Source organism: Oppia nitens, unplaced genomic scaffold (genome assembly GCF_028296485.1).
Source record: "Oppia nitens isolate AA-2021 unplaced genomic scaffold, nextdenovo-longstitch-racon4-pilon3 scaffold12_pilon_pilon_pilon, whole genome shotgun sequence".
NCBI classification, from domain to species: Eukaryota; Metazoa; Arthropoda; class Arachnida; order Sarcoptiformes; family Oppiidae; genus Oppia; species Oppia nitens.
The window spans coordinates 1,006,581-1,067,528 of NW_026533191.1; the positions used below are offsets into that span (position 1 = coordinate 1,006,581).

Sequence of the window (60,948 nt, forward strand, 5' to 3'; positions counted from 1 at the left end):
TTAATTATATTTAAGTTTATTTTGACTTCAATAAACATTATTAATAGTTATATATTTAGTAATTTTATGATTTTTTTTTATTTAACGTCAAAGTATTTTTATATATTATATTCATAGAAAAGTCAAGTTATATAAAAAAATATTATTGATTTTAATATTATCATAAAATTCAATATTTATATAATTTATTCTTAATTAGTATTATATTTAAGTTATATAAATGTAGAAAATATTTAATATAAGTCTAACAATAATAATTCAATTCAATAATATTTGTAATAAGTATTGTTGTTTATAATGTGTTAATTTTTTTTTATTATTTGTTTAATAAAATTATAAAAATAAATAACAAAATTAACAAGATCTATTATATTTGATTATTTTGAACACATAATATATTAATTAGATTTTAGATTTTTTTTTTAATTATTATTATTTTATAATAAATCCTAGAAAATAAAATCTTAAATATCTAATAGTAATATCTAATAAAAATTTGCAAAAAATAATTTATTATAAATTAGGTTAGTTATCATTAAATAAATATTGAAAATTACTATAATTTTTAGTAAATGTAATTAAAGTATATATATATTATGATAATTTATAATTATAGAAAATGTAAAAATTATAAAATAAAAAATAAAATTAATCATAATTGTTATAGTTTAAAATAACGTTAAAATTAATATTAAAAATATTTTATTTTATTAAAAAACACTACATCACATAATAACTAAAAATAAAATTATATTTATTTTAAATTATAAAAAAAACAATTTAATATGAATACAACATTTATTATATTAATTATTATTATTTATGTCATTATCATTAACTAATTTTTATAAAAAATAAAATTTCACATAAAAAATAAAAAATCAAATGAGACTTTAAAGTAAAGTAAAAAAAATAATTATAAAATTTAAAACAAAACAAAAAATTAAAACAAAAAGTTTAGTAAATAAGCAAAAATCATGAAAAACAATAGTCCTATCAATCGTTTCAATGAATGCAAACTTTTAAAACCCATAAACTTTTGCCGGTTAAGGGGTTGTCTGGTCTTAAGTGGGGCTCCTATACGCTTGTGAACAGTCATTATGGCATCGCGAGCACCGGGCCATGAGTGAGGGCCTAACGATTTGACAAAAAAAATAATTAATTTAAATAATACTGTTTTTCAAACCCCTCCCCCACCCGAAAAAAAAATCACATACCTTCCAGTCTGTACTGGTAGGACAGGGACGGTCCAAAAGCCAATGTCAGCCACAGTTCGGGATCAGTAAACAAATACTTCCATATCTGTGGCCGGACTCCCACTTCGGCGGCCAATTCGTCCATAAAGTTAATCCAATCGACTTGAATGGTATGTCTATCGCTTTCGTAAAATCGTTTCATAAACTCGCGTTTTTTATCGATATCGGCAAACATCTGCTCACTGGACGGCAGCCGCAGTTTGTTGGCCATCAATTGGGCAAACCATCGGCTCTGTAGTTCGCCGATCGGTAACAGTGCACCGATTGGCTGAGCCAGCGATATGAAGGCCAGTGTTTTCGGATGCGACAGTCGGGCCGGGAAAACATATTTATAGAGTTGGACGTGATTTTTGGCGGTAGGAATCAGTTCCTGCGATATGAACGGAAACGACACCCGATAGCCAGTGGCCAATAGTACGACATCGCACGGAGTTTCGCGGGTATCGCCTGAAAATAATAATTCACTTATAATATAACATGTGTTTAAATACAATGGTATTACTATTATTATTATTATAGTGTGATGGGGGGGGGGGTAAAATTGCAAAAAAAAAACTCGAAATAGCTTGGGGTATAGGGGGGGGGGTGAATATTTTTTATTATATTTTTAAATTACAATTTTTGTCAAATTTGAATAAATTCCTAATAAATTACCACTAAATTCCCACTAAATTCTCACTAAACTCATACTAAATTCCCATTAAATTCCCACTAAATTTTAGTCTGAGTTTAGTGGGAATTTAGTGGGAATTTAGTGGGAATTTAGTGGGAATTTAGTGGGAATTTAGTGGGAATTTAGTGGGAATTTAGTCTGAGTTTAGTGGGAATTTAGTGAGAATTTAGTGGGAATTTAGTGGGAATTTAGTGTGAATTTATAGGGAATTTACTGGGTATTTAATTAACCCCTCCTATAGCTTTTTCAAGATTTTTTCAATTTTACCCCCATCCCATATACTACCCCCCCCTGAAATCGAAAACCTTTCGTAACCCTTATGTTATACATATACAATATATATATATATATAAATTGTTTAAAAAAAAATCAAAAAAAAACCTTTAAATATAACACCAGTTTGTGTAAACCGGTCGATATCGCACTTGACGGTAACAGTGCCCGACAGTATACGATTAGGTAGTGAATCGTTGACCATAATATGTTGGGACAGTATTCGGTGATCGGGTTTCAATTGATAGTCTCTATGATTGAATCGGCTATTGATATACGATTCGGCTATCGAACAGATCAACGAATAGGGCATATAATTCATGAAAAAGTTGATATACCGGCGTATAAAACAACTGTCAAACGGTTTGCCATTAGGGCCGACCCTATGGACCATCCATGTGCCCCGTCTAGTGGATAGATATACCTGTCCACACATATAAATAAAATTTTCAATTTAAAAAAAATTACATATTTTTGTTTGTTTGTTTGTTTTAATGTTATTTTTAAAAAAAAATTAGTTATAGTTATTGTAAGTATTTTTTTTTGTGTAAGTATTTGTAAATAATTTTCACTATATTTTTTGATTGATTTATAAATTATTATTATGTAATTAAATTTAAATTAAACTAATTATTTATATATCATTGACATTTATTTTATTTTTTGGGGTATAATATTTATTTAATAGTTTTTCTATTAAACAAAAATATTTTAATAGAAAATTTTAGTAATTTTTTTTTAAAAAAAAGTTGTTTAACAACCTTAAAATCATATTACTATATATACAGTATATATATTGTATAGAAAGTTTTCAAACATTTTTTTAAATAATTTTTTAAACATGTTTTTACATAATAATTATATATATATATAAAAAAAAAGTATTACGTGACTGAATACATGTAATATATATCTATATCTATATATAATAGCATAAAGTATATAAAGTAAATATATATATATAAAAAAAAATCTATATATAACTTATTAGTGTATAACTATTGTATAATAAACTACTGTATACTGTATTATATTATACAGTATAAGACATTTTTATTTTAACATATGATTGCTATACAATGTCACTAATAAATGACAATATAATGTAAAAAATAAATATAATTTTTTATTTAAAAAAGTGTTATTAAAAGAAAAACATTATAATTATTAGTAGTATTTAAAAAAACTAATTATTTTTAACTATTATTTAGTTGTGTTTGTATAAGTAAGTCATTAAAAAAAATTAAAAAAATGTCATCAAATAATAGCAACAAATTTAATAGTTTGTCGACTAATAGTAATAATAAATATCAAAATAATTTCAACAATAATAACAACAATAGCCAACAACAACAAAAGTTTTCAAAAAATTACAGCAATAATAATAATAATAGTAAGTGTAGTGATTGTAGTGATTATAAGCAATGCAATAAAAGTGGTACTAATTGCCAGAAAAAGTCTAATTGGTAATTAAAAAGGGACGGGTATCTTTAAAAAAAAAATCAAAACTACTAGTGCTCTAACAAACTAACAGCTATACTACTACTACTACTACTACATACCTGATCGGCGACTGAGGACAGTTCGACGGCTGCATCGCCACCTGAATTGCCGATTCCCACTACGACTACCCGTTTATTATGATAAGCGTCGGGTTTTTTGTATGAATGTGTGTGCAATATCTGACCGCCAAACAGATGCTGATCCCTGAACGTCGGTACCAGTGGCTGAACGTGATGTCCAGTACATACCATAACACCGTCAAACACTTCACTGAATACCTGTCCACTGCTGCTGCTATTGTTGTTGTTGTTGTCCCGAACTGTTAGCTTCCATCTACCGGTGCTCTCGTAGTCGCCGTTTGGCTCCAATCGGATGACTTCGTGTCTAAATTTTACATACTTTTCGTAGCCAAACGTCTCGCCGTATAAATCAAAATATTTTACCTAAAAAATTATAAATAAATAAAAAATAAATAACAATTACAGCACTTATTGTTATTTTAGTTATTATTGTTTTTGTTATTTTTGAAAAAAAAATATTTTCATTTTTAAAAAATAACATGTATTTGTTAATTATAAATAAATAATGAAATAACTCAATGTTTTTTTTTGTAATAATTAGTTTTGATAAATAAATTTATATACAACTAAACTATAAATAAAAATATCTTATTAATTAAATGTTTGTTTTAAATTTTTTTATTAGTATTTTAGTTTTATTTATACTTAATTAGTAAAGTTATTATATTTTCTAGATATAATTAATATATAAATAAAAAATTGTTTAAATAGTTTATTTAACTAACTAACTAAAATTTATATTTAAAAAAATACTGTTAACATGTATTATTTATTATTAGATATAAATAAAAATAATAATAATAATAATTTATAAAAAAAAATAAAAATTAAAATAGTTTATTTAACTAACTCTAACTAAAATTTATATATTTAAAAAAGTGTTAACATTTTATAATTAGATATAAATAATAATAATAATTATATTTTTATCAACATTTTTGTTATATATATATATTACTAACCATTTTTGTATTGTGCATATAGTTAGGAAAGTCAGCCGGCGGTGGAAAGTCGGAAAAAGCGGACATCTCTTTACTCGAGTTAATAATAGTACTTTTGGCCACTGAGGCCACACCGTCGACAACGTCCTCCCGGTATCGCCACAGACCACCCGTATATGTTGTCCTCTCGTAGACGACAACATCGAAACCCTCTTCCAGACAGGCTTTACAAGCCGTAGCACCGGAAGCACCCGCACCTATAATGGCTATCTTTATTTTGTCGGACATAACTGTTTAATATACAGTTTATTTGAATATATATATATATATGATTTTTCACACTAATAATAGTTATAACTATAATATATATTTATCATAACTCAACAAAATAAATAAAACAGTTGTATACGTGGTTTCATATCACATATATTTTTATATATACAGTATATTATAATAGTTAAATAACATAAGAAACTGATTGTCAATCCATTCATTCATTCAGTTCACAGTAATATTAGGTTTAGGGGAACAGGAGTTTAGAGACAACTATTTGTTGTATTTTTAGAATACAGAAAGAGAGAGAGAGAGAGAGAGAGAGAGAGAGAGAGAGAGAGAGAGAGAGAGAGAGAGAGAGAGAGAGAGAGAGAGAGAGAGTCATAACATAACAGTGACCTAAATAGTGTTCAGGTTATTACCTCACTGGCGATGATGTAGTGGTGCTGTTATCCTATTTTACAAATTATTTTTGGTGGTAGACATCCCCATAGCATAAACTATAATACCATTTCAATCTATTAGTTTTTTTTAAATAAAAAAAACCGGTATTTCCTATTTTAATATTGTTGTTGTTGTTGTTGTTGTTGTTGTTATCATCAGTGTTTGATACATAAGCTAAAAATATTGGGCACTTTATATGAAAATATATTTACTGTATATTATTTGTAATTATTTGTTGATTTACTTTTTAGATAAAAACAAATGGGTTCCTTATTATTATTATTATTAAAGTTTATAATATCAAAAATTTATATAAATATAAATAGCGATAATTTTTATTTTAATGTTTATATTTTAAATACACTCTTAATGTTGTTATATGTCTAGTATTAGACTTTATACCTAAGATAAACTGTATTTACAATATATATATATATATATATATATATATTTATTTATTTATTTATTTATTTATTTATATATATTTAAAATTGTATAACTAATAACTAAATAAAAACAGGTGTAAAATATTTTCATTTAATATTTTTTTTATTAATATTTTCAAATAATATTAAATTTTGTTTAGTTTATAATTATTGAATATTTTCTAGAAAATAAATATTTAATAAATCTACTATAATATATATTGTATATGTACTAATAATATATACATAATTTATATAAATTTATATAATGGCTATAATTATATGTTTATTAAATATTTATTTATTTTTATATAAAATTATCAAATAATATGATAGTATATTAATGTAGGTTTTTTTTGATTGATTGAAAGTTTCTCATTTGATAACTATATCTTTTATCATTGATAATAATAATAATACTAATAATAAAATTTTCAAATACTTTATAAATAATAAAAAAAAATAATTATACAAACCTTCACTTTACTGTTCATAATATTACTGTATAAATTATTGTAAATAAATTATTATTAAATTACACAATTAAATAATGAGAAATATTTATTTATTTTTTTGAATATAACAAAATTGATAATATAATTATAGCTATAAATATACCATTTTATTACCTTTATATCAAAATATTAAATTTTTATTTATAAATAAATTTAGTTAATTATATTATAATAAAAAAATACATAATATATTTATATAATTTTTATATTAGCAATTTTTATTTTAAATATTTACGTTGATTATTAATTATAATATTGAATATAATTGACATTGTAATAATAACTATTTTTAAGTAATATGATGAGTTAAAATAAATTAATTTGACATTGAACAAAATTGCTTGTAAATAAAAATTAATAATTTATTGTCAATCATAAAATATAAATTTAATGTTTGTTTTTTTATAAAAAAATAATCATTATAAATATAATACTGTATAAGTAAATAATTTTTAAATTTATAAGTTTATACTGTATTAATAATATATAGATTTTTAAAAATTATTTTGTTTGCTTGAATAATTTATTTATTATTATTATTATTAATAATAATCAATAGAAAAAAAATTATTTAACATAATATATAATATATATATGATAACTGTTAATAATAGTTATAATTTTTTTTAATAATATTTTTAAAGCATTTTTTTTGTTATTTATCGAAGGACTGGTAGGTTTTAGTTCAATGATTTTTTTTAAAAATTGATTTTTAAGGCCAATCGCATCGTTTCATTGGGTCATTCCATACGGTTCCCGGAGGACAGGCCTGGATGTTAGGTGGGCTAACATTACAGTTCCAATAGAGATGATTGTTGCCCTGGTATTCAAAAAAACAATCATAAAGTGCTGGACAGTCGGTTTTCGGACATTTAAATTCATCACATAATGTTACCGACACTATCAACAACAACAACAAAATAAATAAATAAATTATTTTTTTTAAATTATATTAATATAATTTTATACAAAATATTATAATATAATTTTATACAAAATATTATAATATAATTTTATACAAAATATTATAATATAATTTGATAAAATAGGGGTAAAAAATATATTACCAAATAATAATAATAGGGTTACACTTGCTATCAATAATTTCATTATAGTTTTTTTTTTGGTAATAATATGTTTATATTAGAAATTTAATAAAAAAAAATATTTAATAATAGTATAACTTTTTTATTATAAAATTTATATAAAAAATACAGTGTTTTTTATTAGTTTTATATAAAAAATAATAGTTTAGAAATTAAATTGAATGATATTTTTTGTAGTTGTATTTATATAATAATCAGGTATTAATTATCTTAATTTTAAATACCATTAGAAATATTTAATGTTAAAATTGATAAAATAGATTTACAGTATATATATATATATATATATATTAATTATATATTGTTTGTTATATTTTATTTTATGTATATATATTTTTAGGAGGGGAATAAGGGGGTGGAAATAAATTAGTTAGTAATACAAATAGATTAATTAAGTAAACTTATCTATAAAAAAATAATATTATTAATATTAATTTCAATAAAAAAAATAACTATGTTTCTAGAATTAATAGGTTATATCCTATTGTTGTTATTTAGTAAAATATAATACAGTTTTTATTATTATTATTATTATTACTATTTTATTTTGTAATAATTAATTTGAAATAATTATTTTTTCAAAAAATATTACTGTACTGATAGTTAGGACAAGTATACAGTAGTATAATTCGCATACCAATAGTATCACTGATTATATATATATAGAGAGAGAGAAAACAAGTTTATTGATTGATACTTAAGTTAATTATAACGATAACTGTTTTTTTTAACCATTTGTGGATATTTTGTTTATAAAACCTATGTGTGTGTGTGTGTGTGTTAATACTGTACTTTTGTGTTATCCAGGACTAAGATCCAGGTGCTCTAGAGTACAGGTAGTTTCCCCTACACGTCAACAATGCCAATGTTTTGATAATTGAAGATATATTAATATTATTAGTATAATAATAATAATAATAATAAAACAATTTTATTAATTCAAGTCAATATAAATTTGTGATAAAAATTATCTATTTATTATTATTATTATTATTATTAGTTTAATTTAGTCTATATTTTCAGTTTAATATACAAATTTTTGTTATCAAAATTTTTAAATAACAATTTTTAAAAGTTATTTTTTAAAATAATATAATTTTTTTTTAAAAAAAAGTATTAATAATTTTGTTATTTATTATTAATACTTTTTTTTATGTTAAGTTAGATTAGATATTTTGAATTGTATTATTGAGATGCCCTGTTAACCATGTATAATTAGTTTGTAATTTAATAATAATTAAAAAATTTATTATAATAGTTATTAGTAATTTATATATATATATATTATTTCATAATATGATAGAAAAATTATTTAATTATTTGAAAATATTTTTGTAAATTTCAGCTAAAAAATAAATTCAAAATTTATCATACTTTAAATATATTTAGGTTTTTACTAGTATTTATTTTTTGCTAGAAAATCTAAATATTTTTTTTTAAAAATATTTTAGTATTAATTTATTTAAGTAAAAAAAACATTATTGTTAGAAAAATATTATTACTTTTATTAATATTATAACTATTATATTGTATCCTAAAATAGCTACTGTAGTATTATTAGAGTGTAAATATAAACAGTTATAAATAGTTATAAATATTATAATATTGTATCAATAATATTATATACATATAAATCTATTTTCTTTAATATTTATATATAATTTAGTCTAATATATCCTATGCTAATTTAAACTATTATAATTATGATTATAATACTGTATATATTTAAAAACATTAATAAATAGTACCTAAATATTAGATAAATGTACTTAAATAATATTCAAGTTTTTTTTATAACTATAGTTCATAATAGAAAATATATTAATTATTTGTAATTTCTATATACAATAGAAAAACTAATCAAAAGTTATTATATTATAGTTATTAAGTAATTTTCTAAACAATATAAGTTTATTTAACTTATATGTTAAATGTTAAAGTTTTACAATATAGACTAAGATACTGTAATTGCTTTTTTTACATTATTATTTATAAAAATATTATATTAATGATTGAATGGCATGTATAGTACAGTACTGTATAAATTTATTTTTTAGTTATTAATAATTAAACAAAAAATAATATATTATTTCTTTGATTTATATTTCACAAAAATTATTTAATTTCAACATAAGATATATACAGTGTATATAATTAGTTATTTTTACACTAAAACATCAATTTAAGTTTAGTGTATAAGATAAATTTAATTATAATAATTATTGTATAAATATTATTAATTATTGTATAAATATTATTAATTATTATAGAAATAATATTAATAAACTTAATCATAACAAATCAACCATGATTAATTATTATAATAAACATTTTACCGATTTATTGATCAAATGGTTAGACAATCATTACATAATTAATTCACAACGCATTGATGATAAATATTTGATTGAAAATATCAATAGTAATCAAATTTTTATTAGTATTGTATTAAGAATTATCACATTTTTAGATATGTTTCGTACGATTGGCTTATATATAGGCAATGCTTATAATAATAATAATAATAATAATAATAATAATAATAATAATAATAATAATACAAATGATAACAATGACAACTATAACTACAAATGGTTAACAATACAATTATGCGATTATACATATCTGTATGGAAATCAACAATTAATTTTGACATTTATTTTAATAATACAATTTGCAAATATTATTGGATCACTATTATGTTTATGGTATGAATTAATTGATAGACAATATTTTTATCCAGTTATAGATGAAGTAATTAATTTATGTAAATATAAATCTGAATTTAATAATATTAATCTGTTTGAAAAAATTTATGTTACTATCTAATTATAATGACATTTCTACATAAATTTATTTATTGGTTTGTTTTTTATTGTTGATTTGCTGTAATGAATTTGCCCATAATATTGGGCTATTATGATCAGCACCTTAACTATAGTTTACCAAATATTATCATATTTATTATTATATCGTTTATTGATTTATACAATATAATAAACTATTTATATTTAGTACTAATAAATACAATAGTCTATGGCATTATATTAGACGATATGTTTAGTAATATTAGCAAACAATTCAAGTTATTTAGCAAATCATTTGTATATCCGATGAATAATAGATTACTGTCTGTTATTGACGGACACAATGAGCTGACATTACTGGTCAGTCGGTCTAATCGTTTCGTTTCTAAAGCAGTTTTTGTTGTATATATTTTTGGCACAACTTCTACACTATTACTACTCTATCAGACACATCATCGCGAGTCCAGTCAATTATTTAAGTTTATAATGATTTTATTATTTTTATTGATATTGACGTTTAGTTTAATAGTTTGCTATCTGTCCGGAAAAGTGCCGGCAATGGCCCACAAGCCATACGGCCTAATGTTTTCACTGTTAGCTAATCGTAAGCGTCGGCTAACGTTAGGGCAGCGCTTGAAATGTGAGACATTTATCGGACGACTGAGTGGACCCGCAATTGGTTTCTATTGTCTATCGCTATTCCCGATCACTAATTGTGAAATTATTCAAATGATTATGATTTGTGGCGCAAATTATCTATTTATTGTTACATTATTTTAACAAAATTAATATATTTTGCAAATACTATGAATTTTATTTGAATCTGTATATAAATTTTTCAGTTTTCAATTTTTTGTTTGTAATTTTCATTCTAAAATAAATTCAAAATTATAAATATTAGCTAGATGGTTTTTTATTTAGTTTTAATTTTAATTTACAATAACATTATTATTATTATTATAAAAATTTATTATAATTATTTTATAATATAATTTATATTATATATTTATAGTAATTTAAGAAAATTATTATTTATTGAATAATTACTGCTGTATTTTGAGTTTTTATTAAAACTTTATATTTTTATATATTATGTTTTTTTCATTTTAATATTTAAATTATTCTTTTATTATTTGATAATTTTATTAATAAAATTGAATTTTTCAGAAAACTATACTTAATATACTATAAATATTTGTAAATGTTTTAATTTCAATATAATAAAAATAATTAAATAAATATTATTAAAATATTTAATTTTAAAATATTAGATAAATAAAAATGAAATATTATTTTATTATAGCTAAATTTTTTAATGTAATGTTAGTTAGATAGTTAAATTGTTTTTTATTAAATATTTTTTTTTAATTTAAACATTTAATTTAGAGATTGTAAAAATATAATTATAGATTTGCATATATCATATAATTTTATTAAAAATATTATTTATTTTGTTGTTGTATTACACTTAAGAAATTGTTATTTTTAACTTATATATATATATATATATAATATAGTAATATAATTTAATTAAATAATTTAAAAACATTTAATGAGCCAACAGTATAAACAGCCGGTTATATATATAACTGATATATTAAATCACATATTCATATATAATATTTATTTATTTAGTTTTTGTATTTAATTTGTATCCTACAGTATATAACTGTTTATATTTTATATACTGTATATATTGTTAACAATAATTATTTAGCAAAATATATATATATATATATATATATATTTAAATAAACTGTATATTAAACAGTTATGTCCGACAAAATAAAGATAGCCATTATAGGTGCGGGTGCTTCCGGTGCTACCGCTTGTAAAGCCTGTCTGGAAGAGGGTTTCGATGTTGTCGTCTACGAGAGGACAACATATACGGGTGGTCTGTGGCGATACCGGGAGGACGTTGTCGACGGTGTGGCCTCAGTGGCCAAAAGTACTATTATTAACTCGAGTAAAGAGATGTCCGCTTTTTCTGACTTTCCACCGCCGGCTGACTTTCCTAATTATATGCACAATACAAAAATGGTTAGTAATATATATATATATATATATATATATATATATGATAACAAAAATGTTAATAAAAATATAATTATTATTATTATTATTATTTATATCTAATTATAAAATGTTAACAGTTTTTTTTTTTAAATATATATAAATTTTAGTTACAGTTAGTTAAATAAACATTTTTTTTTTTTTAATTTATATATTAATTATATCTAGAAATTATAATAACTTTACTAATAATTAAAAATAACATTATTACAATATACTAAAAAAATTTAAACAACAAACATTTAATTAATTAGATATTTTTATTTATAGCTTAGTTGTATATCTATTTATTTATTAAAACTAATTATTACTAAAAACATTGAGTTATTTCATTATTTATTTATAATTAACAAATACATGTAATTTTATTTTTTTTCAAAAAATTTTGATAAAAATATAATTACTATTATAATAATAATAATAAATATCTAATTATAATTATAATGCATATTAACAGTTGTCAGTTAAATATTTATTTAAATTTTAATTACAGTTAAATAAACTATTTTATTTAAATTTATATTAATATATTATAATTATTATTATATATATATAAAAAAAATTATTATAAATTTTGATTAATTTTTGTAAAAATGTTAATAATTATTTAATATATCAAATATTTATTTATTTATAGATATATACTGTATATATATATATATATATTTAATACTCAATCTATATAATGACATTTGTTAAGCATTACATTGAAAATGTGAAAAAAATTATATTATTTTTTATTTACTCATAATTATATAATATTTAAAAAAATAAAATAAAAAATAAATATTTTAATAAATATTTAGTATTCTTCAAATGTAATGCTTAACCGTATTTTTCTAGTATGTAAAACAAATTTACAGTTATTTAATAATTATTAAATTAAATTAAAAATAATTTAATATTTTGATTATGAAAAAACATATAACAAACAAATTTTTAGGTCAAATATTTTGATTTATACGGCGAAACATTTGGTTACGAAAAATATGTAAAATTTAGACACGAAGTGATCCGATTGGAGCCAAACGGCGACTACGAGAGCACCGGTAGATGGAAGCTAACAGTTCGGGACAACAACATCACAAATGGACAGGTATTCAGTGAAGTGTTTGACGGTGTTATGGTATGTACTGGACATCACGTTCAGCCACTGGTTCCGACATTCAGGGATCAGCATCTGTTTGGCGGTCAGATATTGCACACACATTCATACAGAAAACCCGACGCTTATCATAATAAACGGGTAGTTGTAGTGGGAATCGGCAATTCGGGCGGCGATGCAGCCGTCGAACTGTCCTCAGTAGCCGAACAGGTAATCCCGTGAAAATAGAGGACTACTTTTATATGATATATCGGTTCTCTCTCTCTCTCTCTCTCTCTCTCTCTCTCTCTCTCTCTCTCTCTCTCTCTCTCTCTCTCTCTCTCTCTCTCTCTCTCTTAAAATATTAAACAATATTATTATAGTAGTTGTAATAATACTATAATATTATACAGAACTAAGTTTGAAATATTTAATATATTATAATCAAAATATTTAATATATTATAATCAAAATATTTAATATATTATAATCAAAATATTTAATATATTATAATCAAAATATTTAATATATTATAATTAAAATATTTAATAAAATCAAAATATAATTAATGTGAAAATAATTAGTAAGTAATAATTATTATTTTTTTGATACTGAAATATTAATTATAAAATTATATAATAATTTTTATTTCATCAAACAAACAAAAAAACACATAACTTAATAATTTAATTAAGATATTAATTAAAAAAATAGCAAAAATTAACTATACTAATATTAATTTTTATTTTTTTTTAAAAAAGGTATATCTATCGACCCGTAGAGGCTCATGGATAACCTATAGGGTCGGTCCCAATGGTAAACCATCAGACAGTTGGTTTTTACGCCGATATACCAACTTTTTGATGAATTATATGCCCTATTGGTTGGTTTGTTCAATATATGAATGGTATGCCAATAGCCGTTTTGATCATAAAGACTATCAATTGAAACCCTATCACCGAATACTGTCCCAACATATTATGGTCAACGATTCACTACCTGATCGTATACTGTCGGGCACTGTTACCGTCAAGTGTGATATCGACCGGTTTACCAAAACTGGTGTTATATTTAAAGGTTTTACTTTATATAAAAAAAATAATATTTTTGTATACATACATGTATAACATGTGTTTAAATATACATTATTATTATTTCCCATTAAATTCCCAGTAAATTCCCAGTAAATTCCCAGTAAATTCCCAGTAAATTCCCAGTAAATTCCCAGTAAATTCCCAGTAAATTCCCATTAAATCCCTATTAAAACCCCATTAAATTCCCATTAAATTCCCATTAAATTCCCATTAAATTCCCATTAAATTCCCATTAAATCCCCATTAAATACCCATTAAATACCCATTAAATTCCCATTAAATTCCCATTAAATCCCCATTAAATAACCATTAAATTCCCATTAAATTCCTATTAAATCCCTATTAAATTCCCATTAAATTCCCCAAAAAAAAATTTCCAATAAATTCACAGTAAATTCCCGTTAAATCCATATAAATTCAATTATACTATGTGTTTAAATACAATGTTATTACTATTATTATAATTATTTTTTAGGCGATTCAAGTGAAACCCCGTGCGATGTCGTACTATTGGCCACTGGATATCGGGTGTCTTTCCCGTTCATATCCCCGAAACTGATTCCTATCGACAAAAATCATGTCGAACTCTATAAATATGTTTTCCCGGCCCGACTGTCGCATCCGAAAACACTGGCCTTCATATCGCTGGCTCAGCCAATCGGTGCACTGTTACCGATCGGCGAACTACAGAGTCGATGGTTTGCCCAATTGATGGCCAACAAACAGCTGTTGCCGTCCAGGGATGCGATGTTTACCGATATCGATAAAAAACGCCAATTTATGAAACGATTTTACCGAAGCGATAGACATACCATTCAAGTCGATTGGATTAACTTTATGGACGAATTGGCCGCTGAAGTGGGAGTCCGGCCACAGATCGTGAAGTATTTGTTTACTGATCCCGTACTGTGGCTGACACTGGTTTTTGGACCGTCGGTGCCCTATCAGTACAGACTGGAAGGTATATTACTTTATTTATTTCGGGTTAGACTTAACAATATATATATATAATTAATTATGTGTTTTAATTTTGGTTTTTAATTAGGTCCTCACTCATGGCCCGGTGCTCGCAATGCCATAATGACTGTCCCACAACGTATAGGTGCGCCATTAAAAACCAGACAATCGGTTAACAGTAATCGGAAAACAACTATAACTTATAATACATTAATTCAACAATTAATAGAATTTGCATTTTTCATGATTTTTGTTTATCTAATAATTTTTTTATTATTTTAATATTTATTTTTTTTAAATATAAAAATTATTATTTCTATATACATATATCGTATATTTTATTTTTACAAATTTTGTTAATAATTATTGAAAATGTCACATAATATTATTATAATATATATTATAGTTATATATAGTAAACAAAATATATAAAAATAAATAAATTATATATATATATAAATTAATAATTTAATATTGCATTTATATAACCGGCTGTATATACAGTGATGCTCATTATTAATACTTAAAAATTATTAAATTAAATATAAATTCAATTACTATCTAAACTATAAATAATAATTTCTTAAGTGTAATACAAATAAAAAAAATATTTTTTAAATTTAATAATATATACAAATCTATAAGTATTATTACATTTTCTAAATTAAATGCTTGATTTATTGATTAAATTATTTTTATATATACCTGTATATAAAAATTATGAAATTCAATATATATATAGAATATTAAGATTAGTTTTTTTTTTAAATTTCAATTGTATTAATATACTTATTAAATATTATATTATAAAATAATTTAAATATTATAATGAAAAAACATGATAATTAAAAATCTAAAGTATTTTTACAAAAAACACAAAATACAGCAGTAATTATTCAATAAATAATAATTTTATTAAATTACTATGGTCATATAATATAAATTATATTATAAAATAACTATTAAAATTAAAACTAATTAAAACAATCTAGCTAATATTTATAATTTTGAATTTATATTAGAATTAAAATTACAAAAAAATAATTTGAAAACAAAACATTATATTATTTATATAGTATTTGCAAAATATACTAATTTTGTTAGAATAAGGTAACAATAAATAGATAATTTGAGCCACAAATCATAATCAATTGAATGATTTCCCAATTAGTGATCGGAAATAGCGATAGACAATAGAAACCAATTGCGGGTCCACTCAGTCGTCCGATAAATGTCTCGCATTTCATCCGCTGAACTAACGTTAGCCGATGCCTTCGATTAGCTAACAGTGAAAACATTAGGCCGTATGGCTTGTGGGCCATTGCCGGCACTTTTCCGCACAGATAGACAATCATTAAACCCGACAACAATATCACTAAAAATAGTATATAATTGTTAAAAACTTGAATAATTGACTGGACTGGCGATGATGTGTCTGATATAGTAGTAATAGTGCTCCAGTTGTGCCAAAAATATAGGCAACAAAAACTGCTTTAGAAACGAAACGATTAGCCCGACTGACCAGTAATGTCAGCTCATTGTGTCCGTCAATAATAGACTCTAATCTATTCATTGGATTTACAAATAATTTGCTGAATAACTTGAATTGTTTGTTAATTTTACTAAACATATCGTCTAATATAATGCCACAAACTATTGTATTTATTAGGACTAAATATAAATAGTTTATTAAATTATATAAATCAATCAATGATATAATAATAAATATGATAATATTTGGTAAACTATAGTTAAGGTGCTCATCAAAGTAGCCCAATATTATGGGCAAATTCATTACAGCAAATCCACAATAAAAAAATAAACCAATAAATAAATTTATGTGGAAATGTCATTATAATTAGATAGTAACATAATTTTTCAAATTGATTAATATTATTAAATTTAGATTTATATTTACATAAATTTAATAATTCAACTAATACTTGATAAAAATATTGTCTATCAATTAATTTGTACCATAAACATAATAGTGATCCAATAATATTTGCAAATTGTGTTATTAAAATAAATGTCAAAATTAATTGTTGATTTCCATACAGATATGTATAATCGCATAATTGTATTGTTAACCATTTATAGTTGTCATTGTTATCATTTGAATTATTATTATTATTATTATTATTATTATTATTATTATTATTATTATTATTATTATTATTATTATTATTATTATTATTATTATTATTATTATTATTATTATTATTATTATTATTATTATTATTATTATTATTATTATTATTATTATTATTATTATTATTATTATTATTATTATTATTATTATTATTATTATTATTATTATAATAAGCATTGCCTATATATAAGCCAATCGTACGACACATATCTAAAAATGTGATAATTTTTAAGACAATTTTAATAGCAATTTGTTTTCTGTTGATATTTTCAATCAAATATTTATCATCAATACGTTGGAAATTAATTATGTAGTTATTGTCTAACCATTTGACCAATAAATCGGTAAAATGTTTATTATAATAATTAATCATGATTGATTTGTTATGATTGAGTTATATATAGAAAATAATTAATAATATTTATATAATAATTATTAATATTTATATAATAATTATTAATATTTATATAATAATTAATAATATTTATATAATAATTAATAACAATTCTATAATAATTATATAATATTTAATAATAATTAAATAATAATTAATAATAATTTATAATATTTAAATAATAATTAATAATATTTAAATAATAATTAATAATATTTAAATACTAATTAATAATATATATACAATAATTGTAATTAAAATTATTTATTTACTAAACTTAAATTGATGTTATAATGTAAAAATAACTAATAATATATATATATATATTAGAGATGGGCAAATAGAAAGTTTCTAGAAAATTTCTCAGGAATAAATTTCTATAGAAATTTAACTTTATTGTTATACTATAGGATCCCCATATCTATAGCTATTGTAATAATATCTAAATAATGAGACATACTACTAAAGTAGTACTAATCATATTACATTACACTATACACTACTATACAAAATGCGATACCTATATGTAAAATAATTATAATTATTTAATAATAATCAGTTTTCTAAAATTTTAATAAAATTTTATTATATATATAAGAATTTAAGATAATTAAATAAATTAATTTTTACTTTAATTAATAATAAAAATATTAATATTAATATTTAATTATTACTTGTAAAACCATTGCATTGTTACATAATAACATATATCGAGAAAACAAAATTTCTATGGAGATCCCATAGATAGAAATTTCTTTTAGAAACTTTCTAGAAATTTCTCTATTATTTTATAAATTTCTCTTTTTTGCCAACACTAATATATATACACACTGTATATATTTTATGTTGAAATTAAATAATTTTTATGAAATATATTTTTAAGAAATAATATTTTATTTTTGTTTCAACTATTAATAATTAAAAAGATATTTATACATTACAGTACTATACATGCTATTCAATCATTAATATCATATTTTTATAAATAATATTGAAAAAAAGCAATTACAGTTTCTTAATCTATAGTAAAACATTAACATTTAACATATAAGTTAAATAAACTTATATTGTTTAGAAAATTACTTAATAACTATAAAATAATAACTTTTGATTAGTATTTAAGTTCATTTATCTATATTTAGTTACTAATTATTAATGTTTTTAAATATATACAGTATTATAATATAATAATAATAATAGTTTACATTAGCATAGGATATATTAGACTAAATTATATATAAAGTCTGTGACAGAAGGGTGCGAACTGGTTTTTGCTTAATATCTCTATAACTAATTGATCTAGATCAATAAAAATTTTATGACAAACATGGAATCCTGGAACGTATAACTTAGTATAGTTAGTTTTTATAGATTTCAGCTTATGTAGCTAAGCACCGGTATGTGCCATATCTCTAAAACTATAATAAATAGCTAAATTCTGATAATGTGAATTTAAACTAGGTGAAAATTCATTAGACACGTGTTTCGGTAATTTTTTAAAAAATTAATAAATTTTAAACAAAAAGCAAAAAAATGTAAAATTTGTGATATTTTGATATTATCTAGGAAAAAAGTGTCTAGGTATTTTGTTATGAAATTAATCTATTATTATTTGTTATTTTACAAGGAATAATTATTCTATTTACAATTTTTAATTATCATACTTAGTTTTTGAGATATTAAAGAAAAACATTTTTACCATTATATAATATTTTCTTATAAAATTTTATTAATTATATTTGTTACTAAATTTATATAATGGTAAAAATGTTTTTCTTTAATATCTCAAAAACTAAGTATGATGATAATTAAAAATTGTAAATATCGCATTTCAAGTCGTATAATAATTATTCCTTGTAAAATAACAAATAATAATAGATTAATTTCATAACAAAATACCTAGACACTTTTTTCCTAGATAATATCAAAATATCACAAATTTTACATTTTTTTGCTTTTTGTTTAAAATTTATTAATTTTTTAAAAAATTACCGAAACACGTGTCTAATGAATTTTCACCTAGTTTAAATTCACATTATCAGAATTTAGCTATTTATTATAGTTTTAGAGATATGGCACATACCGGTGCTTAGCTACATAAGCTGAAATCTATAAAAACTAACTATACTAAGTTATACGTTCCAGGATTCCATGTTTGTCATAAAATTTTTATTGATCTAGATCAATTAGTTATAGAGATATTAAGCAAAAACCAGTTCGCACCCTTCTGTCACAGACTTTATATTAATGAAAATAGATTTATATGTATATAATATTATTGATACGATATTATAATATTTATAACTTTTTTTATTTTATATTATATTTTATACTAATTTAACTAATTTAACTAATTTATACTCTAATAATACTACAGTAGTTACAGTATAGGATACAATATAATAGTTAAAATATTAATAAAAGTAATTATATTTTTCTAACAATATTGTTTTTTTTTATTTAAATAAATTAATACTAAAATATTTTTAAAAAAAAATATTTAGATTTTCTAGTAGAAAAATAAATACTAGTAAAAACCTACAAATATCTAAAGTATTAAATAAAGTTTGAATTTATTTTTTTAGCTGAAATTTACAAAAAAATATTTCAAATAATTAAATAATTTTTCTATCATATTATGAAATAATAATTTTAAATTTAATGATTTTTGTGTTGGTGTTGTTTAAAATAAGCTAATAATAAATAGATAATTTGCGGCACACATCAATAGGCCCTGAATTAGCTCCCAATTAGTGATCGGGAATAACGATAGACAATAGAAACCGATTGTCGGTCCACTCAGTCGTCCGATAAATGTCTCACATTTCAAGCGCTGTCCTATAGTTAGCCGATGTCTGCGATTATTAGCTAACAGTGAAAACATTACGGCGTATGGCTTGTGGGCCATTGCCGGTAGTTTTCCGCACAGATAGCCAATCATTAGACCAATTGTCAGTAGTACTAAAAATAGTAAAATTGCTAAATATTTTAATAATTGACTGGACTCGCGATGATGTGTCTGATAGAGTAGTAATAGTGCTCCAGTTGTGCCAAAAACATATAAGACAAACACTATGCTAGAAACGGGACGATTAGCCCGACTGACCAGTAATGTCAGCTCATTGTGTCTGTCAATAACAGACAGTAATTGATTATTCATCGGATATACATATGATTTGCTCAATAATTTCAATTGTTTGTTAATTTTACTAAACATATCATGTAATATAATACCATATATTATTGCAAATAATATTATTATATAAACATAGTTTAATGTATTGAATAAACCAATAAATGTTATGAACATAAATATGATAATATTGATTGAACTATAGTTAAGCTGATGATCAAAGTAGCCCAATATTATGGGCAAATTGATAACAGTATATATTGAATAAAATATGGGCCAATAAATAAATTTATGCGGAAATGTCATAATCATAAAATAGTACGAAAATTTTTCAAATATATTAACATTATTAAATGCTAATTTATATTTACATAAATTGATTAATTCATCTAATAGTCTATAAGTTAATTGATTTTGAATTAATTCATACCATAGATTTAAAAATGATGCAAAATTTATGGTAAACTCAATAATTAATATATACGTCAAAATTAATTGTCGATTTCCATACAGATATGTATAATCGCATAACATGTCTAATAACCATTTGTAATCAATTTCATTGTTATCGTATTGTTTAGTATTATTATTAATATTATTATTATAACTATTATTATTATTATTATTATTATTATTAGCATTGCCTATATATAAACCGATTGTACGAAATATATTTAAAAATGTAATAATTTTGATGACAATACAAATTGTCAATTGTTTACGATTTATATTGGATATCAAATAACTATCATTAATACGTTGCCGACTAAATATGTAATGATTAGCTAACCATTTGACCAGTAAATCGGTAAAATGTTTATTATAATAATTGATCATGGTTGATTTGTTTGTTGTGTATATAATATTGTATGATATTATAAAATAATTAATAATTTTATATGTATACTGTATTATAATAATTAAATTTATTTGTAATCTATATTAGGAATGATATTATATTTTTTTATATAATTATTATTTATTCATTAAACAACATATTAAAATTAAATTAGTCTTTATATTATATATTATATTATATATATATATATTGTATTTTTGTCTAATTAATTATCAATGTATTTATTGAGTACACGACAATCTATCATTAATATTATAATATATTAATAATATTCATAAAAAACATTTAACATTTAACTAACATTGCACTTAAATATAGATAATTATATAAATAAATAATAAAATAAAATAAAATTTCTACAATAATTATTATTAATTATACAGTATTAATGAAAAATAATACCATAATTATTGGTGCTTTTCTTATAGAAATATAATTAATATTTTATTATTGCTTCATTAAATATAATTAAATGTAATTGTTTTATTATAATAAATTTATTATATATAATTAGCATATAGCATATTAGAAAAAAATTTATATATTGATTTTATATATTGATCAAATATTAAAATATAATTTTTATTTAAATATGCTATTCAAGTTTTAATGAAATTATTATAATTATAATTATTATTAAATTACAAATAAACTTAAATAAATTTCTCTGAGAATGTTTCTAGAAAATTTCTAAAATTATTTATTATATATATATATATTAATATAATATAGTAAATAAATTACAAAATCATAAATTTTAAAAATTATATTTTAAAAAGTTATTTACAAATTTATTAATATATTATTAAATTAAATTAATTAATATTATTATTATTATTTTATTAAAAGTTAAATGTAAAAATTTAAAACTTACAATACAAAAATTAGTTGTATGCATTTCAATTAGAGATGGGCAAATAGAAAGTTTCTAATAAATTTCCTTGAGAAAGTTTCTAGAAACTTTCTCATGAATAAATTTCTATAGAAATTTAACTTTAATGTTATTCTATGGGATCCCCATATCTATAGTTATTGTAATACCAGTATTTTAATAACATATAATATCATACAGTATAGTATAGTACTATACAAAATGGGATACCTTTACCATAATCAGTTTTGTAAAATTTTATTTATTTTATTATATAAATCATAGTTTAATATAGTTTAATTAATTAATTTTTTATTTTAATTAATAATTAAAATAATAATAATAATATTTAATGAATTGTATATGATAGCAAATATCGAGATAACAAAATTAACCATGGGGATCCCATAGATAGAAATTTCTTTTAGAAACTTTCTAGAAATTTCTCTATTATTTTATAAATTTCTCTTTTTTGCCAACACTAATTTCAATACAGTTAAATCTATATAATTATTAAATATTATTTAATAATGATTTTTTTTTGTTAAAATAAATTAACAATAATTAGATAATTTGCGCCACAAATTAATAGGACTTGAATTATCTCCCAATTAGTGATCGGGAATAGCGATAGACAATAGAAACCAATTGTCGGTCCACTCAGTCTACCGATAAATATCTCACATTTCAAGCGCTGTCGTATAGTTAGCCGATGCCTGCGATTAGCTAACAGTGAAAATATTTCCCAATTGTGTTATTATAATGGATGTCAAAATTAATTGTTGATTTCCATACAGATATGTATAATCGCATAACACTATTGTTAACCAATGATTGTCTAACCATTGGACCAATAAATCGGTAAAATGTTTATTATAGTAATTTTTCATAATTATTTTGTTATGAATGATGAAGAATATATAGAAAATAATTATTATAATTAAATTTATAGCTAACTTTGATTTATCATTGATATCATAAATTTATATATCATTAATATATATCATTAATTCTTATGTATATATATATATATATATATTTTTTTATTATTGTTTAATTAATTTATAATGTATTTTAAAAATACATGCCATTCAATCATTAATATCGTATTTTTTGTATAAATAATATAAATAAAAAAAACAATTATTTTAGTTAGTCTATAGATTATAGTACAACTTTAACATTTAGCATAATATAAGTTAAATATACTTATATTGTTTGGAAAATTACTTAATTACTATAATATACATTTACTATTGATTAGTTTTTTTTGTATATAGAAATACAAAATAATTATTATATAAATATTTTCAATTATTAAATATAGTGAAAATATAACTTGAATTTAGATTTAATATATATATATATATATATATATATATATATCTCATATTTGAATCAAAAAACATATTTATATATCATTAATATATCATATTTTTGAAATTAATTAATTCTTATGAAATCTATTTAAGAAATAATATATTTATATTATTGTTTAATTAATTAACAATACATTTATATTATATTATAACAATACATGCCATTCAATCATTAATATCATATTTTTTTATAAATTATATTGAAAAAACAATTGTCTTAATATCTTGAATATATAACATATTTTATATTATAATTAATTGCACCTAAAATGTTTAATTTTATCTTTTAGTTTATATATACATATACATAAATATGACCAATTTACAATTAAAATAAAAATTTAATATATAAAGTTTTTAGATATAATACTATAGTAGCTATTATAGGATACTATAATATTAATATAAATAATTTTTCTAACATTTTCAATAAATTAAAACTAAAATATTTAAAAAAAATATTTAGATTGTTTAGCAAAAAAAATAAATATCAAAAGTAGAATAAAATTTTAAAATTTATTCTTTTAACTAAAATTACAAATTATTTCAAACACTTTTCTATCATATTTTTTAAATAATTATTTTAAATAAAATGATTTTTTTGTTTGTTTAAAATAAGGTAACAATAAATAGATAATTTGCGCCACAAATCAATAGGATTTGAAATATCTCCCAATTAGTGATCGGGAATAGCGATAGACAATAGAAACCAATTGTCGGTCCACTCAGTCTACCGATAAATATCTCACATTTCAAGCGCTGTCGTATAGTTAGCCGATGCCTGCGATGATTAGCTAACACTGAAAACATTAGGCCGTATGGCTTGTGGGCCATTGCCGGTAGTTTTCCGCACAAATAGAGAACTAATAAACTGATCGTCAGTAACACTAAAAATAATAAAATTGTTAAATATTTTAATAATTGACTGGACTCGCGATGATGTGTCTGATAGAGTAGTAATAGTGCGGCAGTTGTCCCGAAAACATATAATACAAATACTATTATAGAAACGGGACGATTAGCCCGACTGACCAGTAATGACAGCTCATTGTGTCCGTCAATAACAGACAGTAATTGATTATTCCTGGGATTTACAAATGATTTCCTGAATAATTTGAATTGTCTATTAATTTTACTAAACATATCATCTAATATAATACCATATATTATTGAACATAATATTATTATATAGACATAGTTTAATGTATTGAATAAATCAATAAACGTTATGAACATAAATATTATAATATTGATTAAATTATAGTTAAGCTGATTACCAAAGTAGCCCAATATTATGGGCAAATTGATAACAATATATATTGTAGAAAATATCGGCCAATAAATAAATTTTTGCGGAAATGTTAGAATTAATAAATAGTATAAAAATTTTTCAAATAGATTAACATTATTTAAGTCTAATTTATATTTCAATAAATTTAAAAATTCATCTAATATTGTATAAAAATATTGACAATTAATTAGTTCAAACCATAGATTGAAAAATGATCCTAAATTTATAGATAATTCAATCATTAAAATAAATGTCAAAAATAATTGTTGATTTCCGTATAGATATGTATAATCGCATAACTCGATTGTTAACCATTTGTAGTCATTTTCATTGCTATCAAATTGTTTATTAATAGTATTATTATTGATAATAATATTATTATTATTATTATAAGCATTGCCTACATATAAACCGATTGTACGAAATATATTTAAAAATGTAATAATTTTAATGACAATAAATACTGTTAATTGTTTACGATTTATATTGGATATCAAATATCTATCATTAATACGCTGACGATTAGTTATGTAACGATTAGCTAACCATTGGACCAGTTTATCAATAAAATGTTTATTATAATAATTGATCATGGTGATTTGTTTTGTATTTATGACAGTAGAAAATAATTAATAATATATATATATATAATTATTATTATAATTAAATTGAAATTGTATTGATATTATATTATTTTTATAATTAATATTATTAAATAAACAATATATTAAAATAAAATAAATCTCATTAGATATATATATATATATATTTATATTATATTTTATTTTTGTCTAATTAATTATTAATGCATTTATATACAGTACACGACAATCTATCATTAATATTATATTATATTAATAATATTCAAAAAAAAACAATTAAGATTTAAGATCTAAAAAAACAATGCATTTAAATATAGATAATTATATAAATAATAAAATAAAATTTCCACAATAATTATTAATTAATTATACAGTATTTAATGAATAATAATAATATTAATTAAATTTATTAGTGTTTTTCGTATAAAAATAATTAATATTTTAGTTTTTGCTTTATTAATTATAGTTAAATTTAATTGTTTTATTATTAAACATTTATAATAAAAAATTAGCATTTAGACTATATATTACAAAAAAATTATAAATTGATATTTAAGCTATAATAATATTATGTATAGTTTTTAAATATAGAGTATAAGAGTCTAAATATTAAACTAAAGTTTTTAATTTAAATATGATATTCTAGTTTTAATAAAATTATTATTATTATTATTAATATTATTAAATTAAAAATAAACTTGAATAAATTTCTCTGAAAATGTTTCTAGAAAATTTCAAAACTTATTTATAATATATATATATATATATATTAATATAGTATATAAATTAAAAAATCATAAATTTAAATTTTATATTTTTAAAAAAGCTATTTACAAATTTATTAAAATATTATTATTTTATTAAAAATTTAAATGTAAAAATTTAAAACTTACAAAAAAAAACAAAAAATTGTTGTATACATTTCAATACAGTTACATCTATATAATTATTTAATATTAATTATATATTTTTTAATAATGATTTTATTTTCTCCTAAAATAAATTAACAACAAATAGATAATTTGCGCCACAAATCAATAGGACTTGAAATATCTCCCAATTAGTGATCGGAAATAGCGACAGACAATAGAAACCAATTGTCGGTCCACTCAGTCTACCGATAAATATCTCACATTTCAAGCGCTGTCGTATAGTTAGCCGATGCCTGCGATTAGCTAACAGTGAAAACATTAGGCCGTATGGCTTGTGGGCCATTGACGGTAGTTTTCCGCACAAATAGCCAATCATTAAACCCAACGGCAATAGTACTGAAAATAATAAAATCGTTAAAATCATTAATAATTGACTGGACTCGGGATGATGTGTCTGATATAGTAGTAATAGTGCGCCAGTTGTGCCAAAAATATAGGCAACGAAAACTGCTTTAGAAACGAAACGATTAGCCCGACTGACCAGTAATGTCAGGTCATTGTGTCCGTCAATAATAGCCAGTAATTTATTAGTTATTGGATATACATATGATTTGTTCAAAAACTTGAATTGATTGTTAATTTTACTAAACATATCGTCTAAAATAATGCCATAGATTATTGAACACAATAGTATTATATAGACATAGTTTAATACATTGAATATATCAATAGATGATATAAACATAAATATTAGAATATTGATTGAACTATAGTTAAGCTGATGATCAAAGTAGCCCAATATTAATGGGCAAATTTAACACCAATTACACAATAAAAGCTAAACCAATAAATAAATTTATGCGGAAATGTAATAATAATTAGACTGATATGAAAATTTTTCAAATAGATCAACATTATTGAATTCAGATTTATATTTCAATAAATTTAATAATTCATGTATTAGTGAATAAATATATTGTCTATCAATTAATTCGTACCATAGATTTAATAGTGATCCGAAAATATTTCCAAATTGTAATATTAATATAAATGTCAAAATTAATTGTTGTTGATTTCCATACAGATATGTAAAATCGCATAACTCGGTTGTCAACCATTTGTAGTGATTATTGTCATTGTTATCAAACAGATTATAATCATAATAAACATAATTATTATTATTATTAGCGTTGCCTATATATAAGCCAATCATACGACACATTTGTAAAAATGAGATAATTTTTAAGACAATTTTGATAGCAATTTGTTTTCTATTGATATTTTCAATTAAATATTTATCATCAATGCGTTGGCAATTAATTATGTAATGCTTGTCTAACCATTGGACCAATAAATCGATAAAATATTTATTATAATAATTTGTCATGGTTGATTTTGTTTATGAATGATTAAGTAATATATCTAGAAAATAATTATTATAATTAAATTTTAGATAAACTGAAATTAGATTTAAATTATAGTGTATAAATATATCATTAAATTATATATTATAAATAAATTATTAATATATATATAATTTTGAAATTAATTAATTCTTATGAAATATATATTTAAGAAATAAAAATTCATTATTGTTTAATTAATTAACAATACATTTATACTGTACTGTAATGCCATTCAATCATTTAAATGATATTTTTATATAAATAATATTGGGAAAAAAAACAATTATCTTATAGTCTATAGAAAAACTTTTAACATATAAGTTAAATATACTTATATTGTTTGGAAAATTACTTAATTACTTTAATATAATTAATATTAATTAGTTTTTTTCCCCTAAATAAATAAAAATAATTAATGTATTTTTTTCCATTATTTAAATATATTTAAATAAAAACATGAATTTTATTAAGTACATTTATCTATAAAGATAATTAATTAGAATTATATATATATATACAGTATTGGGACCCAATTTCTCAGATAATTTAGTTTTTATAAACACCTTCAAATGTCAAAATTAATTAATTAATCATAATTAAAATTATTTTAAATTAAATATTTCATAATAAATATATCATCCATTGTTTATAATATCTATCATTAATTTTTTTTATAAATATTTTTATAAATAATATGAAATTCAATTATCATAGTCTATGTACAACTTAAACATTTAATTAATAGTGCATTTAAAATATAATTAGTAATATAAATAAATAATAAAAAGAAAATAACATAATTCTATAATAATTATTGTTGAAAAAAAATAATTTATTAGTGTATAATTTACTATCTGTTATAATATTATAATTAGTAAATTAATTATTATTATTATTTTAATTAAAATTAATTAAAACAATCAATATGTTTCATTTGAAATATTTGAAATTATAATTAAATTTTAGTTCAATTGAATTAATGTATTTATTATTGTTAATGTAGTGAGGCTATAAATTAGATAAAAACATTAATTAATATTTTTATAAAAATAATAATAATAATATAGAGAAAATAATTAATAACATTATTGACATTATTAATAATAATTGTTCAAAAAAAAACTTTTAAAAGTAGTATAATTATATAAATATCTTATTTTGTTTTATTAAATTTAGTTAAATTAAAAATTCAATAGAATTGGATTAGAAAAAATTAAAACATTGTATTAGATATTTAAATAGTATTTATTATATGTTTAGTAAAATATTTAAATTACAAATAATTTTTTTTAATAAACTAAATATATTAATTATTTAATCAATTGTTTTGTCTAAACTTATTGACCAGTAATTATTGATTGTGAACCCCCTCTCTATGACTTTTAATTATTGGGAGGGGTAGGGGTAGGAAGTAAAGTGTTTTCACACACACATACACACACACACACACACGGAAACCCTTAATTTTAAATAATAATATTAGAAAACAATATAATAACAGATACATATAAAATAAAATTATGATTTATATCGAAAAAAAATTTTAAAGCAATATTTTTTTCTATACATTATTTGCAACAACAAAAAAAAAATAATGATTTTCATGATTAAAATAAAGTAACAATAAATAGATAATTTGCGCCACAAATCATAATCATTTGAATGATTTCCCAATTAGTTATCGGAAATAGCGATAGACAATAGAAACCAATTGTCGGTCCACTCAGTCGTCCGATAAATGTCTCACATTTCAAGCGCTGTCCTATAGTTAGCCGATGCCTGCGATTAGCTAACAGTGAAAACATTAGGGCGTATGGCTTGTGGGCCATTGCCGGCACTTTTCCGCACAAATAGCCAATCATTAAATACAACGACAATAGTACTAAAAATAGTATAATCGATAAAATCTTAAATAATTGTCTGGACTCGGGATGATGTGTCTGATAGAGTACTAATAATAAGATAGTTGTCCCTAAAAAATATAAGACAAACACTATTTTAGAAACGGGACGATTAACCCGACTGACCAGTAATGACAGTTCATTGTGTCCGTCAATAATAGACAGTAATTTATTATTCATCGGATATACAAATGATTTGCTCAATAACTTTAATTGTTTATTAATTTTGCTAAACATATCATCTAATATAATACCATAGATTATTGAACATAATATTATTATATAAACATAGTTTAATGTATTGAATAAATCAATAAACGATATAAACATAATTAGGATAATATTCATTAAACTATAGTTAAGCTGATCATCAAAGTAGCCAAATATTATTGGCAAAGTGAAAACTATATATATTGTTGAAAATATCGTCCAATAAATAAATTTATGCGGAAATGTCATTATCATAAAATAGTACAAAAATTTTTCAAATAAATTAATATTATTAAATTTAGATTTATATTTCAATAAATTAATTAATTCATCTAATTGTGGATAAAAAAAACTGTCTATTAATTAGTTCGATCCATAAATTAACAATTGATCCGAAAATATTTACAAATTGTGTTATTAAAATAAATGTCAAAATTAATTGTTGATTTCCATACAGATATGTATAATCGCATAACTCTATTGTTAACCATTTGTAGTGATTGTTATCATTATTATTATTATTATTATTATTAAAAGCATTGCCTATATATATAAGCCAATCGTACGTAACATATGAATAAATGAGATAATTTTTAAGACAATTTTAATTGCCATTTGTTTTCTATTGATATTTTCTATGAAATATTTATCATCAATGCGTTGGCAATTAATTATGTAACGCTTGTCTATCCATTTGACCAATAAATGGGTAAAATGTATATTATAATAATTTTTCATTATTATTTATTTATTTATCATTAGATGAATAATGTATATAGAAAATAATTATTATAACTAAATTTATCGATAACCTGAACATCAAATTTAAATCATAAAATATAATAAATATATTATTAATTTATAAATCATTAATATATATATATATAACATATTTTGATAATTAATTAATTCTTACGATATATATATATATATATATATTTAGGAAATAATATTTTATTTTTTGTTTAATTTAATTAACAATACATACATATACTGTACTATTGGGTGCAATACATGCCATTCAATCATTAATATTATATTTTTTTTTGTCATAAAATGTATATTATAATAATTATTCATGATGGTCATTTTCTTATGAATAATATATAACGAAAAATAATAATTATAATTAAATTTATCGATAACCTGAACATCAGATATAAATTATTGTATATATAAATATATCATTAATTTATATATTATTAATATATTAAATACATTAATTGTACAGTACAGTAGTATAGATGTATTGATAATTAATTAAACAAAAAATTAAAATAATATTATTTCTTAAATATTTATTTCATAAGAATTAATTAATCTAAACATATGATATATATATTTATAAAATAATAGAGAAATTTCTAGAAAGTTTCTAAAAAAAACTTCTATCTATGTGAACCCAATTGTTAATTTTTTTCGATATATGTTATCATGTAACAATACATACGTTTTTTACAAGTAATAATTAAATATTAAATAGTATTAATATAAGTTAATTATTAATTAAAGTAAAAATTAGTTTTATTTAATTATCTTAAATTCTTATATATATATATATACTGTAATAAAATGATTATTAAAATTTTTACAAAACTGATTATTAGTAAATAATTATAATTATTTTATATATGTATAAATATCCAATTTAAGTATAGTAGATATGATGATCCCATAGTATAACAATTAAAGTTAAATTTTTTTTTCATATATAAATATTTATTCATATGAAAAATTTTCTAGAAACTTATTATTTCATTAAAACTTGATTAACATATTTTTTTTTGAAAAAACTAAATAAAACTATTAGATTGTAATAATGAATAAAATCTTTATAAATATTTCATAAATAATATAATATAAAATCAATTTATATATATATATATATTCTAATATATAGTCTATATGCTAATTATTCAAACAAAAATAAAATATATTAATTACTTAAGTAATTTTCCATTAATATTCTATAATTAATAATAATTATTATTGTGGAAATTTTATTTTATTATTTATATATAATAATTATCTATAATTAAATGTTAAATGTTTTTGTATATTATTAATATATTGTAATATTAGTTATAGATTACAGTCGAGTACAGTATAAATACATTGATTATTAATTAGTCAAAAATAAAGTCTAATGTTTTAAGACTCTATCATTTACAGTATATTGTATTTTATTAATAATGATACTAATAATAAACATTTATAATTTTGTATAATTTAAATTATATATATATATATATATATTGTTTATACTATAATCAAATTAAATAATTAATAATAGATATATTAAATGTATGAAATTTTTATAAAAAATATTGAAAATAAAGTTAATTATGAATAATTTGAAATGAAACTTACTAGTATACTTGAAAATAAATGTTTAATAAATTTTTATAAATATTTATAAATATATATTATAATTATTATACTATATAATTTATATAGATATTTTTTATATTGTAATTTTTATCTAACTTTAATAATAAATAATATTATACATATATAATATAATGTAACTAAAGAATCTTGATATTTTATGTAATTTATGTAACATATCATTAATATAATAATAATAATAATAATAATATTTTTTTTGTGTGTTAGAGCACAGGTTTACTGTTTTATATAAAACTTTATTTTTTAATATTGTAATAATAAATATTATTAGTTTTAAGAAATTATGTTGTTGTGAATATTTTGTTTTTTTTATAGAAAATTTATCTGAAAATTTATTAGGAATTTACTCAAATTTGGTACAAAAAAAATTGTCGCTTAAAAATGCAAAAAAAAATTGTTCAATTAAAACTTGAATAAATTGAAAACTATATTGAAACTAGTATATAAATAATGTAATATTGAATCAATATGTTTTTTTTCTAATATATTTTCATTAAAAAATAATAATAATAATAATAATCAATTTTTACTATTTAACTAATTTTTATACACAATTTCCAAACAAATACAGTATAATTGACAATAATTATTATAAAAATATTTTAATAATTTATTTAGCAATAAATCATTATCTATATTCAAATGCATTTTTACTAGTTATAATTAAACTTATAAATAGCAAATAATAATAATAATTGTTTTTCAATATTATTTATTAAAAAAATATGATATTAATGATTGAATGGCATGTATAGTAAAATAATAAAATATAAATGTATTGTTAATTAAATTAAACAATAAATATTTTCAGAATTCAATTCAATCAGAATTTTCAAATATATCAGATTTTTTAAAAAAAATAAATTATTATAAAAATGTTATTAAATTATATAATAATATATTTAAATGTATGCTTAAATTTTAATTATTTAAAGTTGCACATATACTAAGATAATTGTTTTTCAATATTATTTATTAAAAAAAAATATGATATTAATTATTGAATTTCATGTATACATTGTATAGTACAATAGTACAGTATAAATGTATTGTTAATTAATTAAACAAAAAATAAAATATTATTTCTTAAATATATATTTCATAAGAAATAATAAATATAATAATATGATATATTAATGATATAAAAAATAATATTAATTATTAGTAATTATGCATAGTTTCCAAACAAATACAGTATAATTGACAATAATTATTATAAAAATATTTTAATTATTTATTTAGCAATAAATCATTATCTATATTCAAATGCATTTTTACTAGTTATGTTAAACTTATAAATAGCAAAAAATAATAATTTATTAAAAAAATATGATATTAATGATTGAATGGCATGTATAGTAAAATAATAAAATATAAATGTATTGTTAATTGAATTAAACAATAAATAAAATATTATATCTTAAATATATATTTCATAAAAATTAATTAGTATATAAAATTATGATATGTTAATGATATAAAAAATTATGATATGTTAATAATATAAAAAATTACTGATATATTTATATTTTATGATTTAAATTTGATATTCAGGTTATCAAAAAATTATTTACTATATATTATTCATAAAAAATGACTATGACAAATTATAAATATATTGTTAATTAATTAAACAAAATTAATAAAATATTATATCTTAAATATATATATATATATTTCATAAGAATTAATTAGTATATAAAATATGATATATTAATGATATAAAAAAATTAATGATATATTTATATTTTATGATTTAAATTTGATGTTCAGAGGTTATCAAAAAATTTAATTATAATAATTATTTTCTATATATATATTTTATTATATACATATTATTCATCACTCATAAACAAAATGACCATGACAAATTATTATAATATACATTTTACCGATTTATTGGTCCAATGGTTTGACAATAATTACATATTTAATTGCCAACGCATTGATGATAAATATTTAATTGAAAATATCAATAGACAAAAAATTGCTATTAAAATTGTCTTAAAAATTATCTCATTCATAGATATGTTGCGTACAATTGGCTTATATATAGGCAATGCTTATAATAATGATAACAATCAATACAAATGGTTGTCAATCCAGTTATGCGATAATACCTATATATACGGAAACCAACATTTATTTTTGACATTTATATTAATCGTACAATTTTCAAATATTTTGGCATCAATTTCCAATCTATGGTACGAATTAATTGATAGACAATTTATATTTTCACTATTAGATGAATTAATAAATTTATTGAAATATAAATCTAAATTAAATAATATTAATTTATTTGAAAAATTTTGCTACTATCTAATGATTATGATATTTGCAAATAAATTTATTTATTGGTCAATATTTTATTCAGTATATACGGTAATAATTATACCAATAATATTGGGCTACTTTGATCTACAGCTTAACTATAGTTTATTAAATATAATCATAATTATGTTTATGTTGTTTATTGATTTATTCAATATATTAAACTATCTCTATATAATGTTATTCAATACAATAATCTATGGTATTATTTTAGATGATATGTTTAGTAAAATTAATAAACAATTTAAATTATTAAGCAAATCATTTGTATATCCTATGAATAATAAATTACTGTCTATTATTGACGGACACAATGAGCTGTCATTACTGGTCAGTCGGGCTAATCGTCCCGTTTCTAAAATAGTGTTTGTCTTTTATTTTATTGGCACAACTATCCTACTATTACTACTCTATCAGACACATCATCGCGAGTCCAGTCAATTATTAAAGATTTCAATGATTTTACTATTTTTATTGATATTGGCGTTGGCTTTAATGGTCTGCTATTTGTCTGGAAAAGTGCCGGCAATGGCCCACAAGCCATACGGCCTAATGTTTTCACTGTTAGCTAATCGCAGACATCGGCTAACTATAGGACAGCGCTTGAAATGTGAGACATTTATCGGTCGACTGAGTGGACCGACAATTGGTTTCTATTGTCTGTCGCTATTTCCGATCACTAATTGGGAAATCTCTCAACTGATTATGATTTGTGGCGCAAATTATCTATTTATTGTTAATTTATTTTAATCATAAAAATCATTAATTTTTTTTAAATATATAAATCAAAATCTTATTATAAAATTTATAAATGTTTATATCTGTTATTATATTTTCTAATATTATTATTTTAAAATTAAGGGTTTCCGTGTGTTTGAAAGCACTTTACTTCCCATCCCCCACCCATCCCAATAATTCAATGTCATAGAGAGGGGGTTCACAATCAATAATTAATGGTCAATAAGTTTAGACAAAACAATTGCTTAAATAATTAATATATTTAGTTTATTAAAAAAAATTATTTGTAATTTAAATATTTACTAAACATATAATAAATACTATTTAAATATCTAATACTATGTTTTAATTATTATAATCCAATTTAAGTGAATTTTAATTTAACTAAATTTAATAAAACAAAATAAGATATTTATATAATTATACTACTTTTAAAAGTATTATTTTTTGAACAATAATTATTAAATAAATGTTATTAATTATTTTTTCTATATTTTATTATTATAATAATAAAAATATTAATTAATGTTTTTATATAATTTATAGTCCTATTATATTAACTATAATAAATACGTTAATTCAATTAAACATTAATTTAATTATAATTAATATATTTAAAAAAATATTGATTGTTTTGATTTCTTTAGAAAAAATAATAATAATAATAATAAATTTAGTAATTATAATATAATAACAGATAGTAAATTATAAAGTAATAAATTATTTATTTTCAACAATAATTATTATAGAATTATCTTATTATTATTATTAATTTTTTTTTAACTTTTTTTTTTAATTTTTAAGTGTTTTTTCAAAGCAATAAATATTTGTTATTATATTTTCAAAAATTTTTAGTTTTAATTAAAATTATTTATAATAATAATGTTTAATACTATATAAGAATCAGTTTTTACTTAAATGTTAAACTTATAAATAGACGAAATATTTATAGTTAACTTATTTTATTTTATTTTTTTTTTGAAAAATTTATTTATATTTTGGAAATAATACTAATAATATTATTATTATTATTAATTTTAATTAGTCCAGTAATAGAGGATAAATATTAAATGACTTAATTATTATTATATATTTTTTTAAACTAATCAAAACTAATTGAATTAACTGTTGAATTAATATTTTTGTAATTACAAAATTTATTTAAATACAATGTTTTTTGTTTTTAATAGTTTAAATATAATCTATGATAAATGTTTATCTAATTTATAGAATGTAATTGAAATAATATTATTATATTCATTAATTAATTGTTTTTAATATATATATATATATATAAAATAAAACTAATCAATATATAAATTATTATTATTTTATATTTAAATTAAATTAAAACTTGAATAAATTAAAAAACTATATGAAACTAGTATATAAATATTATAATATTTCATCAATATGTTTTTTCTGAAATATTTTAAAATAAATTAATAATAAATATCTTAATTCAATTTCAATTTAACTATAATCCTATTATTTTATATAGAAAAATCAAATTAATAATTATACAATTTTCAAACAAATACAGTATAATTAATAATAATTATTGTAGAAATATAATAATTATTTATTTAGCAATATATCATAATCTATTTTTTTAAAATGCATTTTTACATAAATGTTAAACTACTTATAAATAGCAGAAAACTAATTGTTTTTTATATTATTTATAACAAATAAATTATGAAATTAATGATTGAATGGCATGTATAGAGTATTTTTATAATTATTATTTTAGTTTTATTTTTTATTAAGATAAAAAAACATAATATTTATAAAACTAAATAATAAAATTAATATTTTTATATAATATTTTAATTGAATCCCTAACTAACACACACTTTATAATAAAGTTTAAAAAATATCAGATTTTTAAAAAAATAAATTATTATAAAACTGTTATTAAATTATATAATAATATATTTAAATGCATTAAAACTTAAATTTTAATTATTTAAAGTTGCACATATACTAAGATAATTGTTTTTATATTATTCATATGAAATATTATATTTATGTTAAAATGTTATATATTATACATTACAGACTGTAATTTACAGTATACTGTAAATGTATTATTAATTAATTAATTAAAAATAAAATATTGTTTCTTAAAAATATCTTTAATAAGAATTATTTAATACATATATTTGATATACAAATATATAAATGCTATTTAAATATAAAATCTATATCTTTTTCATTTAAATATATAGTCTATTTTATCATATATTAGTAATTAATTTTTATTTAACAATATATAATAAAGCAACAAAAAAAAATATTTATGTAAGTGTTCAGCAATAATTAGTATATGTAGAAATGTTATTTTATTATTAATTTATTTTTAAAATCTATTAATAAGTAGATTTTTACTTAAATTTTTAATTAAGATAATTGAATTTCATATTAATTATAAAATAAAAAATTAATGATAGATTAAAGCATTAATGATAAATATTTGATTGAAAATATCAATAGAAAACAAATTGCTATTAAAATTGTCTTAAAAATTATCTGTCGGTCTGTCTGCCTGTCCCACGAGGACATAGGTTCGAATCCACTATCCGCTACAAATTTTTTTTTAATTTTTTTTCTTATTTAAGTTTATTTTTTAGGAAATTGAAGAAAATGGTGTCCAAAAATTAATTAAAAAAAATTTGAATTTTTTTTTGAATTTTTTTGAATATTGATTTTTTATTTTTTTCGTTTTTAAGTTTATTTTTTAGGAAAATAGTAGTTTATTTTGTAATACTTAATCATTTGATACCCCACATGACTATAGTTGTTTATTTTGTCATACTGAATCGTTTGATACCCTACATAACTATAGTTGATTTTATTTTATCATACTGAATTTAATTTTTATTTATGATTAGGAATTCGTGTGGAAATGCTTTCTAGCATTCTCAACTGGTTATATATTAATATTAATATTTTATAATATCTATGCAATTTCTAAACAAACACAGTATAATTGACAATAAAATTTTTTATAGAAATATTTTTATTATATATTTAGCAATAAATCATTATCTATATTCAAATGCATTTCTACTTATTAAATGTTAAACTTATAAATAGCAACAAAATAATTGTTTTTCAATATTATTTATTATTGAATTAGATATTAATGATTGAATGGCATGTATAGTGATAATAATAAAGTATAAATATATTGTTAATTAATTAAACAAAATTAATAAAATATTATATCTTAAATATATATATATATATATTTCATAAGAATTAATTAGTATATAAAATATGATATATTAATGATATAAAAAAATTAATGATATATTTATATTTTATGATTTAAATTTGATGTTCAGAGGTTATCTAAAAATTTAATTATAATAATTATTTTCTATATATATATATTTTATTATATACATATTATTCATCACTCATAAACAAAATGACCATGACAAATTATTATAATATACATTTTACCGATTTATTGGTCCAATGGTTTGACAATAATTACATATTTAATTGCCAACGCATTGATGATAAATATTTAATTGAAAATATCAATAGACAAAAAATTGCTATTAAAATTGTCTTAAAAATTATCTCATTCATAGATATGTTACGTACAATTGGCTTATATATAGGCACTGCTTATGCTAATAATGATAACAATAATCACTACCAATGGTTGTCAATCCAGTTATGCGATAATACCTATCTATACGGTAATCAACAATTATTTTTGATATTTGTTTTAATCGTACAATTTTCAAATATTTTGGGATCAATTTCCAATCTATGGTATGAATTAATTGATAGACAATTTCTATTTAGACTATTAGATGATTTTCTAAATTTATTGAAATATAAATCTAAATTTAATAATTTAAATCATTTTGAAAAATTTTCTTACTATCTTATGATTATAACATTTCCGCATAAATTTATCTATTGGTCAATATTTTTAACAGTATATACGGTAATAATTATACCAATAATATTGGGCTACTTTGATCTACAGCTTAACTATAGTTTAATCAATATTATCATAATTATGTTTATCTTGTTTATTGATTTATACAATATATTAAACTATGTTTATATAGTACTGTTATGTTCAATAATTTATGGCATTATATTAGACGATATGTTTAGTAATATTGACAAACAATTCAAGTTATTCAACAAATCATTTGTATATCCGATGAATAATAAATTACTGTCTATTATTGACGGACACACTGACCTGTCATTACTGGTCAGTCGGGCTAATCGTCCCGTTTCTAAAGTAGTTTTTGCATTTTATTTTTTCGGGACAACTATCCTACTATTAGTACTCTATCAGACACATCATCCCGAGTCCAGTCAATTATTAAAGATTTCAATGATTTTATTATTTTTATCTCTATTGGCGTTGAGTTTAATGATTAGCTATTTGTGCGGAAAACTATCGGCAATGGCCCACAAGCCATACGCCGTAATGTTTTCACTGTTAGCTAATCATCGCAGGCATCGGCTAACTATAGGACAGCGCTTGAAATGCGAGACATTTATCGGACGACTGAGTGGACCGACAATTGGTTTCTATTGTTTATCGCTATTTCCGTTAACTAATTGGGAAATCAGTCAAATGATTATGATTTGTGGAGCAAATTATCTTTTTATTATTACTTTATTTTAATATACAAATCAATTCAAATAAAATTAAAATAATAAATATTAAAATTATTAAATATCTAGTTGTTAAATTTACTTTGATCATCATCAGCTTAACTATAGTTTACCCATTATTATCATATTTATTATTATATCATTGATTGATTTATACAATTTAATAAACTATATATATATTTACTACTAATAAGTAAAATAATGTTATCTTCAATAATCTATGGTATTAAGATTTTAAAAAAAACATTATCTTTATAAAAATAAATATTAAAATTAAAATTAATATTTTAAATTAATCCCTAACTAACACACACATTATTATAAAGTTTAAAAAATATCAGATTGTTTATCAAGTTTGTAAAAAATAATTATTTATTATAAAAATGTTATTAAATTATTTCTTTATATCATAATATATTTAAATGCATTTAATATTTTAATTTTAATTATTTAAAGTTGTACATATGTTAAGACAATTGTTTTTTTTAATATTATTCATATGAAATATTATATTTATGTTACAATATTATATATTTTAAACTACAGTATAAATGTATTATTAATTAATTATCTTAAAATATCTTAAATATATATTCCATAAGAATTATTTAATAACTATATATGATTTATATATATATATATATATACATAAAATAGAAATATATTATAATATAAATGCTATTTAAATATAAAATCAATATGTTTTTATTTTAAATATATAGTCTATTATTATCAAATATAGTATTTAATTTAATTATTTAAATATATAATAAAGCAATAAAAAAAATATTTATGTAAGTGTACAGCAATAATTACAGTAGTATATAGAAATGTTATTTTATTATTAATTTATAAGTAAAATCTATTATAAGTACATTTTTTATTACTTAAATGTTAATATAATTAAGATAATTGAATTTCATATTAATTATATAAGATTAGTTTGTATAATACAATACACATATAGATATATTGATAATTAATTAAACAAATATATAAATATATATTTCATAAAAATTATTTAATTTCAACATATGATATACCGTATATATATATATATATATATATATATATATATTAATGATATATAAATTTATAATATATTTATATACTATTATTTAAATCAAACTTTAGGTTATCGATAAATTTAGTTATAATAATTATTTTCTATACATCATTCATCATTGATAAATAAAATAATAATGATAAATTATTATAATAAACATTTTATCGATTTATTGGTGCAATGGTTAGACAATCATTACATAATTAATTGCCAACGCATTGATGATAAATATTTGATTGAAAATATCAATAGAAAACAAATTACAATTAAAATTGTTTTAAAAATTATCTCATTTTTAAATATGTTGCGTACGATTGGCTTATATATAGCCACAGCTAATAATACTAATAATGATTATGATTATTATGATTATAATTCAAATGATAACAATGACAATAATCACTACAAATGATTAACAATCGTGTTATGCGATTATACATATCTGTATGGAAATCAACAATTAATTTTGACATTTATTTTATTAATACAATTTTCAAATATTTTCGGATCACTTTTACATCTATGGTACGAATTAATTGATAGACAGCATATATTTCCAATAATAGATGATTTATTAAATTTATTGAAATATAAATCTGAATTTTCAAATATTAATCTGTTTGAAAAATTTTCTTATTATTTTCTTATTATAACATTTCCACATAAATTTATTTATTGGTTTAACATTTATTGTGGATTTGTTGTCTTCAATTTGCCCATAATATTGGGCTACTTTGATCAGCAGCTAAACTATAGTTTAGACAATATTATCCTAATTATGTTTATATCATTTATTGATATATTTAATATATTAAACTATTCCTATATAATACTAATAGGCCTAATAGTCTACGGTATTATATTAGATGATATGTTTAATAAAATTAACAAACAATTCAAGTTATTAAGCAAATCATTTGTATATCCGATGAATAATAAATTACTGTCTATTATTGACGGACACAATGAGCTGACATTACTGGTCAGTCGGGCTAATCGTCCCGTTTCTAAAACAGTTTTCTTAGTATATATTTTCGGTACAACTGCCGCACTATTACTACTCTATCAGACACATCATCGCGAGTCCAGTCAATTATTCAAGTTTTTAACGATTTTATTATTTTTAGTACTATTGACTTTAAGTTTAATGATTGGCTATCTGTGCGGAAAAGTACCGTCAATGGCCCACAAGCCATACGGCCTAATGTTTTCACTGTTAGCTAATCGCAGGCATCGGCTAACTATACGACAGCGCTTCAAATGTGAGACATTTATCGGACGACTAAGTGGACCGACAATTGGTTTCTATTGTCTGTCGCTATTTCCGGTCACTAATTGGGAGATAATTCAAGTCATATTGATTTGTGGCGCAAATTATCTATTTATTGTTACATTATTTTAAACAAAAATCATTAACTTTTTTTCTGTGTGCAAATAATTTTTTTTTAAAATTAAGTATATGCATTAGGTAAATATTGCTTGTAACTTTATTTTATGTAAATTTCTTTTCAAAATTATATGTATATATATATATGTGTGTTATTATATTTAAATTTTATTTTTACTTAAAATTATATAAATAATTAAAGGTTTTCGTATTTTAAAGTATTTTATTTTTCCCCCACTCCCCCTATATATATATATATATATAGCAATGTTATTGATATTTTTTTTGTAATCATAATTAATGATCAATTTAGTTATCAATTTAGTATAACAAATTGTAATTGGTCATTTTTATATATATAATTAATTTTTTGATTATTTAGTTAGATATTAATTGCAATTGACTATTATTTTTATTTTAACAATAAATTAGCCAGGCAATCATATAAATAAATAAATATATATATTTAAATTAACAATTTATAATTTATTTAATTATTATACATTTTTTTGCACTAGTCTAAAACACAAAAATCTTAATTAATATATTATCTAAAATTTAGTTATATAATTTATCAAAAAATATTAACTGATATTAATTTTTATATTTATAACATATTATTATTATTATTATTATAAAATTTACAAAAAAATATTGTTTTTTTAATTTTTAATTTTACCATAATTATTATTAATGATAACTAAATAAACAATTAAATATGTAAAAAAAATAATTTATAAACCATAAATTAATTATAAATTTTTTAATTGATAAATGTCTCAATTTATTATTGATATTTTATGTTTTTTTTAAAAAAAATAATTTTTTGTAAAAAATAACAATTTATAAAATTGGGAAAAAATTAAGGAAAAGAAATTTATTTATTAAAAAACTTTTTTTTTGATTAAACAATTTGACTGTAAAATAAAAATAATAAAATCCCAACAATAAAACTAATGGCAAACATCCCGGTGCTTAGTCCTAGACCTGAAGCTATCTGTTTTTTAGCTACCTTTCCGTATCTGGTTTGTAGCGGTGCTTCAATACGTTCATCGATGGTCAGTAGGGCCTGTCGGGCACCGGGCCATGAATGAGGTCCTTAAAAAAATCAACAATAATTGTTCAAATAATAGTCATATAAAATAATTTTTTTTTTTAAATACTAACCATTCAGCCGATACTGATAGGGAGCACAGGGACCGAATACCAGTGCCCGCCACAGTGTCGGATCAGTAAACAGATATGTCCACAGTTTAGGCTTACAGCCGACCTGTTCGGCCAAATCGTCCATAAAGTCCAGCCAATCCACTTGTATCGTATGTCGACTACTATCGTAATACCGGTGCCGCATATCCCTGAGTCGTTGGTCAATATTGGCCAACATCGACTGGCGTGACGGTAGCCGTACTTTGTTGGCCATCAATAGGGCAAACCATCGACACTGTAGTTCGGCGATCGGCATTATGGCACCGATTGGTTGTATGAGTCCGATAAAGGCCAGTGTTTTCGGATGCGAGAGTTTCGGTGCAAATGCATACTTATAGAGCTCTATACGATTGCCATCAGTAGGTATGAGCTCCTGTGATATGAACGGAAACGATACATGATATCCAGTGGCCAATACTACCGCATCGCACGGTGTTTCCTCGGTATCGCCTATAAATTGTGTGGGAAAAAAATTTTAGCAAAAAATATATATATATTTTATAGAATTTAGTGAGAATTTTTAGGTAATTTAGTGGGAATTAAGTGGAAATTTAGTGGAAATTTAATGGGAATTTAGTGAGAATTTTTAGGTAATTTAGTGGGAATTAAGTGGGAATTAAGTGGGAATTTAGTGGTAATTTAGTGGTAATTTAGTGGGAATTTTTAGGGAATTTATTAAATAATTATATTATATTTGGTAAATAATTATTGTTTAAATATGCTATAAAAAATGTTTACCCGCCCCCTATACCACCCCCAAACTTTTTCAAGTTTTTTTTGCCATTTTACCCCACCCTATACCCAACCGCCCTGAAATCGAAAACCTTTTATCAACCCTATTATATATATATATAATAATATAATAATAATAGTTTTTTAAAACAAACCTTCAAATATGATACCCGTTTCAGTGAACCGTTCGATATCGCCCTTAACAATGACAGTGCCCGACAGTATACGATTAGGTAGGGTATCGTTGATCATAATATGTTGGGCCAGTACCCGATGTTTGGGTTTCAATTGATAGTCATTATGGTCGACCACTTTATTGAGTTTATTTTCCATTAAATTACATTTCATATTATATGGCAATAGATTTAGTAGAAAATTATTGATACGACGACTGACTACAGTGTCCACTGGTTTACCGTTTGGGCCAACCCGGTAGACAACCCACGTTCCTCTACGTGTCGACAGATATGTCTATTATTTATTGATATAATAATAAAAATAATTAATAAAATTTTAATTTAAACAATTATTTTTAATTAGTTAGTTAATTAATTAGTTAGTTAATTATTAATAGTTAATTAGTTAATAGTTAGTTAATTAGTTAGTTAGTTAATTAGTTAGTTAATTAGCTAGTTAGTTAATTATTAATAGTTAATTAGTTAATAGTTAGTTAATTAGTTAGTTAATTAGCTAGTTAGTTAATTATTAATAGTTAGTTAGTTAATAGTTTGTTAATTAGTTAGTTAGTTAATTAGTTAGTTAATTAGCTAGTTAGTTAGATAGTTAATTAGTTAATTAGTTAATTAGTTAATTAGTTATTTAATTAGTTAGTTAATTAGTTATTTAATTAGTTAGTTAATTAGTTATTTAATTAGTTAATTAATTAGTTAGTTAATTAGTTATTATATTAATTAAGTACCTGAGCGGCTACAGTGGCCACCTCTACGGCCGCATCGCCGCCCGAATTGCCAATTCCCACAACAACTACCCGTTTGTCTGTATAGCCCTCCGATGTCTTGTATGAATGTGTATGCGATATACGACCTTTGAATAGGTGTTGATCTCGGAATGTCGGTACCAATGGCCGGACGTGATGACCAGTACATACCATTACACCGTCAAATACTTCGGTCGACTCCTGGCCGTCACCGTTACCGTCATTGTTCTTGTTGTTGTCGCGGGCCGTTATCTTCCAGCGCCCGGTGCTCTCGTAGTCGTCATTGGGCTCCACTTTCAGTACATCGTGTCTGAATCGGACGTATCGATTGAAACCAAATGTCTGATTATATCCGTCAAAGTATTTAACCTAAAAAAAATTGATTTAAAAAAAATTATTTTAATAAAAATCAATTGCTTTATAAATATATTTTTATATCTATATAATGTAATATAATATTATTCATTTGCAACTAAATAATGATAACTAATAAATAATATCTATTACTATCTGTTTAATTATAAACACTTAATGATATTAAACATTAATTTATAATTTTATATTTACTAAAATAATAAAATTTAATGATATTTTTAATTTTCTAATAATTATAATTTATAACACATACACATACACATACACATACACATACACATACACATACACATACACATACACATACACATACACATACACATACACATACATATATATAGTTATTTATAAACTGTAACATTTTAATTATAATACAAAAATATGGTTATAATATAATTTAGTTATAATAAATTTAAGCATAATTATGGCGCAGTCATTATATAATTATTATTATTTTTATATATATATTTTTTATATACAGTATATATATATACCGGTATATAAAAAAAACTAACCATTTTTGTGTTGTGCATATAGTTGGGAAAGTCGGCCGGCGGTGGATAGTCTGAATAGGACTGCATTTCTTTGCTAGTATTAATAATAGTACTTTTGGCCACTGAGGCCACACCGTCGACATCGTCCTCGTGATATCGCCACAGACCACCCGTATGACCAGTTTTTTCGTAGACAACCACATCGTAGCCCTCTTCTAGACAGGCTTTACAAGCGGTAGCACCGGCACAACCGGCACCTATGATACCGATACGTAATTTTGATGACATTTTTGTTATTATATATAATAGTTTAAAATGTATTCAACAACAAAAAAAATGTTTATTTAGTTACTAATAATAAGTAATTATATATCTATTTGTTGAGTTAGTTAGCAAACAAACAAAACTTTAAACCTTTTATAGACAACTATTAAATACTATTTATTATTACTTTATTTAATGTTTTAATACAGTATTAATAAATGTATTTTTAATTTAATGTTTTTTTATTATTATTATTATTAATTATTAAGCTTAACTCATAAATTGTTTATTAACTGATATTAAATTAATTTTATTTTTTTAAAAAAACTGATAAGTCATACAAATTAATATCTAATAGGCTTATCTTATTTGATAACAGTTAATAAATAGCAGCTAATATTTTTAATGTATTCAATCAAATATTTATCAAAAAATAATAATAATTACTAATATATTATATTAGTGTTGCAATCTGCGGGGTTGGGGGGGGGGTTGGGGTTGGTTGGGTTGGGTGGTAGTATTGTGCTCCCCCTTCTCTGAGACTTTGATTGATACTAAAAAAAAGTGCATCAATATAGACCCTTACTATCCTTAAATGTTTTTCCTAACCCCCCCCCCCATTCCCCGCCCATTTATTTTCAATTTAACCCACCCATACCCTAACCCAGTTACCCATTACTTATTTATATTAAATGTACTCATATAAATAGATTCAATATTTTTAAAAAATATATATATAAATATATTTTATCATCAAATTATTTATATATAGATATACAGTATATATATATATATATATATATATATATATATACTGTATAAGTGATTACATAATCAAATTTAATAATGTTTAATCTCAATGATAATAATAATAGTTAATAATAATGTTAATAATAATTGTTTTTTATTTTTTTAAAAAAAAAACTGTATATACTGTATAAATTAGTATAAAAATTATACAGTAAATTTCACAATATTAATTAAATAACATACGCAACTCAATGTAAATTTATTATTATTATTATTATTATTATCACTCATGATTGAAAATGACTGGTAATTATCTTAAAAAAATAATAATAAATATACAGTTATAACTTGCACAAATAAAAATTAATCAATATATATATATATATATTAATAATAATAATAATATATTATATATTATTGCAATAATTTTATTTTATAAATTAGTAATTATTTTTTTTCTGTGGATATTTATAAATATTTATAACATTTTTATTGTTGTTATTATAGAATAAGTAATATTTTTTTATATATTATTAAATTTTATATACAGTTATATTTTGTTTTATACCTATATATAAATTTATTTTTAAAGAATATGAAAATTATAGATTTTTTTTATTTAAAAATTTTTAATTTCCCACCCCCTCCATGTTTTTTTTGAAAAACATTTTCAACTAATTGGCTAATTAATTACCAGGTAATAGCTATCTAATAATACAGTATATATATATATATATATATATATATATATATAACTGTTAAATATTGGTCATTACAGCTGTAACATCGTACACCCATTTTAGTTACCCCCACCCCCCCACTGTGAACCCCACAACCTTGCTTAATTTACTAAAGATTGTAAAAAATGTGAGTTATTTTTTTGTTTACTATAAAAAAAATATGTTAGTTTTCATATAGGGTATGAAATGCAATGAAATACGGTATATATATTATAAAAAAAAATTTATTAAAAAAACACTTTTTTATAACAAATTTTTATTTACATTTTTTAATTTTCATAACACTATATCAAAGATAATATTTATAATTTATTTTAATACAAACAAAACTACAGTAAGTATTATATATATATTTATTGAGATTAAAATTGAGATAAAAAAATATTTATTGTTAAGTTAAAACATTTAAACTAACAAAAAAAATAATATATAATTTATTAATTAATATATTTATCACAATTTTTTAGGTCTAGTTCTGGTGCTAAGCGGCGCCCGTATCCTCTGGTCTACCGTTACTATCAATTGGCGGCTCTGTTTGAACTGGGAGTTTGGACCTTCAAAAATAAAAAATTTAAAAAAAACATTAATTTTTCAATCTATTAAAATAACTAAAAAATAATAATTAAAAATTCTAATAGAGTAGTATATAATAGATAATAAATACCAGTATTATATTACATTTATCATCAAGGTTGCGAAAGGTGGGGTAGTAGGGGTAAGACCATCTACCCCCTGAGATCAAGATATTTAGGTTTTACCCACCCACCTCACCCACCCCTGGACTAAGGCCAAAAAAGTTAGGGACACACTAACATTTTTTTAGCACCGATGGGTTTACCCGACCCGACCCCCCTCCACAAACTTTTTCAAGATTTTTGCCATTTTACTACCCCCTATACCCCCCCCCCCGTTGAAATCGAAAAAACCTTTTGCAACCCTGATATTTATATATATATATATATATACAGTATATATATATATATATATATATAGCTTACCGTTTAGCCTGTATTGATAGGGCACACAGGGGCCGAAAAACAGGTGCCACCAGAGGACTGGATCAGTAAAAAAATATTTAAAAAGTTTAGGTTTGACACCCAATATGGCGGCCAACTGATCCATATAAGGTATCCAATGGACTTCCAGTGAATGTCGTTCCGGACTATGAAAACGTTTTCGGATCCACCGGTTCTTACGTTTGATATCTTTAAGCATTTTATCGGCCGTCGGTAGTTGAAGTTCACCGGCCATTAGCCGACAGAACCAACGAGTTTGTAGTTCGGCCAGCGGTGGTATTGCACCGTTAGGTTGTACGCAGCCGATAATGGCCAGTGTATGCGCGTGTTTTAGGTGCGGGTAAAATACGTTTTTATATAGATTGAAATTGGCCTTGGTGATGGGTAGGACTGAGCCGGGTATGAACGGATAGGATAGTTCATAGCCAGTGGCCATTACTACCGTATCGCACGGGGTTACATCGGTGTCACCTATTTTTCAAAAAAAAAACAAACAAACAGTTATTTTTGTTGTTGTATTTAACTATTAGTATACTGTATATACCATATATATATATATATACAGTATATAAACAATATATAAACAGTATATATACTATATATACTGTATATATATACCGTATATATACTGTATATATACTGTATATATATACTGTATATATATATACTGTATATATATATCAGGGTTAAGCAAGGTTTTTGAATTTTAGGGGGAGGGGTGGAGGTAGGCTGGGGTGAAATTTCTCAAAAAATCTTCGGGGGAGGGGTCTGGGTCTAGGGTTGGGTGGGGTCTAGACTTTTATAGCATATATCTATAGATTTTTAGATGAAACTAATAATAATAATACCCTTAAATATGACACCGTTTTCGGTAAACCGGTCAATGTCTGGCCTAACCGTTACAAATCCCGATAGTATTCGATTGGGTAGATCATCGTTGACCATCGGGTGCTGAGCAAATAGCCGATGATCTGGTTTGAGGTCGTATAGCCGATGATTGAATTTCGTGTTGACATACAGTTCCCCGAAATAGCATTGCATACGATACGGTGTCAGACCTATGATTGTGTTCAGTACTCGTCGATGGAATTGTGTGTCAAACGGCTGTCCTCTGAAACCAACCCGACGTACAATCCATGAGCCGCTACGAGTCGACAAATATAACTGTTTTTTGTTTAATAATAATAAATTTTTAAATAATATTTAAAAATATTATTTTAATAATTAATATATAAATACCAAATATATTAAAAGTAAATATTTAATATATATATATATATATATATACAGTATATATATATATTTATTTATATATAAAATATGTATTAATTATAGTTTTATTATTAATAAAATATAAGTGAAAATGTGTTTTTTTAAATAATTATAAAAAAAAAATTTTCCAATAAAATAATTTATATAATTTTGTTATTATTTTTTTTATCAAATAATTCAATTATTATTCAAATATTTAATTTTTTTTATAATACTACTACTATTAACAATAATAATACTGTAATAATACTAATACTAATAATAATAATAAAGTATAGAAATGTTTATTTTAAAACAATTAGCATATTTTGCATCATTAGAGTTGATAAAAAATAATGATTTTTTGAAAAAAATAGTAATAAAATATTTTTAACAACTAATATAAGTATCATTAAATTATATAAAATACTGTATGAAAAATTACATTAAAACTTATTATATAAAACAATTTGTATAAATATTATCATTATTAATGTACTGTAAAACTTATAATTATTTTTTTGAAAACTTAATTCAAAAAAATCATTAGTATATTGTTTTGTGATTTTATCAATACTTTTAATAATAATAATTAATATATTATTAAATTAGGTCATACTTTTTTGGCCACCGTAGACAACTCGACGGCAATATCGCCGCCGGAGTTACCGATGCCGACCACTACAACCGTCCTGTTTTCATATACCGCCGACGGTTTCCGATAGTTACGCGAATGTATAATCTGGCCCTTAAACCGATGCTGATCGGTAAACTCCGGCATAACGGGCCGATTATTAAGTCCCGTACATACCATAACACCCGAACAAATATCGGTAAAAACTTGTCCGCTGACCAGATCCATGACCGTCAGTGACCATTGGCCGGTTAGGTCGTAGTCCAGGTTCGGGCGACATGTGATTACTTGGTGTTTGAATTTAACATATTTATCAAACGATATACTATCGGCACAATGTTGCAGATATTTTGACTATTATTTTATTGTTGATATAATAAAAAAAAAGTTAGAAAACAATTGATTTTATGGATAATTTAATGGTATAATCATAGCATAGTTATTATTACTATTAGGTATAGTAGAGAAAGAGAGAGAAAGAAAGAAAGAGAGAGAGAGAGAGAGAGAGAGAGAGAGAGAGAGAGAGAGAGAGAGAGAGAGAAAGTAATTATTAATAATTTAAATAATTATTTGTTAATTATTTTTTTTAGTGATTACCGTAATCAGTGATTATAATTACTGTATTATTTTAATAGTATAGTTTGATAATTAAACGCATTATTATTATTATTATTATTAATGTGTTGTATAAATTGAATATTTATTATTATTCAAAAAAAATAAAATAAATAAATATAAGGAAAAGTTTATAATTAGTATTAATAATAATAAATGATTAATTATAATAAATTAGTCAATAGTTGTTAAATTAAATATAAATATATTTTTTGTTATTTAAATAAATCAAACAAAATATATTGTAAATATATTGTACAGTAGTTTTTAATTTATTTTTTTTAATATTAGCATTTTATTTATGTTAATCAATGTGAATAAATTATTAATATTAGTAATTATTAGTCATAAGTATAATATTAATAGTTATAATATTAATAATTATAATATTAATAATTATAATATTAATAGTTTACAAAAATAAGTTATTAATAATACAAACAAACAAAAAATAAATAAATATCGATACAGAGTCTGTTATACATACCATATATGAATTGACCATAAAATTAGGATAATCTTCGGGCACCGGTATGTCCGAGTAGGCGGTCATCTCTTTGCTAGTATTGCTAACCAATGTCTTCATTATCATAGCGTTTCCGTCGACATCATTATCGTCGTCTTCACTGTATCTCCAGAGACCACATATATGGTCAGTCCTCTCATAGCAGACAATACTAGTAAATCCTTGTTCACGGCATGCCTTGACCGCTGCTATACCCGATATACCGGCACCGATAATAGCTATACGTTTGGCAGACATTTCATATATATATATATATACAGTATATATGTTAAACAACAACAAAATTGTATATATTATATATAACTTAACTAATAGTATGTGAATAGCATTACTAATAGTATTGATAATAATAAATAAAAAAATTTATAAAAATAAAATAACTTTCAAAACTTGTTTTATTTTACGACTAAATATACTGTAGTATTGAAAGACAGGTATTTTCTATGAGTTAATGGATTAAATAAACGATTGTTTGAAAATAAAATATCGTTAAGTTATATATATAATTTTATTATTTAGTTTTTTTGTTGTTGTTTTTTAGTGTAAAAACTAGTTTTTTTTAGTTTTTATTTACCGGTAATAATTATTTTTTAAAAAATTGACTAATAATAAAATTTAAAAAATCATTGATGAATAAAAATTTTGATGACGTTAATTGCATGTATATAATTATAATTATATAAACAATTTTCATTTAATAATTTATTTAGTTATATATTAGTACAGGTTATACACAATGCTTATATAATATTAAATATATATATATATATATATTTATATATAAAGTATATACAAATTTCTCGTTAATTAGACAAATGAGTAATTTATTTGTATTAAAACTTAAGTTTTTGTATTACTTTTATATTAAATTATTTTAATTATTCAAATATTTTCTCTTTATAATTAAATATATTATTAATTAATTGTAATTAAATTTATTATAATTATTAATTATAAATTGTAAAATATATTTTTAATTTCATTTATAGTATTTAATATAATTTTTTAATATTTTAATATAAAAGTTATAAATATACTGATAGTGTAATAATATTTATCATTATTATACAATTCATTTATATATATATATATATATAATATTGTTTATCTATTAATAACTATATATATATATAATGACATAAAATATAGTTAAAAAAATATAAAGCATTTTATCAGAATATAAATATAATAATTGATTATAACTATAACAATTTTGACCTAGACACTTAATCATATAATAACAATAAAATGTCAATTTTAACTGTAAATACTCTATATTAAAATTATATACTATTGTAGTATTGTTTATTTGTTTTATGTAAAACAATAATATAGTTTTAATAATAATAATAATGGTTTTTTATTAAAATCAAATTAATTAATAATTAGTTATTTTTAAAAAAAACTAATAGATTTTATAATAATCCTTAATATAATTATAATAAAAATGTAATATAAATAATGTTTATGTAATTATATATATATATATAAAATATAAATATTTAATATATATTGTGTTATTAAAATATAATAATTTTTATTTATTTGTTTTTTATTTTAAGTGTAAATTATTTTTAATTATATTTTTATAAATTTAATTTTTTTTAATTTAGTAAATTGGGGGTGTGCACTGAATATGGACGACCAGATGCCAGCAGCACCGGTATTATCCAGCAAAATGTTCATACAAGCTGGTAGATTGGAAAATGAATTTCAACTGGGTAATGTTTTAGGTAGGGGCTCGTTTGGCCTGGTTAATGAGGCCAAAAATCTAATTGATGAAAAAATGTATGCCATCAAACGTATAAATATTGAAGGTATAAACTATTTTTATTTTATTTTTTTTTTTGATTAACAATAATTGCAACTAGGTCAATATTTTCAATAAAATTAAAAACTAAATAATTATTTATTTATTTAAAGTGATTTAATTTTTTAAATTGAAATATTTAAATAATGTTTATTTAATTTAATATAAATATACAAAAAATAAAAAATATCAATAAAATAATTATATTATTTAGAAACATATCAATTGATTTACAAAATAAAAAATTAATTGAAAAATATGAAAATTAATTATTATTATTATTAATATTATTAGTTTATTATTATTATTAGTTTATTAATATATTTTTTAAAATTTAAATTTATTATTATTTAAAAAATAAATAAATTTATTATCATTATCAATATTTAATGGAAACTAGAATACGATATGGAAATGCCTTTACCGGCACCGGGGGGACACTCGCGCGAGACGGCCTCTCCCTCAATGTCCAGACACGTAACCCTTGAACAGGACTACGAAAACAAACGTAGCGAAGTGAAAATCTGGGCCCAACTGGACAGCGACCACTTTGTCCAATACCGGTCCTCGTGGGTCGAGAGCTACGGTAACGGCAGCGGTGGTCAGGCCAGTCATCTAATGTTTCACATACAGATGGACTTGTGTTGGTTTACATTGAAGGCGGCCATCGATCAGTATAAACAGTTTGTCGACTCATCCAACAATCAACTATTGCCACCCCTGGGCTACTATATGGCTACCGAGTTGCTGGAGGAGGTGCTCCTGGGTATCAACTATTTGCATAGTCGTCAGCCACCGATCATTCATCGGGATATTAAGCCGAAAAATATACTGATCAAAGAGTCGGCGTACGGCCGGTTTGTTAAGATAGCCGATTTTGGACTAGCCGTTGCCCATAGAGAGCACTCCCAGAGTCATACACAGAATGTCGGTGCCGACAAATATATGGCACCTGAGGTCAAACGTAGCCGACATTATGGGCCGAAAGCCGATATGTATAGTATTGGCGTAACGATGCAAGAGTTGTATAACTTTGATGTCAACACATTTAAGTAAATTATTGAATTAATTAATTATTATTGAAATTAATTAGAAATTATTATTAGTAAATTAATTTATTAGAAATTATTATTATTAAATTAATTTATTAGAAATTATTATTATTATTATTGAATTAATTAATTAGAAATTATTATTATTATTATTATTATTGAATTAATTATAGATTTTTATTATTATTATTATTCAAATTAATTAGAGATTATTATTATTGAATTAATTAGATATTATTATTATTATTCAAATTAATTAGTTTTTAATAATTATTATTTTTGTTTTGTTTTATTGTTTCAATATATATATATACATGTATAATAATTATAGAAAAAATACCTATACATATAAAGATGATTTTATGATGATATTCAAAATGGTTTCCGACTTACTAAACGGTTCCAGTAGTGTACGGCCATCGTGTCAACAATTACTGGACAAAAGTACCGATTGGTTGGTACCGTTTGATACCGTCACCGGCTATGTTGAGTCCTCAATGGATATTAACAAACAATACGATTACAGTACTGAGTTTACACAATATTTTTTGAAAACTAAATACAAGTTTAATAATAAAATACAATAAAAAAAAAGTTTTTAGGATTTTATTTTTTGTGGACAATTTTATAATAATATTTAAATCGTTTTAAATACCAGTATTAATGTCATAATATATTATTATTATTATTGAGAAATATTAAATTCATAACAAACAAACAAACAAAAAAAAATAATTATAATATTTTAAGTAATAATTTTCATAATAAAATAAGTAATATTAAGTTTAATTTTAATTAGATTTATTAGTTAAATGATTTTTTTAAATTGTGTAAAATTTGTAAAAATACTATAACTTCAACACAAAAACGTCAGTTTAGTTGTAAAAAAGTTTTGTCGCAAATAGTTAGACACAACAAAAAAAAGTTAATTTCCTTTAAGTATTGATATAACTATCATATTATATGTTAATTATAAAATAATTTTAATTTTATCATTTCCTATATGTCATTATCAGTGTTTAAATAGACGTAGATTACAATATTTTTTTAAAAGAAAATTTTCTAATTAAAAATTCAATTTAATTATAGTATAAAATGTTTAATAATTTTACAAAATACTAATGTAGTATTTAATAATTGTTTAAAAATATTTAAATTATTATTAATGATAATTAATTTTTATAAATATATATATATATAATTGTTATTTGAAAATAATATAATGAATAAATGTTTTAAACAAAAAAATGTATTAATTGTATTTATATTGTTATTAACACAATAACTAAATATATTGTTTTTAGTGTTTAATATTCAATCTGTAAATATCTAATTAATTTTAATATAATAATAATTTTGTTTTTTACTTAAACAATTATGATAAAACATAAACTATTATTTTCATATTTTATTATAATAAATATTTCTATATTAAATAATTTTAATAATTTTGTATTATCTTCAAAATTAAATAATATGCTAAATAATTTTAAACTAAATTCACTAATGGATAATTATTATAGTAAACCACATAAAACTGATTACTATAATAAATATAATTATGATAGAAATAATAATAATAATAATAAAAATTACATTAATGTAAATAGTGGTAAATGTGAAATTAAAATTATTACCGATGGTACATGTACTATTAATAATCAGCTAGTACAACCTAAAATTATTGTTAAACATTCGACCAAGCTCAAAGATTATTATCCAGGTAAAAAATTTTATTTTTGAAATAATATATTTAATATATGATATTTATTATTATTATTATTATTATTATTATTATTATTATTATTATTATTATTATTATTATTATTATTATTATTATTATTATTATTATTATTATATTATTATATTATTATTATTATTATTATTATTATTATAATTATTATTATTATTAATTATTATTATTATTAATTATTATTTAAGTCTATAAACTCAATGAGCGAACCAATAATAATCGTATGCGAAATATGCAACCATTCAGTATCGGTGAGGACAGGGCTAACCAATTGGTCGACCAGTTTATCAAGCAATTTAAACGACAATTTATGGGACAAATTGATCCGTTAGTTGTGAAAAGTTTTGGTACATTTATGCTCAAAGATATGGGTATTTATATAACCGATAATATTTTAAATAAATTAAAAATAAATTAACTTAAATAATGTAAATTGTAATCTATTGTCTATAATATGTAATTAATTAATTTTTAATTTTATTATTAATTAATAATAATAGATAATTTTGTAAAAATAAAAATAAATTTTATTTAGTAAACATAATTAATTTAGTCAAATAAAATGTAAATCTTTCAAATGATTTCTAATTAGTATTTATAATATATTTATATATTATTATATATAATAGTATTATAATTGAAAAATTACAGTTTTTTATTTAAAAAAAATGAATTGAAAACTAACTAATATTAACAATAAAATATTATTTAATAGATTTTTCTAAAATTAAAAAAAAACTAATTTATTAATTAACTAATATATATATACATTATATATAATATAAAATAATTTTGTTTAAATTAATTAATAATTTAATTTTAAAAAATTATTTTTTATTATTATTAATTAAATTAAAAAGGTACAATTAGGATATATGACCTGTCAATCAAGGGCGTGTCCAATATGCACCGGGAGGGCCCGATTGAATTGCATACTAACAGCCAATTGAAGCTATGGTCAATCGGTGTCAATCTAACCATCGATAACTTGACGGCCGATTTTCTAGTTGATGGCCAAATACAGCGCGGTCTACATATAACCGGTTGGCAACTACAGGTGCTAATCAAACGGTGCCAATTGATGGCGATACTTGAGTATAACCAGTTGACGAAAATGTTGACCCTGGTCAATTTAGATATGACCAGTTTCCAGGGTTTTGAATTGAATACCGAAAATCTAGCCTGGCCATTTAGTCAGGTTGTACCGCAATTGGTTGACCACCAGATGAACCATTTGAATCGTTTGATTAGTTTCAATGCGCACCGGTATCTCAAAGAGACATTGAAATCGTTTAATGTATCAGAAATTGTCGATAATATGGGTGCAAATAATATTGTTAATAATAATAATAATAATTAGATAAATAATTTTTTGTTAATCTATTAATAATTATGATTTAAAAAATAATAATAAATATATGTATTATTGTTATAATAAATATTGTAAAAAAAGTTTTATAACCAAACAAAAATTTGATCAAAAATTAATTGTCTTAATGTATAGTATAGTAATAAAAGCTATTATAGAAAAGTATATATTGTTTATATTTCAAAATAAATAATATTTATTAAATTTATACTCAAAAATAGACAGTTTTTATGGCAAAAAAACAAAAAAAATATAATAATGATATATATATTTAACATTTTATTAAATGTATTGTGAATTTTTACATTTATTTTATATATAATATTAATTATGCTAAACATTAATATAAATTGTTTATATTATATTAATAAAATAATTTAATTGTAAACTTGTTTACAAATATTATTTTTTTACTTAATGTAAAATAAATAAAAATTAAGTTTTATACAATTTTTTATATTTTTTATAAAATTTATTTAATGAACATTTTCAATAAACAGCAATGTATAGGATATAGCTACGCCAATTACCTAGATAAAATTAAATTCAAAAAATTAATTTTAAAAATACCTTGATAATAAATTAATAATAATTAATTAAATTTAATTAATTACCGATAAAAATAGCGATTTGTTAATATTGAAAAAATTAGATGCGCTAAACGTTTGTTGATTTAGCTGTAAATTTTGTATGGCATTTATCTAGATTATATATATAAAATAAAAAAATAAATTTTATTAATTAATTAACTAATTTATATATAAATATATTTTTTATAAAAAAAATTATCTAGGTTATATCAAATACAAAAAAATCAATTTTTTAATTAATTAACTAATTTATATATAAATATATTTAATTTTTTTCTAAAAAAATTACCTTGACACTTTTAGCACAATAATGTATCATTTTTGATGATAATAATTCAAATGTTTCTTTATTCTAATTACAAATAATAAAATAAATAATTATAATTAATATATATTTTTAATTTATATATAAATTTAAAAAAAAAATTAATTTTAATCTAAACTTTTTGGTTCATAATATCCACAAACAAACACCACATAAAAATCCGTACAACAGATACCATCAGTAATGGCCAAACATTTTTCATTGAAAATTTCCGGTCAATTTCCGATAGATTTTGTACGAAAAAACTGAACGATAATATGAAAACCATATTTAAGGAGAAGACTAATATTAGACATGGATTTAGTAAACGATTTGTTTGTTTGATAAGCGCCTGTATGTCAACTATTTGTGATTGAATTTCCAGGAAATTTAGTTGACAGCACCGGTACTGTTTGACACCTTCATTGAGTTTATCGATAATTATAGTGATATACATACTAAAGTAGACCAATAGAAAGCCTGTCTGGTCGGTCATAATTTCACTGGAGTTTTACACACAAAAAAATAAATAATAATTTAATTAATTTTTAAAAAATAATTAAAGAATTAATTTTCTAAAAAAATTATCAAGCATAATTAGTTATTTATTATAAATAAATACATGATAAAAATTTTTATACTAACATTTCTAACTATAAATATATAATAATAATAATAAATATAAAAAAATTATATAAAAATATATTATATAAAAAAAATTATCAAGCAAAATTATTTATTTTTTTAAAAATAAATACATGATAATAAGTTTTCTAATAATTTTTTCAACTAAAAATATATAATAATAATAAATATAAAAAATGTGTTGTAAAATAAATTAATTTCTATCTAAAAAAATCTATTTTTATTGTTGTTATTAATAAAAGTTTTTATTTTTAAAAAATTACTAATATATATATAAAATTAATTTAATAATAATAAAGTTTTATATATATAAAAAATTAATAATAATTTATTTATTTATTTTAATAATAAAAAAAATCCAGTATTACCTAAAACAGTCTTCAATTAGATGTATAACCTGTATATGTGTCCAATGTGTGACATTATCCAACATAAAGCCCATCGAAAACATCAATATAATTGACGCGAAAATATAGATAAAAACACCGATTTTCAGACTATAAAGTGATCGGCGATTGTGGCCGACACTGTTGCTTAGGTTGCGGACCAATCCATGGATAGCCCGTCCTCGACAGCTAAACATTATGGCCGTAAACAGATTGCAAAAGTTATAGTATAGGAACAGTATGTTAAACATGTAATAGGATGTTGGGTTTTGTTGATGTATGGCCGAGCTTAGGGAACAGGTTAACAAACATGGTATGTTGGCCATGGA

The 60,948-nt window shown here is 21.2% G+C and overlaps 5 protein-coding genes across 5 annotated transcripts; 2 read left to right on the forward strand and 3 right to left on the reverse strand.

Moving 5' to 3' along the window:
- Nucleotides 1–943: 943 nt before the first annotated feature.
- On the reverse strand, nt 944–5,626 carry LOC128956700 (flavin-containing monooxygenase 5-like). Its single transcript, XM_054302418.1, has 6 exons — nt 5,422–5,626; nt 4,748–5,016; nt 3,765–4,148; nt 2,311–2,626; nt 1,218–1,703; nt 944–1,134 (listed from the first exon to the last, which is right to left on the reverse strand). The coding sequence occupies exons 2-6, from the start codon at nt 5,012–5,014 to the stop codon at nt 944–946; spliced, it is 1,644 nt and encodes a 547-aa protein (XP_054158393.1). The 5' UTR covers nt 5,015–5,016; nt 5,422–5,626.
- A 6,438-nt stretch (nt 5,627–12,064) lies between these two features.
- On the forward strand, nt 12,065–15,751 carry LOC128956710 (flavin-containing monooxygenase 5-like). The gene is made up of 6 exons (XM_054302427.1): nt 12,065–12,336; nt 13,313–13,684; nt 14,215–14,530; nt 15,023–15,508; nt 15,593–15,675; nt 15,734–15,751. The coding sequence occupies exons 1-6, from the start codon at nt 12,070–12,072 to the stop codon at nt 15,749–15,751; spliced, it is 1,542 nt and encodes a 513-aa protein (XP_054158402.1). The 5' UTR covers nt 12,065–12,069.
- Nucleotides 15,752–44,035: 28,284 nt separating this feature from the next.
- On the reverse strand, nt 44,036–47,292 carry LOC128955110 (flavin-containing monooxygenase 5-like). The gene is made up of 5 exons (XM_054300753.1): nt 46,936–47,292; nt 46,028–46,414; nt 45,264–45,579; nt 44,338–44,826; nt 44,036–44,268 (listed from the first exon to the last, which is right to left on the reverse strand). The coding sequence occupies exons 1-5, from the start codon at nt 47,200–47,202 to the stop codon at nt 44,075–44,077; spliced, it is 1,653 nt and encodes a 550-aa protein (XP_054156728.1). The 5' UTR covers nt 47,203–47,292; the 3' UTR covers nt 44,036–44,074.
- A 1,829-nt stretch (nt 47,293–49,121) lies between these two features.
- On the reverse strand, nt 49,122–52,947 carry LOC128956721 (flavin-containing monooxygenase 5-like). The gene is made up of 5 exons (XM_054302438.1): nt 52,672–52,947; nt 51,555–51,923; nt 50,533–50,848; nt 49,667–50,155; nt 49,122–49,222 (listed from the first exon to the last, which is right to left on the reverse strand). Exons 1-5 carry the CDS (start codon nt 52,945–52,947, stop codon nt 49,122–49,124), a joined length of 1,551 nt encoding a protein of 516 aa, XP_054158413.1.
- A 1,383-nt stretch (nt 52,948–54,330) lies between these two features.
- LOC128956731 (serine/threonine-protein kinase PLK4-like) lies at nt 54,331–59,965 on the forward strand. The gene is made up of 7 exons (XM_054302448.1): nt 54,331–54,527; nt 54,921–55,572; nt 55,904–56,104; nt 57,183–57,295; nt 57,514–57,696; nt 58,186–58,647; nt 59,781–59,965. The coding sequence occupies exons 1-7, from the start codon at nt 54,347–54,349 to the stop codon at nt 59,963–59,965; spliced, it is 1,977 nt and encodes a 658-aa protein (XP_054158423.1). The 5' UTR covers nt 54,331–54,346.
- Nucleotides 59,966–60,948: the final 983 nt, after the last annotated feature.

Excerpts from the sequence above, each read along its gene's own strand:
- LOC128955110 (XM_054300753.1), bottom strand. The coding sequence starts at position 47,202 with ATGTCATCAAAATTACGTATCGGTATCATAGGTGCCGGTTGTGCCGGT. Across the intron at positions 44,827-45,263 it reads AACGGGTATCATATTTGAAG|GCGATACCGAGGAAACACCG; the intron begins GTTTGTTTTAAA and ends CACAATTTATAG. Across the intron at positions 44,269-44,337 it reads CTATCAGTATCGGCTGAATG|GACCTCATTCATGGCCCGGT; the intron begins GTTAGTATTTAA and ends GATTTTTTTAAG.
- LOC128956721 (XM_054302438.1), bottom strand. The coding sequence starts at position 52,947 with ATGTCTGCCAAACGTATAGCTATTATCGGTGCCGGTATATCGGGTATA. Across the intron at positions 50,156-50,532 it reads AAACGGTGTCATATTTAAGG|GTGACACCGATGTAACCCCG; the intron begins GTATTATTATTA and ends TTTGAAAAATAG. Across the intron at positions 49,223-49,666 it reads CTATCAATACAGGCTAAACG|GTCCAAACTCCCAGTTCAAA; the intron begins GTAAGCTATATA and ends TTATTTTTGAAG.
- LOC128956700 (XM_054302418.1), bottom strand. The coding sequence starts at position 5,014 with ATGTCCGACAAAATAAAGATAGCCATTATAGGTGCGGGTGCTTCCGGT. Across the intron at positions 1,704-2,310 it reads AACTGGTGTTATATTTAAAG|GCGATACCCGCGAAACTCCG; the intron begins GTTTTTTTTTGA and ends TATTATTTTCAG. Across the intron at positions 1,135-1,217 it reads CTACCAGTACAGACTGGAAG|GCCCTCACTCATGGCCCGGT; the intron begins GTATGTGATTTT and ends TCAAATCGTTAG.
- LOC128956710 (XM_054302427.1), top strand. The coding sequence starts at position 12,070 with ATGTCCGACAAAATAAAGATAGCCATTATAGGTGCGGGTGCTTCCGGT. Across the intron at positions 12,337-13,312 it reads ATATGCACAATACAAAAATG|GTCAAATATTTTGATTTATA; the intron begins GTTAGTAATATA and ends ACAAATTTTTAG. Across the intron at positions 13,685-14,214 it reads TGTCCTCAGTAGCCGAACAG|GTATATCTATCGACCCGTAG; the intron begins GTAATCCCGTGA and ends TTTTTAAAAAAG.
- LOC128956731 (XM_054302448.1), top strand. The coding sequence starts at position 54,347 with ATGGACGACCAGATGCCAGCAGCACCGGTATTATCCAGCAAAATGTTC. Across the intron at positions 57,296-57,513 it reads GCTCAAAGATTATTATCCAG|TCTATAAACTCAATGAGCGA; the intron begins GTAAAAAATTTT and ends TTATTATTTAAG. Across the intron at positions 57,697-58,185 it reads ATTTATGCTCAAAGATATGG|GTACAATTAGGATATATGAC; the intron begins GTATTTATATAA and ends TAAATTAAAAAG.